Here is a 72,089-nt window from a genome sequence, read left to right on the forward strand (position 1 = left end):
AAAAGTCTCACGCTTAAAACTTGTAGCTGGTGTGGTCCTTTAGTGTTAAGATCTATACTATTCTTCTGGAGGGCTCTATCTTTTAACATGGGCTGGGGGGTGGTCCTGACGTAACAGAGACGCGAGAAAGTCTCACGCTAAAACTTGCGACTGGGGTGGCCCTTTTAACGTTATCGTAAGATCTATACTGTTCTTCTGGAGGGCTCTAGCTTTTAACATTGGCTGGGGGGTGGTCCCAACGTAACAGAGACGCGAAAAAGTCTCACGCTAAAACTTGCGGGTGGTGTGGTCCTAGCGGTTAGCTGGCGACGTGGGCGTCCGTCCCTTATCGTAGGGCCTTCTAACTTAACACGGTTCTGCCCTCGGCTTCTGTTCCCGTTTCTCCCCTCGGAACTGCGTCTGTCTCACGGTGGGAAGGTATGACATCCAGTTAGGCATTCTTGTGTTAGTCTGTGGTATTCCATTTGCTGACTCGTTACTCGTATTACTTTGGTTAATTTAATGTCACGATTTATTCAGAGCTAAGTGACATACTACTGGATTTGCTTATCATGTCAGGGTTTTCATGGAAGGTGTTGGATTTGCCTGACACCTTACACCAGTTACAGTGGAAGTACACTCACGTTCAGAAAAAAAAAGCAGAACACCTTGAACGACTAGGGATGGGCCGTTCATATTCACAGGACATGTACATTTGTTTGGCAGAAATGAATGTCTCGGTTTCAGTGATCAGGTTATGTAAGAAGGGCGGGTGATCGGCCCACCGCTTCCGACTGCCTTGGTGGGGCTGCCACCTTATCACCCAGGCACTGACCATTTGCCAGATGTTCAACATTTCAATAGCAATGTGAAGGCTGCTCCGTTGTATGGTTGCGAAACTTGGAAGGTGACTAACCACATCAAAAACCACCTCCAAGTTTTTATCAACCGCTGTCTCCGGCGTATTTTAAATGTGAGATGGCCAGATACAATAACAAATGAAGATGTCGAGGGAGAGAAATCAGCAACCAATTAATATACGAAACCACCACTGCCACGACTACCACCAGCCACCACATCTCTTCCGGAGGCAGACGACTTGTTCACCCACTAGGTCCTCGACTGAGGATTGTGTGGTCCAAGATGTATAAAGACGAACCTGAAGATGGCGTGTAGGAAACTCGTCGAAACGTCGCGGAAACACGGCGCCACGACTCAGGAGATTACCCAAGGAGATCTCATCACTAAATTAAAAAAAGGGAAAAAAATGGAACTGGATTGGGCATACATTGAGGAAACCATATGGAGCTGTTGAACGGGTGGCATTGGATTGGACCCCTTAAGGAGTTAGAAAACGTGGCCGTCCCAAACAGACGTGGAAAAGGACCATAGAGAGAGAAGCTGGAGAGGATGGGGAAACCTAGAGCGAAGTGAAGAGACTTGCTAGAAAACGTACCAGGTGAAGGAATTTCGTCACGGTTCTGTTCCAGAGGGAATGACAGAAACTAAGATGAATATGACTGGAGGAGATGTACAGGATGCCTCGCAGACGTATTCGCTGACTGTACCATTAAATCATTCAGTTCAAATTACTGTGAACACTCAATTATACAGAGGGCATTCCCTCGTGAACCACTATTCAATTACTCAGAACCGTGTCTGCCTCCGGTAGCTGAGTCGTCACCGCGACAGAATGGCAATCCTGAGGGCCCGGGTTCGATTCCCGGCTGGGTCGTACATTTTCTCCTCTCAGGGACTGGCTTTTGTGTCGTCCTAATCATCATTATTTCATCCCCATCGACGCGAAGGTCGCCGAAGTGGCGTCAACTCGAAAGACCTGCACCAGGCGAACGGTCTACCCGACGGGAGGTCCTGGTCACACGGCCTTAAAAAAAAATAAAAAATAAAATAAAAAAAAACTCAGAACAGCAATCCGAACAATAGTTCATGACCTTAGCCTTAACACACAAAGAGAAAAACGCAGCGGGGGACTTGACAGTACACTAATTTTCAGAGAAAACAGAACACCTTGAATGACTAGAGATAGGACGTTCATATTCACAGGACATGTTCTCCAGAAATCATTAGCATTTCAGTCACCTCGGTTCAGCGTGTGTCCTGTTGCCTAGTACGCAAGTTTGAAAGAGGGCGCAATATTGCCATGAGAGAATGTGATGCATCCAACGGGAAAATTTCTGCTCTGTAGGAATCAGCATGTGTTTCGAAAAAGACGATCGTGTGAAACCCAGCTCGCGCTATTCGTCCACGAGACTCAGAGGGCCACAGAGACGGGTTCCCAGGTAGATGCCGTGTTTCTTGACTTCCGCAAGGCGTTGGATACAGTTCCCCACAGTCGTTTAATGAACAAAGTAAGAGCATATGGACTATCAGACCGAATGTGTGATTGGATTGAAGAGTTCCTAGATGACAGAACGCAGCATGTCTTTCTCAATGGAGAGAAGTCTTCCGAAGCAAGAGTGATTTCAGGTGTGCCGCAGGGGAGTGTCGTAGGACCGTTATTATTCACATTATACATAAATGACCTCGTGGATGACATCGGAAGTTCACTGAGGCTTTTTGCGGATGATGCTGTGGTATATCGAGAGGTTGTAACAATGGAAAATTGTACTGAAATGCAGGAGGATCTGCAGCGAATTGCCGCATGGTGCAGGGAATGGCAATTGAATCTCAATGTAGACAAGTGTAATGTGCTGCGAATACATAGAAAGATAGATCCCATATCATTTAGCTACAAAATAGCAGGTCAGCAACTGGAAGCAGTTAATTCCATAAATTATCTGGGAGTACGCATTAGGAGTGATTTAAAATGGAATGATAATATAAAGTTGATCGTCGGTAAAGTAGATGCCAAACTGAGATTCACTGGAAGAATCCTAAGGAAATGAAATCTGAAAACAAAGGAAGTATGTTACAGTACACTTGTTCTCCCACTGCTCGAATATTGCTCACCGGTGTGGGATCCGTACCAGATAGGGTTGATTTTGAGATAGAGAAGATCCAACGGAGAGCAGCGCGCTCCGATACAGGATCATTTAGTAATCACGAAAGCGTTACGGAGATGATAGATAAACTCCAGTGGAAGACTCTGCAGGAGAGACGCTCAGTAGCTCGGTACGGGCTTTTGTTGAAGTTTCAAGAACATACCTTCACCGAGGAGTCAAGCAGTATATTGCTCCCTCCTAGCGAAGACACCATGAGGATGAAATCGGAGAGATTAGAGCCCACACAGAGGCATACCGACAATCTTTCTTTCCACGGACAATACGAGACTGGAATAGAAGGGAGAACCGATAGAGGTACTCAAAGTACCCTCCGCCATACACCGTCAGATGGCTTGCGGAGTGTGGGTGTAGATGTAGACGTAAACCAAGTGTTTCGGCAGCGGAACGGGTGTGTGCAGAATGGTTCACGGAAGGGGCCGTAGAACACGGTGAGATGGGTCAGGTCGGACCACGCAGTCCACCCCCAGGGAAGATCGACACCTCAACCGGGTGGCACTGCTGGACAGATTCGCGTCCTCGGCTCTGGCGCAACAGTGGAACACATCGCGCACTCTCAGGGATGATAGCCCGTCGCCTTTTATTGCGACTTGGGTTACGTACGCGTCGTCCGCTTCTCCGCCCATCTTTGAGGAACGGGCAGGAACGTCACTGGTGACGTTCCTGCCGATAATGAGGTTTGCAATGTAACAGCCAAGACTGTCAGTAGTTTCATCCACAGAAATCGATATACAAGATTCTCGGCATTGTAAGCTGAATCCACATAATTCTTACGTAAAGTTGACTCTGCAGGAACAGACTGATGGCAGTACTTCTCAAGAAAATCTCGGAAAATAGGGTTTTCTAGTTTCCGAAAGGGGATGTTTGCTGCCACAGGTGCATGCCACAAATCACTGCAGAACTTGTTTTTTTTTTCGGAGGATTCACCAGGTTTATTGGTTAAAAGAGTTTGCTTCAATTATGACTTTCGTTCAACATCAGCTTTATGTGCGATTCCATCTGCATGCTGAGTTAAGTGAGACTTCTTAACACTCGAAACCTAATACGAGAGAAAAGGGAAATGCAGTTTAGAATCGCATATAAAGAGTATTTCGTATTACTAAAGGATAGCGATAAAAAAAGAATCCTAAGTGACAGGAAAATAAGAAGTCTAAGAAAAACATCAACTAACCTCCTTGTTGCATGCTTAGCAGAAAATAATTTTCCCATTTGTTGTATAATGCGGAAAATCTTGCAGCCACTGCCTCATATGAGTAGACTTTGAACTAGCTGTTTTCGGCATGGTGTACTATTTTCACACAGAAACTAGAATTTATTTTGCACTTAGAACTTCAGGAACACTGAACACGTCGGTCGCTACACAATGTACTGATCTGTTTTCGCTGGAAAAAAGTGAACGATGAGATTTTTATTTTTTTTTAATTTTTTTTTTTCTGCCGTGTATGGGAGTGGGAGGGGAAGTAGCGTCCTCGTTGCTGGACATATGGCACCTGACAGACGGCCGCCCCTTCTGAACAAGCGAATGGAATCTACCGGTGCTTCAGATGAAAACATCTCACTACTGGCAAATTATTTTTCGAACCGGAAAATTCACGTATAATACCTTTCACGAAACAGAGTAGTTTGATAGGACTGCCTGTAGACAGCAGCGAGAAAATGCGCGAAGGGCAGTAATTTAGCTATAGAGGGCGTCTACAATTAACATTGTGATTTTTTAATCCGTGCTCAGCTTAAGGCCTATGAAACCGTTTCTTTGCGAAAATACACAGCTGGCCAGAATCCTATGAACGAAATATTTTCAAATATAACATTTAGTACTCCCACGTTCGGTTGTAATGTGTAACTCAAATCTTTGACCGGTTCCCATTCGCTCACCGAAGTTAAGCACTGTTGCGCTCCACGCGTACTTGGATGGATGACCATTCAACAGTGCCGAGTGCTGTTGGTAGTAAGGCAAGCAAAGGAATTGTAAACAGTCTCCAACGACCTTCGCCTTCGACGAGACGTGAAGCCCTAAGTTTACTTCCTTTTTCTAATCTTTGAAACACAAGAACTCTATGTCAGATCAACGAAATAGGTACTTTTTAGAATTTTGATGCCGAAATAGGCAAAATTAGGCGTCAACGTCGAAATTCGCAACTTAAGGTCCTATAGAACTAACGGTATTCAGTTTGGGTAGTCATGAAACGCGTAAGTACCAACTTATATGCAAATTGGAGCTTAGGAAAAAAATAGGTTTCAACCTAAAGATCCGTGATCTATTTTTTACATATGAATAATAAAACACGTATAAAGAGTATTTGGTATGAACAGGGATAGCGATATAAAAAAATTAAAAAAGACCGAAGTGTTAGGCAAATACGAAGCATGAGCGCATATCAAGTAGCCACCTTGCTGCACGCTGGGCAGAAAATATTTTTTTCCATCTGTCGTATAGTGTGGAAAAACTTGGAGCCACTGTCTTATACGATGAAATAGGCACTTTTTAGGCTATTAAAGCCGAAATAGGCAAAAATAGGCACTAACGTCGAAATAGGCTTTTTTAGGTCCTATAGAGTTAACGCTATTAAGTGTAAATAGTCATGAAACGCATAAGTACAAATTTTTATGCAAATAGGCACTCAGGAACAAAATAGCTTTTTACCTAAAATCCGCGGTCTAGTCATGAACTATTGTTTGGATTACGTTTCTGAGTAACAGGTATAGTGGTTCACGAGGGAAGGTGGTTTGTATAATTGATTGTTCATAATAATGAAGAGTAGCGGCCTCCATGCTTGAGTGCTGGCCGGAACGGTAGCTCAGCGTGTTCGATCAGAGAGCTGGTTGGTGTCTGTAATAATAATAATAATAATAATAATAAGAGTGAAGGGGTCAAAAACGAACTTCAACGGATGACATGTGACGTCCGCTAAGGTCAAATACAACGATCCATAAAGAAAAAAAAAAGAGGTGGTCAACGCGAGTCCTTGCCATGCAGAGGACCCGGGTTCGATTCCCTACACTGCCAAGGATTTTTCCTTCGTGAAAGAAATGGAAAGGGAGTGTCGGCATTTTTCTGACAACTGAGGAGCTACTCGAATGAGCAGTAGCGGCTGCAAGGTCACGAGAACTGACAACAGCCGGGAGAGCGGTGTGCCAACCACGCGTCTCTTCACACAGCATTCAAAGGACGCCATTGGAAGGGGGGGGGGGGGGGGAGGGGTTACACCGTGGTCGGTCGGTATAGATAGGCACACCAGCGTCTATGGATGGAGTTCACGTTATGATAAGTTTCTAATAGCCGGCCGTTGTGGCCGAGCTGTTCTAGGCGTTTCAATCTAGAACCGCGCTGCAGCTACTGTCGCAGGTTCGAATCCTGCCTCGGGCATGGATGTGTGTGATGTCCTTAGGTTAGTTAGGTTTAAGTAGTTCTAAGTTCTAGGGGACTGATGACCTCAGATGTTAAGTCCCTAAGTCCCATAGTGCTCAGAGCCATTTGAACCATTTTTTGATAGTATTTCCATTGCTATCGCGCATCATCACCACCATCATCCTCACTGACGTCAAGATCAGAAACGGCTCCATTCAAAAGAGGATGTAAAATATCATCCGAACGGGGCTTTGATAAATAATAATAAATATATAAAAAAATAACTTCCTTCCCCATCCTTCCCTAACGCGATGGGACCGATGACTTCGCTGTTAGGTCCTCTCCCCCACATCAACCAAGAAACCAACAAATAGGACAAACAACCTTGCTCTATTAGCCCCACGTTCCCCATCTCCCATCGCTACCTGTCATAATCTTATGCTTTTTCTATCACTGCGCTTCTCTCTCCCTCCCCGTCTTCAACTTCTCCCTACTTTCACTTTGTATTTTTCCCTCACTTCGTTTCCTTTTCACATTCTATCTCCCAAGTCCCCTTGCACTACCCTATAATTCTTCCGTCCACTTCCCTCGCTCTCTTATTTTTTCTCTCATTCTTTCTCTGTCGCTCCAACACACACACACACACACACTCTACGTGCCCCGCCCCCCCCCCCCTCTCGCTCTTCTCTCTCTCTCTCTCTCTCTCTCTCTCTCACACACACACACACACACACACACACACACACACACACACACACACGACACGCAGTACTCGAGACGAGCACACACTTAGGCCCTTCATTAGGCATTCCCTTTGGTCTTTGGTAACAGACTCCGTCAAGAGCGGCTCTGGCCCACGGGACTTGCAGAAGCAGTGATTCGCGTTGCCGCCGCTTTGATCTGCCCTTCTCTCGCGATTCGCTGCAGCCACTCTGTTTCTTTCGCGTTCTGGTAGCGCGGGAACTGTTGCTGCAGACTCTGACAGAACCGAACACCTGCCGTCGTGTCGCCTCTCAACTGCACCACAATTTGCGTCTAGACCGCAACTTCAGTATCACGTGTGCTTGTCGGGTTATTATACGTTCCTGTGTTACACTCTGTTCATTATAAGAATAAAACTTATGTATACATTACACCGTGTATTCTTGCACGTTTACTTGAGTCGCACTGGATATTCGTGTCCCCTGTCCGTCACAGTCTAGCAACATCAAACACTGTATTACCTGCTCATTGAGCGATGATGGGGGACAAGAGCTTTAGCGGCGCATTTAACTTGGACAGCAAAGGCCAGCCGGTCACCTGCAGCGATTTGGGCAGTTGCAGTTCACACGTAAATAGAGACGAGCAGAGAAACAGTAAAAATGTTCAAATGTGTGTGAAATCTTATGGGACTATGATCATAAATTAAGGATAATGCTGATACATAGTGAAACAACGCTCTGGTAGGCAGTTTGCGGGTTTAAACGACCTCGGGGTATGACCGTGCGGTGCATTTGATCTGCGGTCTTCGCACGGTGGAGCTGGCAGCAGTCCACATACGCAGAGGTGTGTTGGTGCATGTCAGAGTACGGTGCAGCGAGTAAGTGTGCAGACGTTTTCAGACGTGCTAATGGTGACTGTGTGTTCAAAATGTCTCAAAGAACACACATTTATGACGTTATGAGGGGTAGAATACTAGGGCGACTGGAGGCTGGTCAAATACAGCAGGTCGTGGCACGGGTCCTCCGTGTGCCACGTAGTGTGATCTCGAGATTACGGCAACGATTCCAGCAGACAGGAAACGTGTCCAGGCGCTACAGTACGGGGCGTCCACAGTGTACAGCACCACAAGAAGACCGATATCTCACCATCAGTGCCCGCAGACGGCCACGGAGTACTGCAGGTAGCCTCGCTCGGGACCTTACCGCAGCCACTGGAAAAGTTGTCTCCAGACACACAGTCTACAGACGACTGAACAGACTGGAGACCTGCAAGGTGCATTCCACTGAACCCTGGTCACAGGAGAGCCCGTAAAGCCTGGTGTCAAGAAAACAGTACATGGTCATTGGAACAGTGGTCCCAGGTCATGTTCACGGACGAGTCCAGGTATAGTCTGGACAGTGATTCTCGCTGGGTTTTCATCTGGTGTGAACCAGGAACCAGATACCGACCCCTTAATGTCCTGTATGGAGGTCGTGGTTTGATGGTGTGGGGTGGGATTATGATTGGTGCACGTACACCCCTGCATGTCTTTGACAGAGGAACTGTAACAGGTCAGGTGTATCGGGACGTCATTTTGCACCAGTATGTCCGCCTTTTCAGGGGTGCAGTGGGTCCCACCTTCCTCCTGATGGATAATAACGCACGGTCCCACCGAGCTGCCATCGTGGAGGAGTACCTCGAATGGAGTGGCCTGCCTGTTCTCCAGACCTAAACCCCATCGAGCACGTCTGGGATGCTCTCGGTCGACGTATCGCTGAACGTCTTCACACCCCTACGACACTTCAGGAGCTCCGACAGGCACTGGTGCAAGAATGGGAGGCTATACCCCAGCAGCTGCTCGAACACCTGATCCAGAGTATGCCAACCCGTTGTGCGGTCTGTGTACGTGTGCACGGTGATCATATCCCATACTGACATGGGGGTACATGCGCAGGAAACAGTGGCGTTTTGTAGCACGTGTTTCGGGACGGTTTTCTCAACTTACCACCAATACCGTGGACCTACAGATGTGTGTCGTGTGTGTTCCCTATGTGGCTATGCCATTAGCGCCAGTTTTGTGTAGTGCCACGTTGTGTGGCACCACATTCTGCAGTTACCTTAATTTATGAACATGAATTTGTATAAGTTTTCGTAAAACAATGCTTCCCTTTATGCATTTTTTTATCTCTGTTGCCTTCAAAATTGAGGAGACTGGTCAGGTAAACATAGTCAAATGACTCTGAGCACTATGGGACTTAACATCTGTGGTCATCAGCCCCTAGAACTTAGAACTACTTAAACCTAACTAACCTAAGGACATCACACACACCCATGCCCGAGGCAGGACTTGAACCTGCGACCCTGGCGGTCGCGCGGTTACGGACTGAAGCGCCTAGAACCCCTCGGCCACACCGGCCGGCAAACATTGTCAAAAGCATTCTCTAAATCTACAAATTTCTATAAACGTTTGTCTTCAAGCTCTCTTGTTAAGTAAAATGTAGGGTAGGTATTGCCTCTGTCTTCCTACATTTGACAGGGAGGAAACTGATTATCAAGTAGCATTCAAGTGTGCATTTTCTTTGTGCATTCCGAAACTGTACGAGAAAAAAAGTGCAGTATTACTTATTGAACTCCACTCGTACATACACACTTTTTTTGTGATATTTATGGATTTGTTGCCCACGGAAGCTGTTAGATAGGCAACCTTCGACTGAAGACAGTTCACCATTTTAGCCATTTTGTTGCACAGATTTACTGCATCTTCTTTGGTCAAGGAAGTTCCCTCGTATGCCAAAATGGAGGTAAGATTTGAGAGGCGTCGGGGGTTGGATGGCGGAATGCAATGGGACGGTGGTGTGCGAGAGGGGGCAGGATAGGGGGAGGGGTGTTGGAGGTTGAGGGACTGAGAGTTATTATGAAGAGGCGATGGAGCAGGTAGGTGGAACCGGTAGTCCATCATTTGGGCCGCTTATCGTGCAAAGTTGCTGCAGCAAATTTGGCGCTAAAAACTTCGCACTTTGCTCCCCGGCCGGCTCGCAAAGTTGTTACAGGTGTGAGTGCGGAATTAAGGGCCTCGAAGGGCGCGCGTCACGAAGTTTGGAGTAATCTGGCCGTCGTCTCAACAGGTGCGGCGGCTGCCGTGATGAATGGCCCTTGCTCGATATTGCCGCTGTCTGGTACGTTGCGTAATGATGTACAGAGTTGGCCGAGGATCGTATTTTACACTTTTTACTTTGTGCCTCTCGTCGTATTTTAATAAACGGACGCAAGCAAGAAGCGATCTTAGAGAGAAACTCCGCGTGGTAAACTGACCTTAAAATTCTACATCTACATCCACACTCCGCAAGCCACCTGACGGGTGTGTGGCGGAGGGTACCTTGAGTACCTCTATCGGTTCTCCCTTGTATTCCAGTCTCGTATTGTTCGTGGAAAGACAGATTGTCGGAATGCCTCTGTGTGGGCTCTAATCTCTCTGATTTTATCCTCATGGTCTCTTCGCGAGATATACGTTGGAGAGAGTAATATACTGCTTGACTCCTCGGTTAAAGCACGTTCTTGAAACTTCAACAAAAGCCCATACCGAGCTACTGAGCGTCTGTCTTGCAGAGTGTTCCACTTAAGTCTATTTATCATCTCCGTAACGCTTTTACTAAATGATCTCCGTTGGATCTTCTCTATCTCTCCTATCAACCCTATCTGGTACGGATCCCACACTGCTGAGCAGTATCCAAGCATTGGGCGAACAAGTGTACTGTAACCTACTTCCTTTTTTTCGGATTGCATTTCCTTAGGATTCTTCCAATGAATCTCAGTCTGGCATCTGCAATACCGAAGATTAATTTTATATGGTCATTCCGCTTTAAATCACTCTTAATGCCTACTACCCAGATAATTTATGGAATTGCTTCCAGTTACTGACCTGCTATATTGTAGCTAAATGATATGGGATCTTTCTTTCGATGTATTCGCAGCACTTTACACTTGTCTACATTGAGATTCAATTGCCATTCCTTGCACCATGCGTCAAATCGTTGCCGATCCTCCTGCATTTCAGTACAATTTTCCACTGTTACAACCTCTCGATATACCACAGCATCATCCGCAAAAAGCCTCAGTGAACTTCCGATGTCATCCACAAGGTCATTTATATATCTTGTGAACAGCAACGGTCCTACGACACTCCCCTGCGGCACACCTGAAATCACTCTTACTTCGGACGACTTCCCTCCATTGAGAACGACACGCTGCGTTCTGTTATCTAGGAACTCATCAATCCAATTACACAATTGGTCTCATAGTCCATATGCTATTACTTTATACATTAAACGACTATTGGGAACTGTATCGAACGCCTTGCGGAAGTCAAGAAACACGGCATGTACCTGGGAACCCGTGTCTATGGCCCTCTGAGTCTCGTGGACGAATAGCGCGAGCTGGGTTTCACACGATCGTCTTTTTCGAAACCCATGCTGATTCCTACAGAGTAGATTTCTAATATCCAGAAAAGTCATTATACTCGAACACAATACGTCTTACAAAATTCTGCAACTGATCGACGTTAGAGATATAGGTGTATAGTTCTGCACATCTGTTCGACGTCCCCTCTTGAAAACAGGGATGACCTGTGCCCTTTTCCAATCCTTTGGAACGCTACGCTCTTCTAGAGACCTGCGCTACATCGCTGCAAGAAGGGGTCCAAGTTCCTTCGCGTACTCTGTGTAGAGTCGAACTGGTATCCCATCAGGTCCAGCGGCCTTTCCTCTTTTGAACGATTTTAATTGTTTCTCTATTCCTCTGTCATCTATTTCGATATCTACCATTTTGTCATCTGTGCGACAATCTAGAGAAGGAACTACAGTGCAGTCTTCCTAATTTCTCCGACGTTGTTAACACCTGAGCTGTCCGACCACATCTCTCTTGTTGTGATCTATCAAGCTCTTTCGGACTCCTGCTAACACCTCCTTCTCCTCCTGCACTACATTTTTTCTTTTTTATTTGGAAATTTTTGGTAAGTTCCTATGGTACCAAACTGGTGAAGTAATTGATCCCTAGGCTTACATACCACTAAATCTAAGTTGTCCGCCCCGATAGCTGAGTGATCAGCGTGACGGCTTGCCGTCCTACGGGCCCGGTTTCGATTGCCGGCTAGGTAGGAGATTTTCTCCTCTCAGGGACTGGCTGTTGTGTTGTCTTCATCATCATTTCATCCCCATCCGGTGCTTGGGTCGGCCAATGTGGCGTCGAATGTAATAAGAGCTGCGCCAAGGAGGCCGGACCTGCCCCGCACGGGACCTCCCGACCAATGACGCCAAACTCTCATTTCCATTTCCATCTGACTTAAACTAGACGTAGGTCCAATGTGTCTAGCATGTAGACAGGCTGGTTGCAGGTCCCCAACTGGCCTCCTAACCAACACACTGTCGCGTCCCGGCACAGCCTCACTATAGCAGAATCGGGTAAGTGCGAACTGCGTAGCCCAATCGGGACGTTAACGACAATGGGTTAGTTACAAATTGCTGTCAATCTTTATATCGGAGATGAGAGGGGGAGAGTCTCCTTGGTTGGAAGCAAATAAGTTTCATGAAAATAGGTTAGAGAATTGAAATAGACGGAAAAGATGGTTAGTTTCCATCAAGTTTATTCTCACATATACTTACGTGGTTTGTTGGACCATAATTCCATAAACCCCTTACTAAGATACTGTCTATTTATTCTGATTTGCTACTTCAAAGCTACACTACTGGCCATTAAAATTGCTACACCACGAAGATGACGTGCTACAGACGCGAAATTTAACCGACATGCAGAAGATGCTGTGTTATGCAAATGATTAGCTTTTCAGAGCATTCACCCAAGGTTGACGCCGGTGGCGACACCTACAACGTGATGACATGAGGAAAGTTCCCAACAGATTTGTCATACACAAACAACTGTTGACCGGCGTTGCCTGGTGAAACGTTGTTGTGATGCCTCGTGTAAGCAGGAGAAATGCGTACCATCACGTTTCCGACTTTGATAAAGGTCGGATTGTAGCCTATCGCGATTCCGGTTTATCGTATCGCGACATTGCTGCTCGTGTTGGTCGAGATCCAATGAATGTTAGCAGAATATGGAATCGGTGGGTTCAGGAGGGTAATACGGAACACCGTGCTGGATCCCAACGGCCTCGTATCACTAGCAGTCGAGATGACAGGCATCTTATACGCATGGCTGTAACGGATCGTGCAGCCACGTCTCGATCACTGAGTCAACAGATGGGGACGTTTGCAAGACAACAACCATCTGCACGAACAGTTCGACGACGTTTGCAGCAGCACGGACTATCAGCTCGGAGACCGTGGCTGCGGTTACCCTTGACGCTGCATCACAGACAGGAGCGCCTGCGATGGTGTACTCGACGACGAACCTGGGTGCACGAATGGCAAAACGTCGTTTTTTCGGATCAATCCAGGTTCTGTTTACAGCATCGTGATGGTCGCATCCGTGTTTGGCGACATCGCGGTGAACGCACATTGCAAGCGTGTATTCGTCATCGGCATACTGGCGTATCACCTTGCGTGATGGTATGGGGTGCCATCGGTTACACTTCTCGGTCACCTCTTGTTCTCACTGACGGCACTTTGAACAGTGGGCGTTACATTTCAGATGTGTTACGCCCCGTGGCTTTACCCTTCATCCGATCCCTGCGTAACCCTACATTTCAGCAGGATAATGCACGACCGCATGTTGCAGGTCCTGTACGGGCCTTTCTGGATACAGAAAATGTTCGACTGCTGCCCTGGCCAGCACATTCTCCAGATCTCTCACCAATTGAAAACGTCTGGTCAATGGTGGGCGAGCAACTGGCTCGTCACAATACGCCAGTCACTACTCTTGATGAACTGTGGTATCGTGTTGAAGCTGCATGAGCAGCTGTACCTGTACACGCCATCCAAGCTGTGTTTGATTCAATGCCCAGACGTATCAAGGTCGTTATTACGGCCGGAGGTAGTTATTCTGGGTACAGATTTCTCGGGATCTGTGCACCCAAATTGCGTGAAAATGTAATTACATGTCAGTTCTAGCATTATACATTTGTCCAATGAATACCTGTTTATCATCTGCATTTCTTCTTGGTGTAGCAATTTTAATGGCCAGTAGTGTAATTGCCAGTACATATAAGAAACAAGTACAAAGCAATCACTTGTTCTTGGTTAGCACTGAAATTTCTCTAAGTAATTGAGACAAAGCAACAGCCTCTGTTCAACACTATTCCAATGAAACTCTAAAAATCGTACTCGACGTGCAGTTCCCGAGTGTCCACCACAGTCTATCACCGTCTTCTCGTAGTTGAAGTCTCTGTCGGCTGTATCGGCTGCTACGGGCCTACTCGGCCCCGCCGGCGTCTCGCTGCGGAATCTCCGAACTGCCGGCACTGGCTCTCAGTCTGAATCTGAATCTCTGCCTCTAGCTGTTCCGCTGCCCGGCCTTTTATTTCGTTTCTCATGTACTTGGATGCACACGAGTTAATTTGTTCCACACGGCCCTTTCATTTCTAAGTGATCGGATTGCACAAGAATGCCTACAGTTCCACACGACACTCTCATTTCTAATTGGTCGGCTTGCGCAAGAATGCCTTCGGTTCCACACGACACTTTCGTTTCTAGCTGCACACAACTTAGTTTGGTTCCACACGGGTCTTTCCGCACGTGACTGACACTTTCTCTTGCCGTATTATCGCCCTGGTGTTTGCGTCTTCCATTGCGCAAGTCTGATTCGTGCTGCTTCCTCTGGCAGGAAGTCAAACACTAAGTTATTTGAGAGAGCTTCTGTAATGTTTGTAAGGTAGGAGACGAGGTACTGGCAGAAGTAAAGCTGTGAGGACGGGGCGTGAGTCATGCTATTGTAGCTCAGTTGGTAGAGCACTTGCCCGCGAAAGGCAAAGGTCCCGAGTTCGAGTCTCGGTCCGGCACACAGTTTTAATCTGCCAGGAAGCTGCACTCCGTTGCAGAGGGAAAATCTCATTCTGACTAAATTATTAGATTAACAAGCCATACTTGGCAGCCTCCATCGCTTATCTTGTCCGTACGTCCTGGTGGACTATTTCGTAATGTCAGCTGGCTGTTTGCCTATGGAGCTTCGACTATTATTATTGTCACAAAAGCAAGAATAAAAATTAAAATTGCCTACAGTTACAACAACACGGCCATCACTGGCACCGAGGCAGAGGACCACCTTTCATCAGAAAACACAACAGACCTCCATCCTACCCTCCAATGAGCTCTCGCTTGGTACAACTGAAGTCTCAAATGGTGGTGGTTTAGGGTCAGTGGCTCTGAGCTGTCCTTGAAGTAACCGATTTGCAACAGTTAGTTGTGGCAGTGTGGTGCCAACTGCTCCTCCAATTGCAACTGCAATAAAAAAAATGGTTCAAATGCCTCTGAGCACTATGGGACTTAACATCTGAGGTCATCAGTCCCCTAGAACTTAGAACTACTTAAGCCTACCTAACCTAAGGACATCACACACATCCATGCCCGAGGCAGGATTCGAACCTGCGACCGTAGCGGTCACACGGTTCCAGACTGAAGCGCCCAGAACCGCACGGCCGCACCAGCTGGCTGCAACTGCAGATGCATTATGGCGTGCCAGAGCCAATATGCCGAACACAATGGTCTTCCCACTCGGTAGTGCTGTTCGGAGCCCGGTCTTCTTGCGACTGTACACTCTCGTGAGCACCGCTGCCAACAGTCACGTACAGTGGCTATATTTCTGCCATCTCTCTGCAGTACTGCAGAATGAACATCCAGCTTTTCGTAGCCCTCCTACACGGCCCCATTCAAACTCAGTGAGGTGGTGGTAATGGCTTCATTGCAGTCTTACAGACACTATTGAAATGGAAATGAGCGTTTCGCGTCATTGGCCGGGAGGCCCCTTATGGGCCAAGTCTGGCCGCCTTGGTGCAGGTCTTATTCCATTCGACGCCACATTGGGCGAGCTGCGCGCCGGGTGGGGATGAAATGATGGTGAAGACATCACCCAGTCCCTGAGTAGAGAAAATCCCCGATCCAGCCGGGAATTGAACCCGGCCCCGTAGGACGGCAGTCCGGCACGGTGACCATTCAGCTATCGGGACGGATGGGGATGAAATGATGGTGAAGACAGCACAATCATCCAGTCCCTGAGCAGAGAAAATCTCCGACCCAGCCGGGAATCAAACCCGGACTCCTTAGGACGGCAGTCTGGCACGGTGACCATTCAGCTATCGGGACGGATGGGGATGAAATGATGGTGAAGACAGCACAATCATCCAGTCCCTGAGCGGAGAAAATCCCCGACCCAGCCGGGAATCGAACCCCGGCCCCATAGGACGGCAGTCTGCCACGGTGACCATTCAGCTATCGGGACGGATGGGGATGAAATGATGGTAAAGACAGCATAATCACGCAGTCCCTGAGCAGAGAAAATCCTCGACCCAGCCGGGAATCGAACCCAGGCCCCATAGGACGGCAGTCCGGCACGGTGACCATTCAGCTATCGGGACGGATGGGGATGAGATGATGGTGAAGACAGCACAATCACCCAGTCCCTGAGCGGAGAAAATCCTCGACCCAGCCGGGAATCGAACCCGGGCCCCTTAGGACGGCAGTCCGACACGGTGACCATTCAGCTATCGGGGCGGACAGACATATACATAAGAAAGGCTAAATATAAAGGGCTTTCGAAAAGAAGCGAGCCGGAGGCATAAGTACAGAAACCAGAAGCTGTGTGTTAGAATTATTGACCCCGTCTGTTGAGACACTTGTCCGGCTGTGCCACAAGCCGGTGAATGGCTGTCTCATAAAATACCCAGGGCTGCAACATCAACCAGTTCTGCACGTACAGTTGGACGTTGTCGTCTGAGGTGAATCGTTTGCCCCTCAGAGCCCTTTTAAGGGGACGAAAAATGGCGTAATGACAGGGAGAGAGGTCCGGACTGTATGGAGGGTGGCCGAGAACCTCCCACTTGAATTTCTGCCCTGACTGTGTTGGCCTTATGAGGTTCCACATTGTCGTGGAGCAGATTGACCCCACGGGCGAGATTGCCTGGTCGTTTCGATTTGATCACTTGGCGAACGGTGCTCAAGGTTTGCGAGTAACGCTGGGCATTATTGGTTGAAAACAGTCGTGGTTGCAATTTTAGTTTTTTAACTACGTGTTTCACCTTATTTAGACATCTTCAGGTTGGCATTCACTGCTGTCCCGTGCTGCAGGAAGTGACTCAGAAGGGGACCATCTTGGTCAAAGAAGAACGTCAGGATAGGGGCAAACGATTCACTCGGACGACGACGCCCAGCTGTACGTGCGGAACTGGTTAACATCACAGTCCCGGGAACTTTATGAGACAGCCGTTCACAGTCACAGTGGTACAACTGTCTCAACAGCCAGGGTCAGTACTTCTTATATACAGTTACTGGTTTCTGTAATTATGCCTCCGGCTCGTTTCTTCTCGAACGCCCCTTATATCTCAAGAAAAGTCTTCTCCAGGTTGATGATGAAGACAATACAACACCCAGTCCCTGAGCGGAGAAAATCCCCGACCCAGCCGGGAATCGAACCCGGGCACCTTAGGACGGCAGTCCGTCGCGCTGACAAATCAGCTATCGGGGCGGACACAGACACTGTTGACTAACAGGAGCTAACGACGTTCAATTGCAAAGGTACGGACGCTCATAGCCGCTGCAGCGTGTATTTGAAGGAAACCTTATCTTAGAAGAAAGATTAAGGAAAGACAAACCTACGTTTCTAGCATTTGCGGACTGATAGAAAGCTTTTGACAATGTTGACTGGAATACTGTCTTTCAAATTCTGAACGTGGCAGGGGTAAAATACAGGGAGCGAAAGTCTATTTACAATTTGTACAAAAACCAGATGGCAGTTATAAGAGTCCAGGGACACGAAAGGGAAGCAGTGGTTGGGAAGGGAGTGAGACAGGGTTGTAGCCTCTCCCCGATGCTATTCAATCTGTATATTGAGCTAGCAATAAAGGAGACAAAAGAAAAATCGGAGTAGGTATTAAAATTCATGGAGAAGAAATAAAAACTTTGAGGTTTGCCGATGACATTGTAATTCTGTCACAGACAGCAAAGGACCTGGAAGAGCAGTTGAACGGAATGGACAGTGTCTTGAAAGGAGAGTATAAGATGAACATCAACAAAAGCAAAACGAGGATAATGGAATGTAGTCGAATTAAGTCGGGTGATGTTGAGGGTATTAGATTAGGAAATGACACACTTAAAGTAGTAAAGGAGTTTTGCTATTTAGGGAGTAAAATAACTGATGATGGTCGAAGTAGAGAAGATATAAAATGTAGACTGGCAATGGCAAGGAAATCGTTTCTGAAGAAGAGAAATTTGTTAACATCGAGTATAGATTTAAATGTCAGGAAGTCTTTTCTGAAAGTATTTGTATGGAGTGTAGCCATGTATGGAAATGAAACGTGGATGATAAATAGTTTGGACAAGAAGAGAATAGAAGCTTTTGAAATGTGGTGGTACAGAAGAATGCTGAAGGTTAGATGGGTAGATCACATAACTAATGAGGAGGTATCGAATAGGATTGGGGAAAAGAGAAGTCTGTAGCACAACTTGACTAGAAGAAGGGATCGGTTGGTAGGACATGTTCTCAGGCATCAAGAGATCACACATTTAGCATTGGAGGGTAAAAATCGTAGAGGGAGACCAAGAGATGAATGCACTAAGCAGATTCAGAAGGATGTAGGTTGCAGTAGGTACTGGGAGATGAAGATTGCAGTAGGTACTGGGAGATGAAGAAGCTTGCACAGGATAGAGTAGCATGGAGACCTGCATCAAACCAGTCTCAGGACTGAAGACCACAACAACAACAACAACAACTGATCTGCATCCTCATTGTAGCGCTACCAACGCGACTCTTAAGCGACTGGCGCGAAATTGGTACAGTCATAAACTTTCAAACGTAGAAACACACGTACCAACTTTCGTCTATGTCGCAAAAGTTGGTTTTGCGATTTTTTGCCGTTAGCAACAAAAAGAACCTTCTGCCACCCACTTTACGTTGCTCACCACACTGTAGATACTGATGTAGAACAAGGCCGTAGAAGTAATTTAATGTGCGACCTTTCATAACTCAAACAAGACACCGCGAGTAGTCCAGCAATATTTTGTGTTCTGGAAGGGATGTTGTTGTCGCGAAAGACTTCGCTTTCCCCCGTATACGGCCCTTTTGTTCGCAGCTTTTGGCAGTAGGACCTGCTTACAGAGTTTGGCGAAGAGCGGGATGCAAGAGTGATGAAGCTTTCCCGAAGGCTGACGGAAAAGCGCGCCCGCGGGCTGCTTGTTTCCCCACAAGCCATTTCCCCTGGCCTTGTGTCGGGGGAGGCTCAAGCCAGCAACCACTCTCGGGCAATGCATATTTGAAGTCCGCCGCCGTCTCGTGAGACGCGAGAAACCTCCGAGACCTACAGGGTTATTACAAATGATTGAAGCGATTTAACAGCTCTACAATAACTTTATTATTTGAGATATTTTCACAATGCTTTGCACACATATACAAAAACTAAAAAAGTTTTTTTAGGCATTCACGAATGTTCGATATGTGCCCCTTCAGTGATTCGGCAGACATCAAGCCGATAATCAAGTTCCTCCCACACTCGGCGCAGCATGTCCCCATCAATGAGTTCGAAAGCATCGTTGATTCGAGCTCGCAGTTCTGGCACGTTTCTTGGTAGAGGAGGTTTAAACACTGAATCTTTCACATAACCCCACAAAAAGAAACCGCATGGTGGAGCCCATGACATGAATTGCTGATCATGATCTCCACCACGGCCTATCCATCGGTTTTCCAATCTCCTGTTTAAGAAATGCTTCTGCTTTAGCCTTTTCCGTAAGATTTTCCAAACCGTCGGCTGTGGTACGTTTAGCTCCCTGCTTGCTTTATTCGTCGACTTCCGCGGGCTACGCGTGAAACTTGCCCGCACGCGTTCAACCGTTTCTTCGCTCGCTGCAGGCCGACCCGTCGATTTCCCCTTACAGAGGCATCCAGTAGCTTTAAAACTGCGCATACCATCGCCGAATGGAGTTAGCAGTCGGTGGATCCTTGTTGAACTTCGTCCTGAAGTGTCGTTGCACTGTTATGACTGACTGATGAGAGTGCATTTCAAGCACGACATACGCTTTCTCGGCTCCTGTCGCCATTTTGTCTCACTGCGCTCTCGAGCGCTCTGGCGGCAGAAACCTGAAGTGCGGCTTCAGCCGAACAAAACTTTATGAGTTTTAACTATATATGACGGTAGTATCTGTTCCCGAAAGAACAGTTACCGTGGATGACCATGCAGCTTTGCTAGAAATGAAATGATAATTAAATAGACACCCTAGCTGCAAGCAGGCGTTGATATTCATTGGGGACGTTGAAAATGTGTGCCCCGACCGGGACTCGAACCCGGGATCTCCTACTTACATGGCAGACGCTCTATCCATCTGAGCCACCGCGGGCACAGAGGATAGTGCGTCTGCAGGGACTTATCCCTTGCACGCTCCCCGTGAGATCCACATTCCCAACATGTCCACAACACTACATTCGTAGTGCACCTAATAGATGTTTGCGCATCATACTTATTACTCGTGGCAGATTAATCTACCAAGTCCCGTACGGGTTCGGGCATAGCGTGTGCGTTCGCACAAGAAGGTCAAATGCCGGGAACCCGTACGGGACTTGGTAGATTAATCTGCCACGAGTAATGAGTATGATGGGCAAACATCTATTAGGCGCACTACGAATGTAGTGGTGTGGACATGTTGGGAATGTGGATCTCACGGGGAGCGTGCAAGGGATAAGTCCCTGCAGACGCACTATCCTCTGTGCCCGCGGTGGCTCAGATGGATAGAGCGTCTGCCATGTAAGCAGGAGATCCCGGGTTCGAGTCCCGGTCGGGGCACACATTTTCAACATGTCCCCAATGAAGTGTATCAACGCCTGCTTGCAGCTAGGGTGTCTATTTAATTATTTCATTTATGAGTTTTTCTGCGTATCTGTAGTTTGTCGTGACCATATGTCAATCAATAGAGCTACAGTGAATTTATGAAATCGCTTCAATCATTTGTAATAGCCCAGTACTTTACCTCGGAGACTGAACGACTGGGCGCGCTAGTTGGACACAATTACCCGGTAACTGCCTCGTAAGTACTTATACCCCGGAAGAATTACCTGTCCGGTATAGCCTCCCAGAACGACCCACACGGCAGCTGAACAAGCCACCTGTGCTAATACACTGCCTGGCAAAAGAAAAGTGCAGCCCCCACTAGAGATGATCGGATGTCAGTCTAACTTCGTATACACGTACGCAACATCGGCAAGTACGCTGTGTGTTCAAAAGTATCCGGACACCTGGCTGAAAATGAGTTACAAGTTCGTGGCGCCCTCCATCGGTAATGCTGGAATCCAGTATGGTGTTGGCTCACCCTTAGCCTTGATGACATCTTTCACTCTCGCTGGCATACGTTCAGTCAGGTGCTGGAAGGTTTCTTGGGGAATGGCAGCCCATTGTTCACGGAGTGCTGCACTGAGGAGAGGTATCGAGGCGTGGCACGAAGTCGGCGTTCCAAAACATCCCAAAGGTGTTCTGTAGGATTCAGGTCGGGACTCTGTGCAGGCCAGGGATGTTACTGTCGTGTAACCACTCCGCCACAGGCCGTGCATAGTGAATAGGTGCTCGATCGTGTTGAAAGATGCAGGCGCAATCCCCGAATTTCTCTTTTAATAGTGGAAATCAAGAAGGTCCTTAAAACATCAATGTAGGCCTGTGTTGTGATAGTGTCACGCAAAATAATACGACCACACCATAACACCACCGCCTCAGAATTTTACTGCCGGCACTACACACGCTGGCAGATGACGTTCACCGGGCATTCGCCATACTCACACCCTGCCATCGGACCGTCACATTGTGTACCGTGGTTCGTCACTCTACACAACGTTTTTCCACTGTTCTATCGTCCAACGTTTACGCTCCTTACCACGTTCACCCGACCTAACGCCGTACGACTTTTTTCCTTTGGGGCTTCATCAAGGATCGTGTGTACGTGCCTCCGCTACCAGCATTGAAGCAGCTGTTGCTACCATCACTGAAGGCACACTTATCAACATTGGGGAAGAACTCGGCTATAGACTTTGTAACCTCCCCCTCACTTATCGTCCTTAATGACAGTGAAAAATTAAACTGCGTGTACCTAATGGAAATTTGGGAAAAGCAATCGTCACCGAAGTTAATCTGTCGATAAAGAGGGAGGAAAGGGTTACATCTAAATGAAAGGAAAACTGCAAATGAAACTGGTGGAAATTAATTTTGAAAAGGGGTAAAGTTAATAAAGAAAGTAAATGTGCGGCCGTTACGTTATCAATTAACTAGCGGTAATTAGATATTTAAGATTTGGGGGAAATTACAGTCGCCAGTCCTAAGGACAATTACTATAGTAACTGAAAAAAGAAAGGTTATTACACATATAATTAGCACTAGAAGCGTGGCAACTGAAGGTTGACACGTGCAGTGTGAAAACTGAAAGTTTGTCAGAAGTAATAAATTTCGCTGCACTCTGACTTAATTTAGCAAACGAATTAATAAAACCGGAAAATCGAAAGTTAATTTAGTGACTGAAGTTAATAGTGAGCTTTCTTTCTGAAGCACATCGAAATTCGGTAAAATACGGTTAGTCTTGGACTACCTCAACAATCATTTCAAAAGCTACACGAATCTACGCAATTTAGAAATGAGAGATTTAACTTTGAACTTGAATTAAATGATTCTGAACAATTAACAATAGAAAAATTTTGTACGTACCAAGCTGAGCTGCAGTCACAGGTAAGTTAAAATACGGTAACAAAACTCGCACTCTTAATTTGTGCTTGTGTAATCTAAATATTGTAGCCAGCTATGAATACCTTAACTGAACTTTGAAATTAAAGCAGTGAAATCGAATGATGCTGGCGTTTGAATTTCAACGACACTCGGGTTCATTCCGGAAAAGGAGGGGACCCTGCTTAATAATGCAATTGGGACAATGAGCAACAAACGTTCATGCTAAGTTGCTGTAATTTTGTGATGCAACAATTTTAAAAGCTGAGGTCTGCCATACAGTTCTAAAACTTTACGTGCTTCCAGTCTTCCTTGTTGGCTGATTGAAGGTTTGCAGTCGTCGATCGAGGAGGTGGCGACAGTCGCTCATTGTCGGCCGCCGCTGTTGCAGAAGCTGGATGTTGGCGCGCCATCTTCTCGACACGGTCACCAGGCGAAACGGGCTCTTGATGTGCGCCAGCTAATGCTTCCCGTCCGCGACACCATGTCAGAAACTATCATAGCAAGTCGAGCGCAATTACATGCTGCCAAACCCCGAAAGCGCGGCAACCCGCGGGAGCGTCACACAACACACCTGCTGCACTGCACTACCCCAGCCAGACTCCTCTCTGCCCGCGCTCCACGCGACAGAGTTAACACTTTCGTTCTCCACACGACCTATCGATGTATTCGTTCGACAGCATAGTTTTCCCTAGGCTAGACCCAGCGTATAAGTACAAATAATATTCACAAAACAAACCAATTATACATCGACATAAATGCATAAATATATATATACAAATAGTAAAACGATTACAATATATAAAGACACAGAGACGTCATATCCTCAGGTAACAAAATAAGGAAAAAGAATTTGCAGTGCAATAGATGGAAATAGGAGGATATGCATTTCCGGCGTTACAACTTGATGTGTGCCGTGTGACAAATGGTGCTCACATTGAACATTTATAAGGTTCTTGGTAAAACTATTTGAGTTGCTCTTTCGCCGGCCGTGGTAGCCGAGCGGTTCTAGGCGCTTCAGTCTGGAACCGCCCGACTGCTATGGTCGCAGGTTCGAATCCTGCCTCGGGCATGGATGTGTGTGATATCCTTCGGTTAGTTAGGTTTAAGTAGTTCTAAGTTCTAGGGGACTGATGACCTCAGATGTTTAGTGCCATAGTGCTCAGAGTCATGTCAACCATTTGAGTTGCTCTTTCATTTGGCATATCATTTATAACTGTAAGTTCAGTATAATAAATATTACGAGGGCTATCCACAAAGTACATTACGTTTTGGAATTAAAAATAAATAAAGTATTGGAAATTTCTTTTATTATATACAGATGAAAGCCACACTTAAATACTACTTTTCTACACAGTTGCCATTTAAATTAAGCACTTATCGTAGCGATGGCCGAGCTTGGAAATTCCTTCGTCGTAAAATTCGGCCATCCTGCGCCTTCAACCACGTGGTTACCTCTTCTCGAAGCTGTGCGTCGTCAGCAAAACGCTGCACAGCCAACCACTTCTTCGTTGCTGGGAATAAGTGGAAGTCGCTCGGTGCCAGGTCGGGACTGTACGGCGGATGAGGAAACAACTCCCACCTAAAAGATTCGAGAACTTCACGAGTGGCATTTGCCGTGTGGGACCGGGCGTTGTCGTGAATCAGCAAGATCTTTGAGCCCAACTTTCCCCTGCGCTAGTTTTGTATTGCTCTTCTGAGGTTGTGCAGAGTTTGGCAATACCTTTGAGAGTTTATTGTAGTGCCCCTTTCCAGGAAATCCACAAAAATCACACCTTTTCTGTCTGAAAAGAGGTAACCACGTGGTTGAAGGCGCAAGCGGCCGAATTTTACGACGAAGGAATTTCCAAGCTCGCCCATCGCTACGATAAGTGCCTTAATTTAAATGCCAACTATGTATAAAAGTAGTATTGAAGTGTGGCTTTCATCTGTATATAATAAAAAAAATTTCCAATACTTTATTTATTTTTAATTCCAAAACGTAATGTACTTTGTGGATAGCCCTCGTATAAAGCGTTAAAACCCCGATATTCATTTGTAAACTACCTGTATAATCTATATCAGAGTCTCAGAAAATTGTTGTAGTAGTAATGATCTTTTGAAAATAATTTAGTTTCGTCACTGAATCGATTCGTTTGGTTTTTACCCCTGAGAAAATTTCATTTAACCACTTATGGGGTAATTACCTCAGGCTGGGAACCACTGCCGTGGTACCCTCAACTTCCAGAATAACTGACCTTTCCTCCACGTGGGACGACGGCGTATAACGATACACACTCTTGCAGGAGCCAGTGAAGTTGCGGATCTGGATCTGCGCTGCAGAGCACATCCTAGCGCAATACAAGAAACGTCTTCTCCGCTCTTGGTGGGCGGTATTCTCCCGCGGCAGCAGGGCTTTCGCCAAGAATAGCCCGGGATAGTCGGATGTGGGCCGGGGGTGACATTCGCCCTTGCTCGATGCGTTCTCCCTTCCTTCCTACCCCCCCCCCCCTTGATCTCTCTCTCTCGCACTCACACACACATTGCCCGCGGCTTCGGCTTCGCCTAGCTGAGTTCCTCGGCTATTGATCTGCCCTTCTACTCCCACGCACGCACACACACTGCATCCCCTCACTCCCTCCCTCCCTCCCTCCCTCCCTCCCTCCCTCCGTGGCCCCTGCTTGACCACTCGTACGTCTGCCGCAGCCCTGATAAGCGCTCTGACGTCACTTGCGCTGTGTCCCACAGGGTCCCATCCCGGGACCATTATTACTGCTTATCACCGCAAGTACTTCCCCTCACCCACAACTGCGGATTTGGGAGTGGCCTCTTCACGCCACAGCCGCCTATGATAGACCACCAGCCCCCAAGGGCGCACTTCGGTGCGAAGCGCTTCGCCCTGTGATGCCGATGCGAAAGCTCTGGGGTGGCTGACCTTTCTAATGAACAGGTTGTCCAGAGACCGCTACGAATTTGGTCTCATACTTAAATCATGCAATGAAGCAACCACAGTCTGTTGACATACTTCGTCTCCCTCTACGATTTTTAACCTCCACGCTACCCTTCAATGCTAAATTTGTGATCCCGTGGTGCCTCAGAACATGTCCTACCAACCGGTCCCTTCTTTGTGTCAAGTTGTGCCACAAACTCCTCTTCTCCCCAATTCTATTACAAAGTTAAATATGTCAATTTCAGGTACATTTATCTCGTGAGTGGTCCATGACAATGTTATACACTTTTAATGGCTGCTGGAGGAAGAGTCTCTCTCCATTGACCTATTTTTCTACATACGTCGCTTGCATAATTTATTTTTCAGATAATTTATTGCAAGTTGTAAAATGTTTTCCACGTGTTTAATCTTAATTAATTCATAATTTCTACAATATTAAACTGAACTTTTTCTAAAAATGCATCATGTTCAGCCCATTTTCTGTAAGTTTCACTGTTATATGGTGGTAAGTTCCTGAAAAAATGTACAAAATCATTAAAAAAAATCTGAGGAATCCGGCTTTAAAGATTAACATAGTTTGTTGCTAACCTTAGACCATCGCTGCACCTTATCATGGGCGTCATCTGCATTTTCTTCATCCTCCCTGGCTTAGCATTTCTTGAGTACATTCTTGCCTTTCTAGCTATCATTGTTGTTGTTGTGGTCTTCAGTCCTGAGACTGGTTTGATGCAGCTCTCCATGCTACTCTATCCTGTGCAGGCTTCTTCATCTCCCAGTACCTACTGCAGCCTACATCCTTCTGAATCTGCTTAGTGTATTCATCTTTTGGTCTCCCTCTACGATTTTTAACTTCCACGCTGCCCTCCAGTGCTAAATTTGTGACCCCTGATGCCTCCGAACATGTCCTACCAACCGGTCCCTTCTTTGTGTCAAGTTGTGCCACAAACTCCTCTTCTCCCCAATTCTATTACAAAGTTAAATATGTCAATTTCAGGTACATTTATCTCGTGAGTGGTCCATGACAATGTTATACACTTTTAATGGCTGCTGGAGGAAGAGTTTCTCTCCATTGACCTATTTTTCTACATACGTCGCTTGCATAATTTATTTTTCAGATAATTTATTGCAAGTTGTAAAATGTTTTCCACGTGTTTAATCTTAATTAATTCATAATTTCTACAATATTAAACTGAACTTTTTCTAAAAATGCATCATGTTCAGCCCATTTTCTGTAAGTTTCACTGTTATATGGTGGTAAGTTCCTGAAAAAATGTACAAAATCATTAAAAAAAATCTGAGGAATCCGGCTTTAAAGATGAACATAGTTTGTTGCTAACCTTAGACCATCGCTGCACCTTATCATGGGCGTCATCTGCATTTTCTTCATCCTCCCTGGCTTAGCATTTCTTGAGTACATTCTTGCCTTTCTAGCTATCATTGTTGTTGTTGTGGTCTTCAGTCCTGAGACTGGTTTGATGCAGCTCTCCATGCTACTCTATCCTGTGCAGGCTTCTTCATCTCCCAGTACCTACTGCAGCCTACATCCTTCTGAATCTGCTTAGTGTATTCATCTTTTGGTCTCCCTCTACGATTTTTAACTTCCACGCTGCCCTCCAGTGCTAAATTTGTGACCCCTGATGCCTCCGAACATGTTCTACCAACCGGTCCCTTCTTCTAGTCAAGTTGTACCACATATTTCTCTTCTCCCCAATCCTATTCAATACCTCCTCATTAGTTATGTGACCTACCCATCTAATCTTCAGCATTCTTCTGTAGCACCTAATTTCGAAAGCTTCTATTCTCTTCTTGTCCAAACTAGTTATCGTCCATGTTTCACTTCCACACGATTTCCTTGCCATTGCCAGTCTACTTTTTATATCCTCTCTACTTCGACCATCATCACTTATTTTGCTCCCCAAATAGCAAAACTCCTTTACTAGTGTACGTGTCTCATTTCCTAATCTAATTCCGTCAGCATCACCCGACTTAATTCGATTACATTCCATTATCTTCGTTTTGCTTTTGTTGATGTTCATCTTGTATCCTCCTTTCAAGACACTATCCATTCCGTTCAACTGCTCTTCCAAGTCCTATCCTGTCTCTGATAGAATGACAATGTCATCGGCAAACCTCAAAGTTTTTATTACTTCTCCATGGATTTTAATACCTACACCAAATTTTTCTTTTGTTTCCTTCACTGCTTGCTCAATATACAGATTGAATAACATCGGGGAGAGGCTACAACCCTGTCTCACTCCCTTCCCAACCACTGCTTCCCTTTCATGTCCCTCGACTCTTATAACTGCCATCTGGTTTCTGTACAAGTTGTAAATAGCCTTTCGCTCCCTGTATTTTACCCCTGCCACCTTCAGAATTTGAAAGAGACTATTCCAGTTAACATTGTCAAAAGCTTTCTCTACGTTTTTCATATTGTGCTGCCACCTACTGCCAGGTACTCCACATCAGCGACCTCTGTAGTCGTTAGACATCGTGAGGGAGCAGAATGGGGCGCTCCGCAGAACTCACGGACTTCGAACGTGGTCAGGTGATTTGTTGTCACTTATGTCATACGTCTGTACTCAGGATTTCCACACTCCTAAACATCCCTAGGTCCACTGTTTCCGATGTGATAGTGAAGTGTAATCGTGAAGGGAGACGTAAAGCACAAAAGCGTACAGGCCGACCTCGTCTGTTGACTGACAGAAGAGGGTCGTAATGTGTAATAGGCGGACATCTATCCAGACCATCACACAGGAATTCCAAGCTGCATCACGATCCACTGCAAGTACTATGACAGTTAGGCGGGAGGTGAGAAAACTTGGATTTCATGGTCGAGCGGCTGCTCATAAGCCAGAAGCCTTTAGACACTGTACCACACAAGTGGCTTGTAGTGAAATTGCGTGCTTATGTAGTATCATCTCAGTTATGCGACTGAATTCATGATTTCCTGCCAGAGAGGTCACAGTTCGCAGTAATTGACAGAAAGTCGTCGAGTAAAACAGAAGTGATTTCTGGCGTTCCCCAAGGTAGTGTTATAGGCCCTTTTCTGTTCCTTATCTGTATATTAACGATTTGGGAGACAATCTGAGCAGCCGTCTTGTTTGCAGATGATGCCGTCATCTACCGTCTAGTAGAGTCATCAAAATATAGAAACAAATTGCAAAATGATTAAGAAAAGACATGTGTATGGTGCGAAAAGTAATGAAAATCGCAAGGTTATTCACCTGAGTGCTAAAAGGAATCCGTTCAATTTCGGTCACACGATAAATCAGGGAAATCTAAAGGCTAAAGGCCGTAAATTCAATTAAATACCTAGGAATCGCACTTACGAACAACGTAAATTGGAAAGAAAACACAGAAAACGTTTTGGGGTAGGCAAACAAAAGCTTGCGTTTTCTTGGCAGGGCACTTAGAAAATGTAACAGAGCTACTAAGGAGAGTGCCTACACTACGCTTGTCCGTCCTTTTTTGGAGTACTGCTACGCGGTCTGGGATCCTTACCAGATAGGATTGGCAGAGTACATCGAGAAGTTCAAAGAAGAGCAGCACTTTTGTATTATCACGAACCAGGGGAGAGAGTGTGTCTGACATGATACAAGATTTGGGGTTGACATCATTGAAGGAAGGGCGTTTCTCGTTGCGGCGGGATCTTTTCGCGAAATTCCTATCACCAATGCGAAAATATTTCGTTGACGCCGACCTACACAGAAAGAAACGATAATCGTAACAAAATAAGGGAAAGCAGTGCTCGGGCGGAAAGATGAAGGTCTAAGTTTTCCCCGCGCGCTGTTCGAGATGGAAGAATACAGAATTATTGTCAAGGTAGTTTGAAGACCCTCTGCCAGGCACTTAAATGTGATTTTTAGAGTATCTATGCAGGTGTAGATATATGTCGAAACATCTTCCTTCATTATATACTTTAAGGGTAGATTGTACGTTCGTAGGGGGCAAAATTTAAAAAAAAACTTTTTTGTTCATAAACATTCCTTGCAGAGAATTTTACTAGAGAAATATGCTTTTAAAGACATTTTAGCTATTAAAAGCTTTAAATATTCATTTACTTTAAGGGCAGCCCATGTTGCCACGCCTCCCTTTTGCCTTATGTCAACATCTTGAACTTCAGAAACCTAATTTTCTGATTTGTAAAAATATTTCGTGCTCACAGTTGGCTGCCCTGTTCGGGCGCTACATTCACTGGTTCCTTGTCCTTCCAGAACTCAAATGAACCATTGAACAGTGTCATATGGTCTAGAATTCCTAAAACAGTATTTGAAGGTAAAGATGCACTGAATTTGCGTGTTTGTGATGCTGTTCTTCCATTTAATGATGGCAGTGTGGGGAGAGTTAGGCCGCTTCGAAAGTTAGGCGTAGTCTCTTGGGAAAATATGGTGATGGTATGTTCCGAATTGGATGCTTTCCATCTGAAGAAAGCAGGTTATGAAGTGACTATGATAGCTAGAGACCAGATGGCAGTTACAAAGAGTCGAGGGGTGTGAAAGGGAAGCAGCGGTTGGGAAGGGAGTGAGATAGGGTTTCAGCCTATCCCCGATGTTATTCAATCTGTATATTGAGCAAGCAGTAAAGGAAACAAAATAAAAATTCGGAGTAGGAATTAAAATCCATGGAGAAGAAATAAAAACGTTGAGGTTCGCCGATGACATTGTAATTCTGTCAGAGACAGCAAAGGACTTCGAAGAGCAGTTGAACAGAATGGACAGTGTCTTGAAAGGAGGATACAAGATGAACATCAACAAAAGCAAAACGAGGATAATGGAATGTAGTTGAATTAAGTCGGGTGATGCTGAGGGAATTAGATTCGGAAATGAGACACTTAAAGTAGTAAAGGAGTTTTGCTATTTGGGGAGCAAAATAAGTGATGATTGTCGAAGTAGAGAGGATATAAAATGTAGACTGGCAATGGCAAGGAAAGCGTTTCTGAAGAAGAGAAATTTGTTAACATCGAGTATAGATTTAAGTGTCAGTAAGTCTTTTCTCATAGCATTTGTATGGAGTGTAGCCATGTATGGAAGTGAAACATGGACGATAAATAGTTTAGACAAGAAGAGAATAGAAGCTTTTGAAATGTGGTGCTACAGAATAATGCTGAAGATTAGATGGGTAAATCACATAACTAATGAGGAGGTATTGAATAGGATTGGGGAGAAGAGAAGTTTGTGGCACAACTTGACAAAAAGAAGGGATCGGTTGGTAGGACATGTTCCGAGGCATCAAGGGATCACCAATTTCGTATTGGAGGGCAGCGCGGAGGGTAAAAATCGTAGAGGGAGACCAAAAGATGAATACACTAAGCAGATTCAGAAGGATGTAGGTTGTAGTAGGTACTGGGAGATGAAGAAGGTTGCACAGGATAGAGAAGCATGGAGAGCTGCATCAAACCAGTCTCAGGACTGAAGACCACAACTTTTGATCACGTAGTGTATTTAGACGGTCGCCTCTGGGACTCACTCTTCCAGTTTGGCATCTGTCACTCCACTCGCAGATCGGGCTCAGGTCATGTCACAGGTTACGTCAGTACATAGGGACCAGATTAGTGACTATAGCAAGATTACCGATGTTGTCTGGAAAAGGAAAATTAGTGATGTGATGTGGACTCAGCACCAGAAGCAGCGTTCTCCTGAAGATGGCGAACAGTTGGACCGCCGAAACATTGAATCGAGTTGATTTTAGAATGCGGTAGCGAACCGTAAGAGACTTTCAAAACTGATTACGCCGGGAAAGGCTGCGAAGTCACATGTAGAGAAGCAGTTTGGAATGTGTAGCTAACCGTTTGGAAATGAAAGACTCTTTTTTAATTGTGGTTTTCGTTTGACGACCGATCGAAAGTTGGGGAAAAAAAGGTAGCTCTCGTAACAGTACGACCACGCTGGCGAAACCAGTGTAGTCCCTCAAACTAAGGTCGGCCGGGGGTGGCCGAGCGGTTCTAGGCGCTACAGTCTGGAACCGCGCGGCCGCTACGGTCGCAGGTTAGAATCCTGCCTCGGGCACGGATGTGTGTGTGATGGCCCTAGGTTAGTTTAAGTAGTTCTAAGTCTAGGGGACTGATGACCTCAGAAGTTAAGTCCCATGGTGCTCAGAGCCATATTGAATCTCAAACTAAGCCCCATACCCCCCTCCCCCCCCCCCCCTCCCGCTCCAACTCCTGTTCACTCAATTCCTGATTTTCCATATTTACGGTGGTTTGCAACGTAAATTACATGGCCCTTCCTTTACTGATGCCCACACGTACTCTGACCCGCAGTGGTCTTTTTGATTTCCACCTGGTGCGTGTCCCGAATGAGCGAAAGAGGAGACAAATAAAAGAGGCGGAGAGCCAGGGAAAGTATTCTATTCTGGCGGCGGGGACGGCCGTGTGGTCGAATAATGGCGGAAGCAGACATAAATATGTATCGCGATCTGCGCTGGGCATCGAAAGCGTCGGAGCGGCCAGTAGTATTTCTTCGTCGTCAGGGGAAATATCGTTACTGTTCGTCGGGCGGGCGGTCTCGTTACGCTGGCGTACAAAAGAGCGCGCACGCACACGTACGCAGTTGCACCGCACCCCTCTGCTCTCCCCCGTCCTTCCACACGTTCTTTCCTTTCTCTGACATTTCCGAGTTTTAACTCGGTTAGTTAATTGGGTGTCTGTTTTGCGAGCCGTATCGCAGTGGAGGAAAAATTACTGCCAAGTACGATTGGATATCACCGGGGTTTTTTTACGCGCAGTCGGACGTCACGATGGAAAAAAACTGGGATTGTGGAGAAGAGGGGGGGGGGGGGGGGGGGAATAGCAGCGGTTGATCTCGTTACAGGCGGGGGCTTCAAAGGCGTCGATTCCTAATTTATCATTTTTGCCTTTGAGAATTTTACGCAGGTGATACGGCACCTGAATTTATTTCGGTTCGTCGATACGTGCGCACGCACGCACACACACACACACACACACACACACACACACACACACACTTCAACACCGAGCGAGGCGGTGTGGAGGTTAGCACACTGGACTTGCATTCGGGAGGACAACAGTTCAAATCCTCGTCCGGCCATCCTGATTTAGGTTTTCTGTAATTTTCCTAAACCGCTTCAGGCAAATGCCGGGATGTTTCCTTTAAATGGCCACAGCCGACTTCCTTTCCCGCCCTTCCCTAATCCGATGGGGCCGATGACCCTGCTGTTTGGTTCCCTCCCCCAAATCAACCAGCCTACACACACACACACACACACACACACACACACACACGTATGGACGTGCTCGCATATCCTACGTTACGTAGTACCGTTCTTCAGTAAATGCCTCCTACTGTGGTTGTGAAGGGTTTTACAGGTTTGCACCGAACAGAGAAAGACACTCGGAAGGAGAAGAAAAAAAAAAAAAAACACCACGAAGAAGTTTTCCTCATGGGACGGAAATCGGTAGATGTGGAGGACATGTACAGACAAACAAATGACTACAATTTCAGAAAAGGTGAATGATCTACTCAAGACAAAGAACTTCACAAATTGAGCAATTCAACAACGTTTTGGCCCTTATACAGGCAGTTATTCGGCTCGGCATTGACTAATAGAGTTTTTGGTGCCAAATTGTGCCCAATTGGCGCGTTAGATCATTTTATTTATTTATTTTTCAGAAATATAGCTTATTATCTAAAAAGCTAAAATAGGCCATACAAATCACGATTTCTTGGATAGCTATAAAAATGGCTCTCAGCACTATGCGACTTAACATCTATGGTCATCAGTTCCCTAGAACTTAGAACTACTTAAACCTAACTAACCTAAGAACGTCACACAACACCCAGTCATCACGAGGCAGAGAAATTCCCTGACCCCGCCGGGAATCGAACCCGGGAACCCGTGCGTGTGAAGCGAGAACGCTACAGCACGACCACGAGCTGCGGACAGCTATAAGTTATGTATTAATTACTTATTTCTAACACTTAATTTTAAAAAAGAAGAGCTCGTCAAAACCACGAGCTGGTTGGAGCCCACAGTGCTCCAAACGTTCTCAATTCGGGTGAGATCCAGCGACATTGCTGCCCTAAGAAGGGTTTAGCAGCATCAAAGTCCCACAGGAGATTCTCTCGCCGTGTAAGCCCAGGATTTCTTGCCGAGAAGGACAACGAAACGGGGGCGTAGAATATCGTCGCCGTATCGCTGTGCTGTAAGGATGCTGCTGGTAACATCAAAGGGGTCTTGCTTTGAAAAGAAATGGCAACCCGGATCATGACTCCTGTTTGTCGGGTGACAGTCAGGTTGGTAACCCACAGCTGTCCGGAGCGTCTCCAGACATGTATTCGACCTGGGAACTCATTGACTGGAGTGGAACTGTCTTCAGTGATGAGTCCAGCTTCGAGCTGATCCCCGATGACCAACGAAAAAGTGTCTGCAGAGGTTCCGGACAGCATTGGGATACCAACCTGGCTGTTGCCCACCATATGGGCCAACAACCAGGAGTATTGCTTCCAGAATTAGATTTTCAATCTGCAGCGGAGTGTGCGATTAAACTTTCTGTCAGATTAAAACTGTGTGCCCGACCGAGACTCGAACTCTGGACCTTTGCCCTTCGCCGGCAAGTGCTCTACCAACTGAGCAACCCAAGCACGACTCACGACCCGTCCTCACAGCTTTACTTCTGCCAGTACCTCGTCTCCTACCTTCCAAACTTTACAGAAGCTCTCCTGCGAACCTAGCGGAACTAGCACTCCTGAAAGAAAGGATATGGCAGAGACGTGGCTTAGCCACAGCCGGGCGGATGTTTCCAGAATGAGATTTTCACTCTGCAGCGGAGTGTGCGCTGATATGAAACTTCCTGGCAGATTAAAACTGTGTGCCCGACCGAGACTCGAACTCGGGACCTTTGCCTTTCGCGGGCAAGTGCTCTACCAACTGAGCCACCCAAGCACGGCTCACGCCCCGTCCTCACAGCTTCACTTCTGCCAGTACCTCGTCTCCTACCTTCCAAACTTCACAGAAGGTTCGCAGGAGAGCTTCTGTCATGCTTGGAAAGTAGCGGAGTACATACTGACAGAAGTAAAGCTGTGAGAACGGGGCGTGAGCCGTGCTTGGGTAGCTCAGATGGTAGAGCACTTGCCCGCGAAAGGCAAAGGTCCCGAGTTCGAGTCTCGGTCGGGCACACAGTTTTAATCTGCCAGGAAGTTTCATATCAGCGCACACTCCGCTGCAGAGTGAAAATCTCATTCTGGAAACATCCGCCAGGCTGTGGATAAGCCATGTCTCCGCAATATCCTTTCTTTCAGGAGTGCTAGTTCTGCGAGGTTCGCAGGAGAGCTTCTGTAAAGTTTGGAAGGTAGGAGACGAGGTACTGGCAGAAGTGAAGCTGCGAGGAGGGGTGTTTTGTTTATTATTTTTAGTTTAGTCATAATAAATCAAATTGTCATTTTGGACAGAACTTTCATTCTGTTAATCGATAGAGCAACCCTTTCATTTCTCACTACGTTAATGAAACTTTCCTTTATTTAATTAATTTCTATCAAATTAAATTATTGCAGGTGCCAAACTCTTTTCTACTCCACTTGCAGGGTCTATTACAGTCAGTTCGCGTTTCTTCTTAATCCATGTGCAACAGCAAAAGTCGGAGTTAGGATAGGGGGCGGGGGGGAGCTTAGAGCACCATTTATATATGAAGATTTTAGAAGAATTTATTGTTAAATACACTGCTATCCCCGGCACCTCGCAAAGGCAACAGAACATCGTCTTGCAGCTTGCTGGACTGCGACAGATGGCGAAAAGTCTTGGAGAAAACCCTGTTGTTTTGGAGGTATGGAAACTGTTCTTTGCACCAGACATTCTAGACGAAATCATTCGATGGACAAATCTGAAAATATCTTAGAGCACAGTATGCCAACGATCGCTTATCCTGTCTACAAGATGTTGATGTCATTGAATTGAAGGCTCTAATTGGTCCATTAGTGTATTCAGCCATTTTCAAGTGGGGGAATGAGTCTGTTTACAGCTCGTTTGCAACTGATGGAACAGGCAGAGATGTTTTCAGATGGACTGTTAGCAAAGAAAGATTTCTGTTTTTATTGTCTGCATTACGATTTGACAATCCAGATCATCGGGTGGAAAGAAAGAAAACAGGCAAATCAGCAGCAATTTCACAAATCTTTTTCCGTTTCACTGAAAACAGTCAACTTTGCTACTCTCTAGGTGCAACAGTCTGTGTCGATGAAATGCTTGTTCCTTTTCGTGGAAGGTGTGGGTTTAGAATTTACATGCCGAACAAACCGGCAAAGTATGGCTTGAAAGTTCAGTGTTTGACTGACGCTCGTACAAGGAGAGCTTCTGCAAAGTTGGGAAGGTAGGAGACGAGGTACTGGCAGAAGTGAAGCTGTGAGGACGGGGCGTGAGCCGTGCTTGGGTAGCTCAGATGGTAGAGCACTTGCCCGCGAAAGGCAAAGGTCCCGAGTTCGAGTCTCGGTCCGGCACTCAGATCTAATCTGCCAGGAAGTTTCAGCAGCATTGCTCTGTGATGCCATTTCTTTTCACAGCAGGACCTCCTTGGTTGGCATCCGCGATGCACTTACAGCACAACGGGGGCTCGCTCACATTCTACGCACCTTTTTGTTGCCGTTCATGGCTAACCGCCCTGGTTATTTCAGCAAGATAATGCCCGCCCGGAGACGGTGAGAGTTTCTGCTGCTTATCTCCGTGCTTGCCGAAACAGTCATTGGTCACCGAGGGCAGGGTCCTCCAACCAGCTCGAGGTTTTGACGATCTAAAGCACCAATTGGACGGCATTTGGCACTGTGTCCCTCAGGAGGACGTACAGCGACTGTATCAATCAGTGCCAAGGCGAATAACTGTTTGTGCAAGGGCCAGAGGTGGACCAACATGTTACTCAATTGCTGACTTCGTAAAGGTCTTTGTAGCCAATAAATCTTTTTCCGAAATTCTAATCATTTCTTTCTTCGTGCATGTTCACCACATACATCGTTTTCGTCCGCAGCTCGTGGTCGTGCGGTAGCGTTCTCGCATCCCGCGCCCGGGTTCGATTCCCGGTGGGGTCGGGGATTTCCTCTGCCTCGTGATGACTGGGTGTTGTGTGATGTCCTTACGTTAGTTAGGTTTAAGTAGTTGTAAGTTCTAGGGGACTGATGACCATAGCTGTTAAGTCCCATAGTGCTCAGAGCCATTTGAACCATACATCGTTTTCTGTCCCATTAGGATAATTTCTTCGTGACGCGTCCTCTTTGTTATTTGGTCTTAGAGTGCTTGATAAAGTAGCTCACCTGTGTAACTATTATTTCCCGGGAAAAAAAAGAAAGACTCCCTCTGGTTTAGACCAGTACAGTACCCATTGCATTGCGGGAAAAGAAAACAGAAGTTGTAAGGGATTCTTTTCGTGTTGCATACTTCATAACACACTCCCTTAACTTTGGACTTTGCCGAGATGGGGTGCCTTCTGCGCACAAACGGTACAAATAGCCGTACTGTAGGTGCAGCTCCATCGGAGGGGTATCTTTGGAGATGCCAGACTGTGGTGTTTTTTATAATGCTTGACATTGCCAGGAATGGAGAAAACGATCTTCAGGTAATCCGTTAAAATTTTTAAAAAAGTTTTACAAAAGTTGTTTTAATGCCTATATAGAATTTACATAAGGAAACGTGACGACAAGTTAGTTTCGGTTGTAATTAACGTACATCTTCAGGTCATGGTCATTAAATGCAGGTTGAACACAAAGTGGGTATACCAATATTACCATCATGCAGTGCTATAGATTTGTGTAGAATGCGACAGGAGTAAGATATTTGTTTGTCATATTAACAGACTCTTCCGTCGGTTCTTGGTAGAACAACATTATAATAATAAATGAAAAGCAGCAGTTTGCTTCTGTTCTACAATATTACTTTTATTGCTAACCAGTTTTCGACTTACAAGGCCATCTTCAGACATTTACTGATTATTATCACCAAAGAAGTTAAATGTTAGCAGACAACATTGAAAGAGAAGTAACACATCTAGAGTGAAGTAGAAACATATAGTAAGTAGAACTTGTTCTACAATATTACTTATTGCTAACCGGTTTTCGGCTTACAACGCCATCTTCGTTATGTATTCAGAATTTACATTGCCAACTGTATCTTCTTCTTCTTCTTCTTCTTCTTTTTTAATTGGTTGTGTATCACTCTCCATGTTTCATATGTTTCATACCTTTTGATGCAGCCTTGTCTAGTACTAATTTTATCTTATTTTATTAGTTTTGTTTATTCATAGAAACTTATGTAGGCATGCTATTCCTATTTTGTGCTAAAGGTTTTCCTGTCAACTCCATTGTTATTTATGTACTGTTCAGTTTTTACTATTTCATTGCAAACGATGTTACTTACTGTATGTTTCTACTTCACTCTAGATGTGTTACTTCTCTTCCAATGTTGTCTGCTAACATTTAACTTCTTTGGTGATAATACTCAGTAAATGTCTGAAGATGGCCTTGTATGCCGAAAACCGGTTAGCAATAAAAGTAATAATGTAGAACAAAAGCAAACTGGTGCTTTTCATTTATTATTATACTTCCAGAATAAGATTTTCACCCTGCAGCGGAGTGTGCGCCGATATGAAACTTCCTGGCAGATTAAAACTGTGTGCCCGACCGAGACTCGAACTCGGGACCTTTGCCTTTCGCGGGCAAGTGCTCTACCAACTGCAGGAGAGCTTCTGTAAAGTTTGGAAGGTAGGAGACGAGGTACTGGCAGAAGTAAAGCTGTGAGTACCGGGCGTGAGTCGTGCTTCGGTAGCTCAGTTGGTCCCGATTTCGAGTCTCGGTCGGGCACACAGTTTTAATCTGCCAGGAAGTTTCATTATTATATTTGTTTGTAACTGCAAAACAAATCTGAGTGTGACTCTACACCAAAATCGTTGAAAAACTAGTGGACCAGTATACATCACACCGATCATTAACTTACAATTGTAGAAAAAGCAAGTTTAGCGAAAAAACTTCAGTGCAGCAGCAGAAGAACTGAGAATGGTTGTACACCCTGGTCGGTGAAATCGAAGTGCTGACTCGTATTGTTTGACTTTGAATGGGGTAGTCAAGTCAGCCCAGCTGGAGACACAAGCATTTCACTTCGTTTTCGACGAGTTACGTGATGTGACGACAGCTATTTTACATTTCATGACTGACTACGATTTTATCAAGCAGGAAACCATTAATGAACGAAAATAAGGAAAGCTCTTTAATTTCGGCTTTCATCTCCAAAATGTGATAACAGGTGTAACACAAAAGTGGCAAAGGTTTGATAAGAGGGGCGTTTAGTAAGTAATGCACCACATTTTCTTCTCGGCCAATTTCGGTTGAAAAAATGCGGAATCGTGGAATATTCCTATTTCGGCCCCTATAGTTTCATGATGTTGCGGTAGGTGTCCACCACTATATGTAACTATCAAAATGGCGTCTGTAACGGTGTTGCGTTCCAAGCAGAGAGCTGTAACTATCTTTTGGTGGAATACCAGAACATCGCAGATATTCGTAGGCGCCTCCAGAATGGCTATTGAGACGTGCCAGTAAACAAAAGCACGGTGAGTCGTTGGGCAAGGCGTCTTGTTATCATCGCAAGCCTGTCCGCAAACCTCCCTGACCGAGCTAGGTGGCGCAGTGGTTAGCACACTGGACTCGTTATTCGGGAGGACGACGGTTCAATGCCGTGTCTGGCCATCCTGATTTAGGTTTTCCGTGATTTCCCTAAATCGCTCCGCTTCAGTCTGGAACCGCGTGACCGCTAAGGTCGCAGGTTCGAATCCTGCCTCGGGCATGGATGTGTGTGATGTCCTTAGGCCAGTTAGGTTTAAGTAGTTCTAAGTTCTAGGGGACTGATGACCTCAGATGTTAAGTCCCATAGTGCTCAGAGCCATTTGAACCCTAAATCGCTCCAGACAAATGCCGGGATGGTTCCTTTGAAAGGGCGCGGCCGACTTCCTTTTCTTCCATAATCCGACGAGACTCATGACCTCGCAGTTGGTCTCTTCCCCCCAGAACAACCCAACCCAAACCTCCCTGATGCGGGTCGGCCGCGCACAACTGCGGCTCCTGCAGTACTGGAACGTGTGGACACTCTCATTCGAGGTGACTGACAGCACACAATCAAACAAGTCACTGCTGAAGTCACTGTATCTGATGTTAGTGCTGACACACTCGTCCACCAGTTGGGGTATTCAGAGGTGTGTGGGTTCCTCGAAACCTGACATAAGTCCGTAAAGAGTAAACGAAGGACCATCTGTGCGGAATTGCTTCTACGAGGTGCATTCAAGTTCTAAGGCCTCCGATTTTTTTTCTAATTAACTACTCACCCGAAATCGATGAAACTGGCGTTACTTCTCGACGTAATCGCCTTGCAGACGTACACATTTTTCACAACGCTGACGCCATGATTCCATGGCAGCGGCGAATGCTTCTTTAGGAGTCTGTTTTGACCACTGGAAAATCGCTGAGGCAATAGCAGCACGGCTGTTGAATGTGCGGCCACGGAGAGTGTCTTTCATTGTTGGAAAAAGCCAAAAGTCACTAGGAGCCAAGTCAGGTGAGCAGGGAGTATAAGGAATCACTTCAAAGTTGCGTAACGTTAGCTCGATGTGCGGGTGCGTTGTCTCGGTGAAACAGCACATGCGCAGCCCTTCCCGGACGTTTTTGTTGCAGTGCAGGAAGGAATTTGTTCTTCAAAACATTTTCGTAGCATGCACCTGTTACCGTAGTGCCCTTTGGAACGCAATGGGTAAGGATTACGCCCTCGCTGTCCCAGAACATGGACACCATCATTTTTTCAGCACTGGTGGTTACCCGAAATTTTTTTGGTGGCGGTGAATCTGTGTGCTTCCATTGAGCTGACTGGCGCTTTGTTTCTGGATTGAAAAATGGCATCCACGTCTCATCCATTGTCACAACCGACGAAAAGAAAGTCCCATTCGTGCTGTCGTTGCGCGTCAACATTGCTCGGCAACATGCTACACGGGCAGCCGTGTGGTCGTCCGTCAGCATTCGTGGCACCCACCTGGATGACCCTTTTCGCATTTTCAGGTCGTCATGCAGGATTGTGTGCACAGAACCCACAGAAATGCCAACTCTGGAGGCGATCTGTTCAACAGTCATTCGGCGATCCCCCAAAACAATTCTCTCCACTTTCTCGATCGTGTCGTCAGACCGGCTTGTGCGAGCCCGAGGTTGTTTCGGTTTGTTGCCACACGATGTTCTGCCTTCATTAAGCTGTCGCACCCACCGCTCGACCACGTCTGACCACCACGAGACAAGATCGCCACATGGTGCACCGAGAACATTGTAGCCTCGCCACATATGCGCCTGGCACACGAGAACAAGTAATAGACATTATGTCATCCTGCACTATTATTCGTTAGAGACTAGCAGCAAGCGGGATGGGGAATTATCCTCCGATGCGTAGGGTGCCATCACCGTAACTGAAACCGTTGCGTTTGGAATGGTGCAGTGACGGCGAAGTATGGATTACTGATCAATGGTGCCGCATTGTGTTCAGCGATAAATTGGGATTCCGCACTGCCCTGGATCACCATTGTCGGCGAGTACGTTGGCCACCCGGGGTGAGATCCCATTCTACCAGTGATATGAAGACACGCGGCGGTCTTGCTCCTTGTGCCATGGTATGAGGTGTCATAGTATGCCGGCCGCGGTGGCCGATCGGTTCTAGACGCTACAGTCCGGAACCGCGCGACCCCTACGGTCGCAGGTTCGAATCCTGCCTCGGGCATGGATGTGTGTGGTGTCCTCAGGTTAGTTAGGTTTAAGTAGTTCTAAGTTCTAGGTGACTGAGGACCTTAGAAGTTAAGTCCCATAGTGCTCAGAGCCATTTTTTGTCATGGTATGACTTCGTGTTGTAGCTGGCAGTGACTGAGGGAACTCTCACAGCACGTCGGTATGTCATGTAGATATTCTGTCTTCATGTGTCGCCTCTCGTGCGTCGTTACTGTGACGTAATTTTTCAAGAGGACAATGCGCCAACGCACATATTGTGTCCTCAAGAGTTGCCTTTCATGCGACATTATTGTGATATAATTTTTCAAGAGGACAATGCGCCTCCACACATATTCTGTCCTCATGTATTGCCTCTCATGTGACGTTATTCTGATGTCAGTTTTCAAGAGGACAATGTGCCTCCACACATTTTGTGTCCTCGCTTGTTGTCTCTCGTGCGCAGTTATTCTGAGGTCTTTTTTTCAAGAGGACATTCCGCTTCCACCTATTTTGTGTCCTCACTTGTCTCTTGTGCGAGGTTATTTTGAGGCCATTTTTCAAGAGGACAATGCACCACCACACATTTTCTGTCCTTGCTTGTTGTCTCTCATGCAGAGTTATTGCGAGATGATTTTTCAAGAGAATAATGTGCCTCCACACATATTCTGTCCTCATGTATTGTGTCTCATGTGACATTATTGTGATGTCATTTTTCAAGAGAACAATGTGCCGCCACACATTTTCTGTCGTCGTGTATTGTCTCTCGTACGAAGTTAATGTGATATCGTTTTTCAAGAGGACAATGCGCCTCCACACATTTTCTGTCCCTAAGTGTTGTCTCTCATGCGAAGTTGTCATGTTTCAAGAGAACAATGCGCCTCCACACCCATGTTCTCATGTGCTGTCTCTCGTGTGACGTTATTGTGATCTCATTTTTCAATAGGACAATGCACTTACACACATGGCAGGTGTCTGAACGATCTGTGTGAATGTAGGTGTGCTCCTATCGTCAGCAACATTCCCAGATCTGTTGCCGATAGAACATGAGTGGGAACAGCTCAAGTATCAGTTGTGTTGCAGCGCCAGTATCTGGGATATCAAAGATCAGTTAAAACAGTTGTGGGCCAGCTTGACTGAGAGGATACAATGGCTTTATATGACACCCTTCGCAACAGAATCAGCGCATGGATCCAGGCCAGAGGAGGCGCTCACTGCCCACGTTCCGCGTAAATTTCACCGGATTCTGTAATCACAGAAATAATATAACATGCCCTCCGAACCCGTGAAGTTCCATTTCGTTTCCTCCTAGCCTTCTGCCTGCTTGACTGTTTTTCTCATGTAACTTACAGTCAGTTGTGGGCACTCGACGCGAAGTATTTAAGCGGAGCAGACAGGGATGGGGGATCACCCTAGAGAAGAAATGGGCTGGAAATGGGGAAATCCACCGAGATAAGCGACTTTGACAATGGGCAGATTACTATCACGCAGAACCTGTGAACGAGCATCTCGAAAACGGGGAAGCTGGTCGAATGTTCACGTGCTACTGTCGTGAGCATCTGCGGAAAGAGGTATGAGGGCACTTGGATTATCACTGGACGCTAAATGGTTGGACGTGCAAGACTTAGCAGAACGTCGGGTTTGGAGGCTTGGCTGCTCCGTGAAGTAGAACACACGGTGATCTGTGGCATCGTTGCCGAAAGAGCACAGTGCTGGTGCACACACAAGTGTTTTGGAGCACAGTGTTGATCGCATATTGCTGAACGTCGAGCTCTCGTAGCAGACCACCCCTACGTACTCACATGTCTATCCAACGATATCGTCAATTACGCCCGAAAAGGGCACGGGACCATCGGGTTCGACCGTCGAACGATGGAAACGTGTCGGTCCTCCTGGTGGATCACATTTTTGCTACACTAGGTCGCTGGTCGTCTCCAAAAACGCCGTCATCGAGGTGAACGGCGGCTCGGAACGTGCAGCGCGCCACGGACGCAGGCTTGTGGTAGCAGTATTACGAAGTGCATTCAAGTGTTCTAAGGCCTCCGATTTTTTTTCTCCGGACTGGAAAGAGATAGAAGCATGTGCATTGTCTTAAATTGAGGCCACGTTCATTGTCAATACGTCCCAGAGATGGCAGCACCGTACGGCAGATGGAATTTTACCGCCAGTGGCGAAAATGAGAACTGTTTTAAATACTTAAAATGGCGACGTTTTCCTTACTTGAACAGCGTGCAATCATTCGTTTTCTGAATTTGCGTGGTGCGAAACCAACTGAAATTCATCGACAGTTGAAGGAGACATGTGGTGGAGTTATGGATGTGTCGAAAGTGCGTTCGTGGGTGCGACAGTTTAATGAAGGCAGAACATCGTGTGAGAACAAACCGAAACAACCTCGGGCTCGCACAAGCCGGTCTGACGACACGATCGAGAAAGTGGAGAGAATTGTTTTGAGGGATTGCCGAATGACTGTTGAACAGATCACCTCCAGAGTTGGCATTTCTGTGGGTTCTGTGCACACAATCCTGCATGACGACCTGAAAATGCGAAAAGTGTCATCCAGGTGGGTGCCACGAATGCTGACGGACGACCAAATGGCTGCCCGTGTGGCACGTTGCCGAGCAATGTTAACGCGCAACGACAGCATGAATGGGACTTTCTTTTCGTCGGTTGTGACAATGGATGAGACGTGGATGCCATTTTTCAATGCAGAAACAAAGCGCCAGTCAGCTCAATGGAAGCACACAGATTCACCGCCACCAAAAAAATTTCGGGTAACCGCCAGTGCTGAAAAAATGATGGTGTCCATGTTGTGGGACAGCGAGGGCGTAATCCTTACCCATTGCGTTCCAAAGGGCACTACGGTAACAGGTGCATGCTACGAAAATGTTTTGAAGAACAAATTCCTTCCTGCACTGCAACAAAAACGTCCGGGAAGGGCTGCGCGTGTGCTGTTTCACCGAGACAACGCACCCGCACATCGAGCTAACGTTACGCAACAGTTTCTTCGTGATAACAACTTTGAAGTGATTCCTCATGCTCCCTACTCACCTGACCTGGCTCCTAGTGAGTTTTGGCTTTTTCCAACAACGAAAGACACTCTCCGTGGCCGCACATTCACCAGCTGTGCTGCTATTGCCTCAGCGATTTTCCAGTGGTCAAAACAGACTCCTAAAGAAGCCTTTGCCGCTGCCATGGAATCGTAGCGTCAGCGTTGTGAAAAATGTGTACGTCTGCAGGGCGATTACGTCGAGAAGTAACGCCAGTTTCATCGATTTCGGGTGAGTAGTTAATTAGAAAAAAAAAATCGGAGGCCTTAGAACTTGAATGCACCTCGTAATATGCTATGTGGAGACATTGGTTGTCTTGCGCTTGCCTGGGACTTGTGGTAGTAATTGGAGACACCCTGACAGCTGCGAACCATTTGCATCTCTTCATGCTTGATGTCTTCCCTGACGGCGGTTTCATCTTACACCTGTATAATTGTCCGTGTCTCGGAGCCAGAACCGTGCTACAGAGGTTTGAGGAGCATTATAGTGCCTCGGCGACCGAATTCGCCTGATTTAGATCCTAAGAAACACATCTGCATCGCTATCGAGCGCCATCATTGCACACGCAAAGGAGCGACCCGTTGTTTACGCGAATTTTATGACCTGTGCGTAGACATCTAATACCACATACCTCCACAAACTGCATGATACTTGCTTTCCGCACCCTCGGCAGGCATCTTCAATTTTATAAATGGGACCTGTACTATAGAAGACGCCGGCGGCCATTTGCAGCAACAAGCATCAATACTCAAACTAAGGTTTTATTCGGTGGTTTTGATCAAGTTAGAATTAGAATATTATTATAATGAAGTTTTTAATACCACCTTACAGAGTTTATTAAATGAAATATGCCCATGAGTGGGACATAGACAGGTGATTAACTGAAATACGCGTACCAAATATTCTGTGAAATGATAAGGGAATATGGTGTGGCTGGGAGAAGTCACTGTAACATATTTATATAATAACACAATCACATTTATTCAATAAACATTCTCTCTCTCTCTCTATTCGTTTAGTCGGTTCCGACTCTTCGTGACCCCATGAACCAAATCACGCCACTTTTTCCTGTCTTGCACTTTCTCCCGTAGACCTTCCAGGTTGGAACACATTGCTTCTGTGATGCCATCGATTCATCTCATCCTCTGACGTCCTCTTCTTCTAGTTCCCTCAATCTTCCCCAGCATTAATGTTTTTTCCAGCGAGGCATGCCTTCGCATTGTGTGTCCAAAGTAGGTCAGCTTTTGTTTTAAGATTAGACCTTCCAGGGAGAAATCTGGTTTAATTTGCTCCAATATTGATCTGTTGGTTCTCTTTGCCGTCCATGGAACTCTAAGAAGTTTCCTCCAACACCACAATTCGAAGGAGTCAATTCTTCGCCGTTCAGCCTTTCTAATGGTCCAGGTCTCACAGCCATACATCACAACTGGAAAGACCATAGCCCTCACAATACGGATCTTTGTTGCTAGTGTTATATCTCTGGACCTTATAACCTAAACATTACCATCTCAAATATTCCCTCTCACTTATCACGGAATGCTGGCGTGATACAAATAGTATCATATCTAAGTAAACTTAGTTAAACATCCGGCTAACATGTCCCGTGAATTGACAATGACTACCGCCTGCACATTTCTATCATCATTTAGCCACACACACACACACACACACACACACACACACACACACACACACACACACACTAACATTATTCATTTTATCTAACAGATAAAAGAAGAAAGTTCCCATACACCAAGTGGGGCAACATTGGGAGAGAGCACATGGTTCCAACCGTAACTTTAATTCGGGCAAGTCCCGTCTTCACGTTTAACTGACTCCGCGAGTTTTACTGGATATTATGAAGGAACAATTAAATCACACGTGTGAATTTACGTAGAAGATCCAGCTCGACCACGAAATGTGATTACGTCGAGCTGAAGCTTCTCACCAAGAAATGCACGGGGTCTGCGGATCACGTGTTACCAATCTCTCCACAATCAGGAGTCAATAAACACATTTAAATAAAATACACTTTGCATATATACTTCACAATCACACTGAAATGCAAATTGAGCAATTCTGAGTATTACTCGGCAATGAGCGCCTGTTCACTCCCAAGTGCAGTGAACACAATTCCCATGAAATTACTTGGCAAAAGAAATCATCTCCCCATCTCTCCTAACCGAGATGATACTAGGAAATACCATGGTGGCTTTCCTCAGCAGGGAAGCTGCTCCCACGTTCAACATGGAATTCTAAATCTTCGCTAACTATCGGAGCGATAGAGCATAGCGTGCTCACTCACCCAGGTCTTCCCAGCAACAACCCCGATACGGTACCCCTCGTCCGGGTCCACACATCCTGGCCGCAAGGACTCAAGAGATACCGCACACGGTTATTTGCCAACCTAATGAGCGCTAATGACGTGCGTGGAGCTTATGCCTCTCGGGTCCAGTGCAGTCGCGCTCTACTAGATTCGAGGTTGGCTACACTTCCACTATGCCTATAGCCGACATCTCACGCATACCTCATCATACGTTCGCATTCACACCCTGCAGACAATTACCATATCTAATACTAAACTGATCGTCTATATTTAAATGACCCTATCTTACTAATTATCATCAGGCTCTTCCCTGAGTGTCGGAAGGGCACTCGGGTGTCTTTAGCCATGCAGCGGCTTACATGGAGCCGTTCCAAACCAACAACAAACCGTCGGGTCCCTGATACGCAGGATCGGTGACGTATTTCGTTCTGCATCTACGTGATTACTCTGCTATTCACAATAAAGTGCCCGGCAAGAGGGTTCAATGAGCCACCTTCATGCTGTCTCTCTACCGTTCCAATCTCGAACGGCGCGCGGGAAAAACGAGCACTTAAATTTTTCCGTGCGAGCCCTGATTTCTCTTATTTTATCGTGATGATCATTTCTCGCTAACGACGTGGGTGCGAACAGAATTTTTTCGCAATCGGAGGAGAAAACGGGTGATTGAAATTTCATGAGAAGATCCCGTCGCAACTAAAAACGCCTTTGTTTTAATGATTGCCACTCCAATTCACGTATCATGTCTATGACACTATCTCCCCTATTTCGCGATAGTACAAAACGATCTGCCCTTCTTTGTACTTTTTCGATATCATCCGTCAGTCCCACCTGATGCGGATCCCACACCGCATAGCAATACTCCAGAATAGGACGGACAAGCGTGGTGTAAGCAGTCTCTTTAGTAGACCTGTTGCACCTTTTAAGAGTTGTGCCAATGAATCGCAGTCTTTGGTTTGCTCTGCCCACAACATTATCTATCTGATCGTTCCAATTTAGGTTATTTGTAATTCCAATCCCTAAGTATTTAGTTGAATTTACAGCCTTCAGATTTGTGTGACTTATCGCGTAACCGAAATTTAGCGGATTTCTTTTAGTACTCATGTGAATAACTTCACACTTTTCCTTATCCGTGGTCAACTGCCAGTTTTCGCACCATACAGATATCTTATCTAAATCATTTTGCAATTCGTTTTGGTCATCTGATGACTTCACACGACAGTAAATAGAGAGCTACTCAGATTGTCTCCCATGTCGTTAATATAGAGCAGGAACAATATTATATTACGTCTGTTTTACTCGATGACTTTCCGTCTTTTACGTCAAAATGTAACCTTTCTGACAGGAAATCACGAATCCAGTCGCACAACTGAGGCGATACTCCATAGGCACACAGTTTGGTTAGAAGACGCATGTGAGGAACGGTGTCGAAAGCCTTCTGAAAATCTGAAAATACGGAATCAATTTGACATCCCCTGTCGATACCACTCATTACTTCGTGAGTATAAAGAGCTAGTTGGTGTTTCGCCAGAACGATATTTCCTGAATCCGTGCTGACTACGTGTCAATAAATAGTTTTCTTCGAGGTACTTCATAATGTTCGAACACAGTATATGTTCCCAAACCCGCTGTGGCCGAGCGGTTCTGGGCGCTTCAGTCCGGAAGCACGCTGCTGCTACGGTCGCAGGTTCGAATCCTGCCTCGGGCATGGATGTGTGTGATGTCCTTAGGTTGGTTAGGTTTAAGTACTTCTAAGTCCAGGGGACTGATGACCTCAGCTGTTAAGTCCTATAGTGCTTAGAGCCATTTGAACCATTTGTTATGGGCCTGTAATTGAGCGTATGACTCCTACATCCCTTTTTGGGTAGTGGTGTTACTAGAGCAATTTTCCAGTCTTTAATTACTGATCTGTCTGTGAACGAGCGGCTGGACAAAGAAACTATGGAGTAGGTTGTCGTAATATTTCGGCTCATCAATGTATATGAGAAGGACAAAAGTGGAGCCAATATTGATCCCTGTGGCACACCTGTTGATGTTATTCCACATTCTGAAGGTGCTGTTTCATTGATAAAGAATGCTATTTCATCAAGGATGCCCCTTGTTCGACTTCCGACAACAGTGTGCAAGTTAAGTGTGCCTTTTCTTGGCAAAATTATCGCTAGTATGAGTCCCTTTCTTGTGCACCGGAGCTTATACAAGGGCCCGCTTCATTTTCCACACGATCTCACAGCCTTCCGAAGTTTTCGCTTTTTTTCCCAACCGTGCCTCGTCGGCAGAAGTTCGCACAGCGGGAGAAGGGAAGACAATTTTTTTTTTCTTTATTAGTTGCCGTGGGGTCCCCTTACGGCCGCGCGTCGCTCCTAATTGCATCGACTGCTGCCTTTCAAAGAGGAAGACGCGACCGGAAAATCTGTCGGCGAAGACACTGCCGCTCTGCCGAAAGATAGCGCAATGGTGTCGCTCTACTTCTGGTAATTGGAGCGGCGTGTTCAAAAGGCCAGAGGCGGCGGACTGGCAGAGGTTAATGGAATTGCGCTGCAGTACGTTTTTTCTATCAAATTAGTTCTCACTGTCAGAGCGTTAATAGCATCTGCCTTTTGAGTGAAAGATCGCCCGATAGATGTGTTCTGTGTCAAAGTACACTGCTGGCCATTAGAACTGGAATACCGGCAAGAATAGTGAAGTTCGAAATGTTGCCTACGGTGCAGCGATGATCTAAGAAGGGAAAAATAAGCTGAAGATGGGAATTGAAGTTAGTGTCATTGAGGGCATTGGACTATCTACATCTACATCTACATGGATACTCTGCAAATCACATTTAAGTGCCTGGCAGAGGGTTCATCGAACCACCATCACAGTTCTCTATTATTCCAATCTCGTATAGCGCGCGGAAAGAATGAACACCTATATCTTTCCGTACGAGCTCTAATTTCCCTTATTTTATCGTGGTGATCGTTCCTCCGTATGTAAGTCGGTGTCAACAAAATATTTTCGCATTCGGAGGAGAAAGCTGGTGATAGGAATTTCGTGAGAAGATTCCGTCGCAACGAAAACGCCTTTCTTTTAATGATTTCCAGCCCAAATCCTGTATCATTTCTGTGACACTCTCTCCCATATTTCGCGATAATACAAAACGTTCTGCCTTTCTTTGAACTTTTTCGATGTACTCCGTCAGTCCTATCTGGTAAGGATCCCACGCTGCGCAGCAGTATTCTAAAAGAGGATGGACAAGCGTAGTGTAGGCAGTCTCCTTAGTAGATCTGTTACATTTTCTAAGTGTCCTGCCAATAAAACGCAGTCTTTGGTTAGCCTTACCCACAACATTTTCAATCTGTTCCTTCCAATTTAAGTTGTTCGTGATTCCTCGGTATTTAGCTGAATTTATGGCCTTTAGATTTGACTGATTTATCGTGTATCTAACAAGACATATTCCTCTAGCATTACGTTTCCTCAACAGTGATTGTCGATACCACTATTATTTATCGAATTTTCGACAGGTCACTATTATCTCAGCTGTTTCATTTAATTTTATATGATGATGATGTTACAATCGATAAGTACTAGCACCGAATGTACAGTTAAAATTATTTTATTTTTAAAACATTTGAAATTACTGATTAGTGTCACACTTTAAATTTCTGGTATCAATTACGCAATCTAGTACTGTTTACTTTGTGTATTTCTCGATTCATTTATGAAATAATAATCGAAACTAATAGAAATTGATTTTTCAAGAAAAATTGAAAACCCTTTGCAATATTGTTGTTTCCGCTGAGTGAGACAGAGGGGATCTAAAATTGGAAAATTTCAGCTTGAAGAATCGGACCTCTAGACAAGAAGGTGTCAACTCTACGTGAAAAGATAAGCGAACTCGAAAGTTTTTTGTTATCTTCGGTCCTTTCAAATCTTCATAAAATACTAGTATGGACAACAGCTGCAAGTAGGAAGGAGGGGATAGATTACAACTAGGCTACAGTGCTGTGCTGTGATGGTGGTGTAATGACTAGCGTACCTGCGTCTAGGTGAGGAGGGCTTGGTTCAAGTCCCGACCATAGCACAAATTTTAATTCATTCCTTTAACTTCCACCACTGTCGTAGATAAAGATGAGACTTAAATATCTCGAGGAACAGATATTGGAGTAGCACCCCAGTGTTGCATGTTGTTGTTGTTGTGGTCTTCAGTCCAGAGACTGGTTTGATGCAGGTCTCCATGTTACTCTATCCTGTGCAAGCTTCTTCATCTCCCAGTACCTACTGCAACCTACATCCTTCTGAATCTGCTTAGTGTATTCATCCCTTGGTCTCTCTCTACGATTTTTACCCTCCACGCTGCCCTCCAATACTAAATTTGTGATCCCTTGATGCCTCAGAACATGTCCTACCAACCGATCCCTTCTTCTAGTCAAGTTGTGCCACAAACTCCTCTTCTCCCCAATTCTGTTCAATACGTCCTCATTAGTTATGTGACCTACCCATCTAATCTTCAGCATTCTTCTGTAGCACCTCATTTCAAAAGCTTCAATTCTCTTTTTGTCCAAACTACTTATCGTCCACGTTTCACTTCCATACATGGCTACGCTCCATACAAATGCTTACAGAAACGACTTCCTGACACTTAAATCGATACTTGATGTTAACAAATTTCTCTTCTTTAGAAACGCTTTCCTTGCCATTGCCAGTCTACATTTTATATCCTCTCTACTTCGACCATCATCAGTTATTTTGCTCCCCAAATAGCAAAACTCCTTTACTACTTTAAGTGTCTCATTTCCTAATCCAATTCCCTCAGCATCACCCGATTTAATTTGACGACATTCCAGTATCCTCGTTTTGCTTTTGTTGATGTTCATCTTATATCCTCCTTTCAAGACACTATCCATTCCGTTCAGCTGCTCTTCCAAGTCCTTTGCTGTCTCTGACATAATTACAATGTCATCGGCGAACCTCAAAGTTTTTATTTCTTCTCCATGGATTTTAATACCTACTTCGAATTTTTCTTTTGTTTCCTTTACTGCTTGCTCAATACACAGGTTGAATAACATCGTGGAGAGGTTACAACCCTGTCTCACTCCCTTCCCAACCACTGCTTCCCTTTCATGCCCCTCGACTCTTACAACTGCCATCTGGTTTCTGTACAAATTGTAAATAGCCTTTCGCTCCCTGTATTTTACCCCTGCCATCTTCAGAATGCCAGAATGTTGAAAATAAGATTTACTGATAAGATAAGGAATGAGGATGTTTTATGTTGAATCGGCGAAGATAGAAACGTGTGGAAAATACTGACAAGAAGAAGGGACAGGATGAAACTTCCTGGCAGGTTAAAACTATGTGCCGGACCGAGACTCGAACTCGGGACCTTTGCCTTTCGCAGGCAAGTGCCCTACCATCTGAACTGCCCAAGCATGACTCCCGACCCGTTCTCACAACTGTAATTCCGCCAGTATCTCGTCTCCTACCTTCCAAGCTTCACAGAGAAGCTCTCCTGCACTTGCTTGCGAAAGGCAAAGGTCCCGACTTCGAGTCTCGGTCGGGCACACAGTTTTAATTTGCCAGGTAGTTTCGTGTCAGCGCACACTCCGCTGCAGAGTGAAAATCTCATTCAAGGATGATCTACCCTGAGGACAAAAGTTGCAGGTGCTACTCTGAGGGGGGAGAGAAATTTGCGATGGGCCGGATCTAAGCAGCCGTGACACAGATGATTGAAAAAGAAAGAAAAGTCGAATAACCTTCAAGGAACTTCCTTTCTGGGTGAAAATGTGCTCCGAACATGGCTCGGTGCATTCTTCAACTATAAAGCACGTGATTTCTAAAGTCGCGGAATCTAGAAGTTACCCCAGCGTTGGCAGACTGTTGTAAATAATGAAGGAAAATATATTACTAATGACTAAAGTCTCTGTTCTGCGTATCTGTTGTGTTAAATAAAATTACAGAAAACGGTGCGAACTTAAATGCACCAAACCAATAGAAGCTGGTAAGAGAAACGAGTGGGGAAATATATAAACAGCTGCGAGTCCAAAAGGTTTGCTAACCACTGCGCCAGCTCGCTCGGTCTATATTGTATGAGAAGAGGTGAACTGTGAAGGAGAATCAGGTTCCTGTGTTTCTCGTTTGTGGTTCTGTATGTTCCTTGCATAACGGTTTAAAATTGCTTTCCAATTGCCCGATGAAATTGGAAATTTGTGGTAAGAGCATATGGGACCAAACTGCTGAGGTCATCGGTCCCTAAGATTACACACTACTTAATCTAACGTAAACTAACTTACGCTAAGGACAACACCCATGCCCGAGGGAGGACTCGAACCTCGGAAGGATGGAGCCGCGCGGCCTTGACGAATGAAGCAACTGTTATTGTTAGAGTAGTAAGTTTCATAAATGCCTCCGTTTTGGTACAAGTCTTACGTTTATATTAAATATTAACAAATTTCTCTTCCTCAGAAACACTTTTCTTGCCATTGCAAGTCTGCGTTCTATATCCTCTCTACTTCGGCTATCATCGGTTATTGTGCTGCCCAAATAGCAAAACTCTTCTACTAGTTTTAGTGCCTCATTTCCTAATCTAATTCTCTCAGCATCGTATGATTTAATTCGACAACTTTCCATAATCCTTGTTTTGCTTTTGTTGATGTTCACCTTACATGCTCCTTTCAACACAATGTCCATTCCATTCAACTGTTGTTCCAAGTGCTCTGCTGTCTCTGACAGAATTACAGTGTCATCGACATACCTCGATGTTTTTATTACTTTTCTCTGAACTTTATTTCATAGTTGTTCATAACAACTCATACGGATTTTTATGTAAATAATTTTTTTTGTTATAGATAAAAAATGTAACAAAGTCAGTCATATACGAAATTCTGTTTCATATAAAAATACATATTTTTGTAGTATTTTATGTAAATATATATTCTAAATAATGTTAAAAATTGTCAATTTTCTTTGTTATAATTTTTACATTTAACAAAAAATCTCTTCTTCAGAAATACTGTTCTTTAGATATGCTTTTCTTGCCATTGCCAGTCTGCATTTTGCATCCTCTCCACTTCGGCCATCGTCAGGCATTTTGCTGCCCAAACAGCAAAACTCAATACCGAGCGAGGTGGCGCAGTGGTTAGCACACTGGACTCGCATTCGGGAGGACGACGGTTCAATCCCGTCTCCGGCCATCCTGATTTAGGTTTTCCGTGATTTCCCTAAATCGTTTCAGGCAAATGCCGGGATGGTTCCTTTGAAAGGGCACGGTCGATTTCCTCCCCCATCCTTCCATAACCCGAGCTTGCGCTCCGTCTCTAATGACCTCGTTGTCGACGGGACGTTAAACACTAACAACCACCACCACCACCACCAGCAAAACTCATTTTTACGTGCTTCGTTTCCTAATTTACATTACTGGCCATTAAAATTGCTACACCAACAAGAAAAGCAGAAGATAAACTGGTATTCATTGGACAAATATATTATACTAGAACTGACTGTGATTACATTTTCACGCAATTTGCAAGCATAGATCCTGAACAACCATCTCTGGCCGTAATAACGGCCTTGATACGCCTAGGCATTGAGTCAAACAGAGCTAGGATGGCGTGTACAGGTACAGCTGCCCATGCAGCTTCAACACGATACCACAGTTCATCAAGAGTAGTGACTGGCGTATTGTGATGAGCCAGTTGCTGGGCCACCAATGACCAGACGTTTTCAACTGGTGAGAGATCTGGAGAATGTGCTGGCCAGGGCAGCAGTCGAACATTTTCTGTATCCAAAAAGGCCCGTACAGGACCTGCAACATGCGGTCGTGCATTATCCTGCTGAAATGTAGCGTTTCGGAGGGATCGAATGAAGGGTAGAGCCACGGGTCGTAACAAAATTCAAATGTAACGTCCACTGTTCAAAGTGCCGTCAATGCGAACAAAAGGTGACCGAGACGTGTAACCAACCTATACCATCACGCCGGGTGATACGCCAGTATGGCGATGACGAATACACGCTTCCAATGTGCGTTCACCGCGATGTCGCCAAACACGGATGCGCCCATCGTGATGCTGTAAAGAGAATCTGGATTCATCCGGAAAAATGACGTTTTGTCATTCGTGCACCCAGGTTCGTCGTCGAGTACACCATCGCAGGCGTTCCTGTCTTTGATGTAGCGTCAAGGTTAACCGCACCCATGGTCTCCGAGCTGATAGTCCGTGCTGCTGCAAACGTCGTCGAACTGTTTGTGCAGATGGTTGTTGTCTTGCAAACGTCCCCATCTGTCGACTCAGGGATCGAGACGTGGCTGCACGATCCGTTACAGCCGTGCGGATAAGATGCCTGTCATCTCGACTGCTAGTGATACGAGGCCGTTGGGATCCAGCACGGCGTTCCGTATTACCCTCATGAACCCACCGATTCCATATTCTGCTAAGAGTGATTGGATCTCGATCAATGCGAGCAGCATTGTCGCGATACGATAAACCACAATCGCGATAGGCTACAATCCGACCTTTATCAAAGTCGGAAACGTGATGGTACACATTTCTCCTCCTTACACGAGGCATCACAACAACGTTACACCAGGCAACGCCGGTCAACAGGTGTTTGTGTATGAGAAATCGGTTGGAAACTTTCCTCATGTGAGCACGTTGTAGGGGTCGCCACCGGCGCCAACCTTGTGTGAATGCTCTGAAAAGCTAATCATTTGCATATCACAGCATCTTCTCCCTGTCGGTTAGATTTCGCGTCTGTAGCACGTGATCTTCGTGGTGCAACAATTTTAATGGCCAGTAGTGTACTATCATCATCTGCACTCGATATTTCTAAAGTGCTGAAGTGGTCAGCGGGATCCCGTAGCGGTTGCTTCACTTAATAAACCAACTGACCGAATTTAAAAATATTGAGTGCTGTCATATCTACTCATATCGTTATACGACGCACAGCTTAGTAGATATGACGTCATAAACAACTGAGATGCGTGCAAAACTACAATGTCTTCGACAATAAAGGTTTTACATGTTAACGTCGAATATTTAACACGTCATGCTTGCATTGGCATCTTCCGCAGCAGCTGTTATAAATTGATTACTATTGGTTCCGTCGACTTAAGCTTACGCAATTAATTAAAGAGAATTTTACACCAGACGCGTACCATTTTTATTTACAAAGCATCTTCTGTGGTCACTCTTCGAATTGGGCACATGAGTTTGTACACTTTTGGTTATTTTAGATTGAGTGGAGACGAGTGCATGGCATTGTTGGCCGGTATGCCGCATCCTGGGAAGTTCAGCCGCCAAGTGCAAATCTTATTTCAGTCGACGCCATATTGGCGATTTGTGTGCCGGTGATGAGAATGAAATCGTGATCAGGACAACACAACACCCAGTCCACGAGAGGAGAAAATCTCTAACCCGGCCGGGAATCGAACCGGGGCCCGCTTGCATGGCCTAAGCAGGCGGACTGTTTTAGATTACAAAGAGTATTATGTACACACGTCTGTATCCAGTTCGCAGCATGACGACAGCAGGTGTAAATAAAAGTGAAACGCGGCTGGCGTATAATTCTCTTCAATTAACTGCAGTAATTACAATGAAATGAACACCCTTAGCTGCTTACAGGCGTTGATATACCTCGATGGCGACAGCTGAAAATGTGTGCCCCGACCGAGACTCGAACCCGGGATCTCCTGCTTACATGGTAGACGCTCTATCCTTTTTTTCCCTTCTTTTCTTAAATTTTTTTGGTTTCTTTTTACGACTTTTTATTTTTATTTTATTTTTTTAGGATTTTTTTACTTTTTTCTTTTATTTTGGGATGGTAGTGGACCGGCGGGGGCTCGGGGGGCAAAGTGGGCAGGGGTCTGAGCCACCGAGGACGCAGAGGATAGCACGACGCCGGCCGAAGTGGCCGTGCGGTTCTAGGCGCTGCAGTCTGGAACCGCGAGACCGCTACGGTCGCAGGTTCGAATCCTGCCTCGGGCATGGATGTGTGTGATGTCCTTAGGTTAATTAGGCTTAAGTAGTTCTAAGTTCTAATGACCTGAGAAGTTAAGTCCCATAATGCTCAGAGCCATTTGAACCATTTTTTTGATAGCACGACTGCAGGGACTTATCTCTGCCACGCCTCCTGCGAAACCCACATTCTCAACGTATTGTCCCGCACTACATTCGTAGTGCCCCCGCCCATTGTACTCATTCGGACATGACCGAAAGAACAGATACCATCTTAGTAAATATACAGGGTGTTACAAAAACGTACGACGAAACTTTCAGGAAACATTCCTCACACACAAATAAAGAAAAGATGTTATGTGGACATGCGTCCGGAAACGCTTAATTTCCATGTTAGAGCTTATTTTAGTTCGTCAGTATGTACTGTACTTCCTCGATTCACCGCCAGTTGGCCCAATTGAAGGAAGGTAATGTTGACTTCGGTGCTTGTGTTGACATGCGACTCATTGCTCTACGTTTTCTGTGAACTTTCGGGCAGGCATTGTGGTGATGTCTTGATTGGTCCGCATGTTCTTCCACCTACGCTCAATGGAGCACGTTATCATGATTTCATACGGGATACTCTGCCTGTGCTGCTAGAACATGTGCCTTTACAAGTACGACACACATGTGGTTCATGCACGATGGAGCTCCTCCACATTTCAGTCGAAGCGTTCGTACGCTTCTCAACAACAGATTCCGTCACCGATGGATTGGTAGAGGCGGACCAATTCCGTGGCCTCCACGCTCTCCTGACCTCAACCCCCTTGAGTTTCATTTATGGGGACATTTGAAAGCTCTCGTCTACGCAACCCCGTTACCAAATGTAGAGACCCTTCGTGCTCGTATTGTGGACGGCTGTGATACAATACGCCATTCTCCAGGGCAGCATCAGCGCATCAGGCATTCCATTCGACGGAGGGTGGATGCACGTATCCTCGCTAACGGAGGACATTTTGAACATTTCCTGTAACAAAGTGTCCGAAGTCCCGCTGGTACGTTCTGTTGCTGTGTGTTTCCATTCCATGATTAATATGATTTGAAGAGAAGTAATAAAATGAGCTCTAACATGGAAATTAAGCGTTTCCGGACACATGTGCACATAACATATTTTCTGTCTCTGTGTGAGAGGAATGTTTCCTGAAAGTTTGGCCGTACCTTTTTGTAACACCCTGTATATTTAACGCTCACAGGCCAGTTGACCATCTTCTTCTTCTGTGCGAATGGACCAGCAGTGCCCGAACTCTTACGGGAATCGGCAACGCGCCGCGAGTAATGAGTACAATGGGCGGGGGCACTACGAATGTAGTGCGGGACAATACGTTGAGAATGTGGGTTTCGCGGGAGGCGTGCCAGAGATAAATCCCTGCAGTCGAACTATCCTCTGTGTCGGTGGCTCAGATGGATAGAGCGTCTGCCATGAAAGCAGGAGATGCCGGGTTCGAGTCCCGGTCGGGGCACACATTTTCAGCTGTCCCCGTTGACGTATGTCAATGCCTGTAAGCAGCTAAGGGTGTTCATTTCTTTGTAATTTCATTCTAACGAGCTGCATGGTCACTGATGACATGTCCGAAAGAACAGATACCATCTTAGTAAATAACTGCAGCAAGCTTAAGAGACAGTGTGATGTTAGTAATTTTCGCCTCACTAACATTAATATACTCTCAATAGTAAACGCCTGGTGGCCTAAAGTTATCGAACAATCGTAAAGTAAAGGAAACGAACCATCGCATAGCAGCGACAGAATCTATTATTCTTTATCTTTGCCGTTCTTGCGCGGTGCCTGTAAATCTCTATGTACATGTATCGTTTAATCACGTAAAAAAGAATTCTGTTGTTTCAAGACAAAGGAGGCATTAGGCGCCTCACCTTTTACTGTCTGTATTCCACGAAAGGCGGACGTGGACTTGCTGCGTTCCGCATCTGTATCTTATATTTTATGTGAAAATATTCAGTAAATGTGCTAATTGTTATTTTTCCAATCAGAAAACATGTTGTTTCTTGTAACTGTTTACGAACCAGATAGCAAGAGGACATTTTGACTGTTATGGTATAAAGTATTTCACCACAATCGTAGCATTAGAAAACGTATGTTGAAGATAAGTGTGCTTATTTTAGTAAATTAACCTTGATGATTTCCATCTCCTCATTTACTTGAATGATAATTATTTTGTGTTAGTTCATCACCCAGAAATTACGACCACCCTGATGGGGCCGAAAGCAGCATGAGGCAGAAGGAGCATTATCGTTTTCCTATTACTTCTGAATCAGCTCTTTTTTTTTTAATTGTGTAGAGTTGCATTTCTTTTAAAGTCTATAAATCCTCTGGTCCCTTAGTGCTGTTCCGGGTATGACTACATGGCGACTATAAAAACGCACAGAACTGATATTTCCTCCGAACAATCTCAAGTAAATCAATCTGCTGCCCTTGTTCAAATTAATCCAACCAGGTATTCAATGCTCAACGTATGTTATTATAATAGTGTAATCAATCCCTGGTTCTGTTGCCAAGTCGCTACAGTCTGGAGCCGAGCGACGGCTACGGTCGCAGGTTCGAATCCTGCCTCGGGCATGGATGTGTGTCATGTCCTTAGGTTAGGTAGGTTTAATTAGTTCTAGGCGACTGATGACCTCACAAGTTAAGTCGCATAGTGCTCAGAGCTATTTTGTTGCCAAGTGGCCCACCAAAATATTAACTTTTTCGACATTTCTCAAAAAAAAAAAAATTTTTAATAACACAATTCTTTCTCTTTTCGCCCCCCCCCCCCCCCCGCAAGAGCAACGCTGCAAGAGGAACCTCTAATAATTGAACTTTACACATTAACTCATTTGTAAAACAATTTAACATTTGTAGCTGTTTCGTACGTGGCGTTCGGTTGTTTAAGGACTTGGGGGTGGATGGTGTGTAGTTTGAGGTACTGGAGTAAATAGAGGAGTATTAGAGGGCTGGTTACTCGCACTAAGGTGAGCAACAGGTGAACTTGCGAATTATTGCAACAGAAGGTGATTCCTTTTTCCGCCTTGCTGCCTGTCTTGCTATCGGGACGTCGGGGTAGCGTCCGTCGACGACTCGGCCCTTCGCGTTGAAAGGTTGGCAGCATTGACGGGCGCCCCGTGACCCAGGCATGACCCCCTGACCCGAGTGCGCTCTCGCCGACCGCGAGACAATGCGGACGCTACGCGCCACGCCCACATACCGCGCCGTTTGATGCCGGCGGGTTTCCCTCGATGACGATCATTGCCAAGGTGTGTTTCCCCGTATACCTATAGTGCGATTAAAATTACTTGGCAGTTGAGCGTGTCACTTGCTGCTACAGTGTTGCCACATCGGTTGCCGAACCGCTCGGCCACAGGCGACACACGATCACGCCGTGGTATGGTAACTTGGCACACGTTGTTGACGTGTAACGCGAACGGCGCGAGGTGTGACGGAAATGCGGGACTCCCTGTCGGCAGCTGTTTTTCAAAAAAATGGCTGAGCACTACGGGACTTAACATCTATGGTCATCAGTCTCCTAGAACTTACAACTACTTAAACCTAACTAATCTAAGGACATCACACAACACCCAGTCATCACGAGGCAGAGAAAATCCCTGACCCCGCCGGGAATCGAAACCCGGAACCCGGGCGCGGGAAACGAGAACGCTACCGCACGACCACGAGCTGCGGACAGCTGTAAGTTATGTATTAATTAACTTATTTCTAACACTGTGGCAGACGATGCGTTTTGTAGTCCTGAATCTAAACTCATGTCCTAAGCTAGCCGTAACCTCGTGATGTATCCGAGAAAACGGCGATTAACAATCTGCGGCAGAACTAAAGTCGCGATTGCTTTGTTCACAGCGTTTCAGACTAACCTTTGCGAGACAGAAAAAATCTCAGTTTTTTAGCACTAAAAGCAAAGTGTAATTTCTCGCTGTCACTGGTTACCTCAAATTATCCTCACACTACCTACAGAAGCTGCCGCGTTACCCGGTAACTATACGCAACGCCGGCTGTTTAGCATAGCGGTTCTAGGCGCTTCAGTCCGCGCTGCTCTGCTGCGGTCGCAGGTTCAAATCCTGCCTCGGGCATGGATGTGTGTGATGTCCTTAGGTTAGTTAGGTTTAAGTAGTTCTAAATCTAGGAGACTGATGACCTCAGATCATAAGTCCCATACTGCTCAGAACCAACCAATTGCTGAAAACGTCGATATCGTGTTGATGTATGGCTATTGTGATCAAAATGCCCAACGGGCGTGTGCTATGTATGCTGCTCGGTGTCCTGGACGACATCATCCAAGTGTCCGGACCTTTCGCCGGATGGTTGCGTTATCCAAGGAAACAGGAAGTGTTCAGCCACATGTGAAACGTCAACCACGACCTGCAACAAATGATGATGCCCAAGTAGGTGTTTTAGCTGCTGTCGCGGCTAATCCGCACATCAGTAGCAGACAAATTGCGCGAGAATCGGGAATCTCGAAAACGTCGATGTTGAGAATGCTACATCAACATCGATTGCGCTCGTACCATATTTCTATGCACCAGTAATTGCATGGCGACGACTTTGATCGTCGTGTACAGTTCTGCTCTGGGCACAGGAGAAATTACGGGACGATGACAGTTTTTTGCACGCGTTCTATTTAGCGACGAAGCGTCATTCACCAGCAGCGGTAACGTAAACCGGCATAATATGCACTATCGGGCAACGGAAAATCCACGATGGCTGCGACAAGTGGAACATCAGCGACATTGGCGGGTTAATGTAAAATGCGGCGTTATGGGAGGAAAGATAATTCGCCCGCATTTTATCGATGGCAATCTAAATGGTGCAATGTATGCTGATTTCCTACGTAATGTTCTACCAATGTTACTACAAGATGTTTCACTGCATGACAGAATGCGATGTACTTCCAACATGATGGATGTCCGGCACATAGCCGGTTGAAACGGTATTGAATAGCATATTTCCTGACAGGTGGATTGGTCGTCGAAGCACCATACTGTGGCCCGCACGTACACCGATCTGACGTCCCCAGATTTCTTTCTGTGGGGAAAGTTGAAGGATATTTGCTATCGTTATCCACCGACAACGCCTGACAACATGCGTCAGCGAATTGTCAGTGCATGTGTGAACATTAGGGAAGGCGAACTACTTGCTGTTGAGACAAATGTCGTTACAAGTACTGCCAAATTTATCGAGGTTGACGAACATCATTTTGAGCATTTATTGCATTAATGTGGTATTTACAGGTAATCACGCTGTAACAGCATGCGTTCTCAGAAATGATAAGTTCACGAAGGTACATGTATCACACTGGAACAACCGAAATACAATGTTCAAACGTACCTATGTTCTGTATTTTAATTTTAAAAACTACCTGTTACCAACTGTTCGTCTAAAATTGTGAGCCATATGTTTGTGACTATTACAGCGCCATCTATCACAAACTGAAAAAAGTGGTCCAACTAAAACATTGATATTTCTTACGTACTACAGGAATAACGTAATGAAAAATTCTAGCTTCCTATTTTAAAAAACACAGTTGATATCCGTTTGACCTATGGCAGCGCCATCTAGCGGGCCAACCATAGCGCCATCCGGTTTCCCCCTTCAAGCTAGACAAGTTTCGTTCTTTGTAGTTTTTTTCGTTTGACGCTTATTTCGTGAGATATTTGGCCCGGTCACTTTCAATGGACCACCCGGTATACACAAATGTAGCTATTGCAGACTGAATCGATTTGCTACCGATTTTGGTCAGCCTTCAGAAAACTTATCGCCGATGCAAGCACGACCTCGGCAAATTCCTGGAAACTATCGGTAAACAGTCATATCTGAAGGTCATTCAACGCAGCGATTTCAGTCACTCTCAGCCGCTTACGAAAATGGCCAAAAACGATATCCAAAGGACACCTTCCAGGGATGTTGTAGTTTTTTTTTTTCACAGCGCTATATTTTTAATCTCTGAGCGTTAACATACTCCAGTATATTTCAGTCCGCATTTCGTCTAAATAAACTACTTTCCGCTTTTGAAATGTTAATGTACGGGGCGGTTGTAATAAAACTTCCGCTTCTTCAGCCGGTGTAGACGGAAAAATATTTACCCAACTTCTGAGATACGATGTTCAGATTGTGCCCTGCAGGATTTGCCATGTTAGCAGTTTTAGTGTCCGGACTTGTCGCTAGGCGCCACCACTGGTAAGGCGACGTAGGGTTGAAACACCAGCATCTGCGTGCGTCACAGCAGACAGTGAAACGGGCAAGAAAGTGAACAGGGCTGTAAATGTGTTTTATCAAAGCAACAGCAAAAGTGCGCTGCCTTTCGCATTACGGGAATACGAGAGGTCCTCTTTCCGCACCGGGCTTCAATATCACGACTCGGAAGTTAGTACGGGGTGTTCAAAAAGTCTCTCCACAGTACCGTATGATTGTTAGCCGCGTGTGCCGTATTTCCGCAGTGAGTATACCGAAATGCAGCTCAGTCAAATACCAGTTATTAATTTATTGAATATTCATTTGTACTTACAGTAAAAACTCGATTAACCGTCACTCTTTAAACCGTCAGTTTCTGTTATCCGTCACTGCTGTAACAGCATAATAATACAGGTACTGTAATAACAGAATGCTCTAAGGTGCAGTGACGTGTTCGCTTTGTTTATTTACTCTATTTTAGTGGGAAGTGAATGTACCCGACCGCCGTAGGCGTGAAGATGGCAACATAGCATGTCTCTTCCTTCCAGCACACACAACTTCACTTATACAGCCCATGGATCAGGGAATCGTCGAAAACATGAAACGTCGTCATAGAAAAATATTTATCGAAAGTTTGCTCTCATCTGATGAATCAACATCTGTAAAACAGTTTTGGAGGTCTTACAGTATTAAAGATGCCGTTTTTAATGTTGCCAGTGAATGGAGTGATTTGTCAGTGTCAAATCTCAAGAACGGCTGGAATAAACTTTGGCCTCAACCTACAGGTGAGGAATCGGAGGAACCTGAGAGTGTGACAGTTGACGAGATGGTCAATTTGTGCAATAATTTACAGATCAGCACAAATTTGACGTCAGAAGAAGTATCAGAGTGGTTTGAGTGTGACAAAGTGGACGGGGGTTTTCAAATTTTGAGTGATGACGAAATTGCCAGCATAAGTGCCACCAAAGAAGAAGAAGAAGAAGAAGGGGCTGATGAAGATGAGTGTTCAAACCATGAAGAGGCCGAAACAATGCTGTCCAAGTGTATCGAATGGTTTGAAAGTCAAGAAGAGGCTAATGCAACGCAGCACTACTGCTCCGAAAAATACGAAACATTGCCGCGGTGAAAGCTCGAACATCAAAAAGGTAGAAGAAATTGACTGACTATTTCCAAGCTAGACAGACTATTTGACCCGTAAGTTTATAGTACAGTACAGTACTGTACATTACGTATTTTGCAACTTTTGTAGCTACTTTACGGATGTTTTTATCATGTAATAAATAGTTTTATGTGCTATTACATTCGTGTTTAATTTGTTTTCGCTCCGAAATATTACTGTATTACTGTGAGAGTGATATGTGTCTATACATAAAATAATTGACTGAGGTTATGTTTTGGAGGAATACAGTGTTTCTGTTATCCATCTATTCGCTCAACCGTCACGACCACGGTCCCGAAAGATGACGGTTAATCGAGTTTCCACTGTACAAATTTTCACATTAAATGTTGAAAGTGTGTCCCCCCCCCCCCCGTTGTTGAATACACAATTCCATTCGTCTAATCGTACGGCACGCGCGGCTGACAATCATACGGCACTGCGCAGAGACTTTTTGAACACCCAGTATTAACAGACGTTGTGGTCATTGTTGTTAGGAGAGGCTGAAGACCAGTTGCGCCACAAATTGTTGAAGAAATTACGTTTGTGACGGCTGAGAATGCTGGACGCAATGTACTGACTTCGAGCAGTGCGCGACCTGTATCACCAATGTTGAACATTCCATGGTCTGCTGTTCGAAAAGTGCTGCGAACAATTGTTAACTGGTGTCTCTAGTGCGATTCCAGGCAGTGGAAACAGATGGGCGTCCCTTCGAGCAACGTTTGTGACCTGGAACGTAAACGTAGTAAGCAATCACCGAATGTTACTGTGGTGTGCGTACTGTAAGACCTTCGGTACACACACCATCACATTATTTGACTTGTCGCTCTAACGAAGTAGGCGAGTGTCAGCAATATGTCTCGTGGTCTTATCGTGGCGTGTTTATCTTCTGCCGTTAAGTCAGACGATAGAAAAGCGACTTGCACGCTTAGAGTAGCAGATTGACGGTGACCAACTTTAAACAGAACTTGATTAATTTTCAAACACATTTATTAAAATAATAACAGGCATAAAAATAACTTAACTTGGTTCTGGATGCTGTTTACAATTGACAATCTGAAGTTCCTTTGGTCTTGGTATGTTAATCTTATTCTCACATATCTCTGATACTTGACAAAGTGTCTATACATTTCTCTTCATGGCGATGTACAGGAATATGATAATCTTATTAGGTGCAGACTGAAACTTGACTATAGAGTAATACAGATTGATGCAGACTGACAGATCAGAGGTCTGTACACTCGTTATAATACCTCGAGCGTTCAGGTATCACTGCGCGAGTGTGATCCGCGAGGAGAAAAGGTTCTATGTCAGCAGCAAATCTCATTGGCTGCGTTACATATTAATACGCGGATCGGCGGAAGCAGAATTTGGTCCGTCTCTAAGGCAGCGCCACCTCGTAGTGCGGAAACGGACGAGCGCTGTGCCTGTGCTGTTGTGCTTAGCGGGGCGCGCCCTAGTAGGAAAGTTGTGTACGTGCTGACTACGCGGAACTATGTACACAACAGTTACTCTCTGACGTGGAAATTAAAATGTGTTTCTTTCAATGGTTTATTGTCCGCAGCTCGTGGTCTTGCGGTAGCGTTCTCGCTTCTCGCGCACGGGGTCCCGGGTTCGATTCCCGGCGGGGCCAGGGATTTTCTCTGCCTCGTGATGACTGGGTGTTGTGTGTCTTTCATCATCATTTCATCCCCATCGACACGCAAGTCGCCGAAGTAGCGTCAACTCGAAAGACTTGCACCAGGCGAACGGTCTACCCGACGGGAGGCCCTAGCCACACGGCATTTCCATTTATTAATGGTTTATTTATTAAATTCTCTTCCACACATCGTTGCAAATGTTTCCATAAAGTTTCACTATCGTACGTTCTTCGTGGAGGGCCTCTGAAGCAACGAAAGTTTACTTATAGCCCCGCGGCATATTAAATATACACTTAGCAGCCAAAACACTATGACCACTGCCCGCCGCGGCGTTATATGGCACTTGGTGTCCTTGCAGGCACGTGACGCGGTGTAAGTGGAGCAGGCACGCAAGGGGCATCACTCTAGCGAAAATATGGGCTGAAAATGGGGAAATACATTAAAATAAGCGACCCTGACATAGGGCAGATTATTGTTACACCGAGCCTGTGAACGAGTGTCTCGAGAATTCCGAAGCTGGTCGAATGTTCACGTGCTACTGTCGTGAGCATCTGCGGAAAGAGGCAGAACGGCTGTGAAACTACCACTAGGTGCCAAAGGGTTGGACGTCCGCGACTCTTCACAGAAAGTGGGGTTTGGCGGGTCGTCTCTAAAGTAGAATCTCTGCCGAAAGAGCACAATGCTCGTGCACGCCCAAGCCACTACCACTCCGTAGCGGAGAAGCGAGGCAACTGTCCCCCGATTGGAGCACAGCTAATCACCGCCATTTGCAGGGATGAATCCTAGTACTGGGGTTGTCATTTGAAGTATATGAGACGCAACAAGAGCAAATTGCAGTACAAATTAAACACATGTCTGTTTAAAAAAATACTGAGTATTCGAGTCTATTTTAAAAGTATACTTACCACGCCCGGGTTCGATTCCCGGCGGGGTCAGGGATTTTCCCTGCCTCGTGATGACTGGGTGTTGTGTGATGTCCTTAGGTTAGTTAGGTTTAAGTAGTTCTAAGTTCTAGGGGACTGATGACCATAGATGTTAAGTCCCATAGTGCTCAGAGCCATTTGAACCATTTAAAAGTATACTTAAATGAATGAAGTTTCCTAATTTCCCAAATACGTCTGCATAGAGACGCGAAATTTAAGAATGTAAGTCTCTTTCCTGACGAGGTGGAGCGGGTTTACATCTAGCTATTTGCATTAGATAATTACATTAAAGTTTTATAGTTTCACACAGTACGATTTAATTCACATAATTTTCCAGTCAGGTCCTGCTTGCTTTTTGCCAACTACTGTGTACATTTTGCACAGTTACTTTTGTTTAGCACAGTATTGTGTACACTCGAATATTGGTATGATTAATTGTAATAACCCATATCAGTTTAAATAACGTAGGAATTTTATTCGCGCTTTAGTTTTTAACACTGATAGCACCTCTGAAAGTGGTTGAGTTTGCAACATTTAATCAAATATTTGACCATTTACGAAGTACAATCACCACCTGACAACAAAAGTATCTAAACGCAATTATTCGACCTACCTCTGATTCATACTTAATATATATTTGATTAAAAATCAAAATACCTAACATGTGCCTAGTTCGTCATTCAGTTCAACTTATTACATTAACCCTGTTAGTATTTTTAGTAATTTATATGCAAATACAATATAAGTACTTGACATGCAACTTTTTCCCTATGGCCGGCCGAAGTGGCCGTGCGGCTCTAGGCGCTGCAGTCTGGAACCGCGTGACCGCTACGGTCGCAGGTTCGAATCCTGCCTCGGGTATGGATGTGTGTGATGCCCTTAGGTTAGTTAGGTTTAACTATTTCTTAGTTCTAGGGGACTAATGACCTCAGAAGTTGAGTCACATACTGCTCAGAGCCATTTGAACCATTTTTTTTCCCCCTATGTAGCTCGCAATTTTTGTAGCTCTGAGCACTATGCGACTTAACTTCTGAGGTCATCAGTCGCCTAGAACTTAGAACTACTTAAACCTAACTAACCTAAGGACATCACACACACCCATGCCCGAGGCAGGATTCGAACCTGCGACCGCAGCGGTCGCTCGGCTCCAGACTGTAGCGCCTAGAACCGCACGGCCACTCCGGCAGGCGCAATTTTTGTAGCAGAAAGTTTATTAGATACAGTATAAGGTGTAAATATAGACATCAGTTTAGGCTATAGAACAATCTGCTGTCACCTACATTTAGCATTTGCATTAATTGGCTTTGGAAACACTATACCTTTTTCAAATGAGTTGGAAATCCAAATACTGTCGGTATAGCATCGTCCTTCAGTTGACGTCTATTTACATAATTTTCCATGTAACAATTCTCTTGAAAATGAAGACAGCACAGCAAATGATTTGCTGTCGGTTGGAAGTTCTCTCTCCGAGTAGCAACAATCCATTTCCGATTTAGAAAATCATTTGTAAGGGGAAATCTAAACAATAACAAACGCCCATGTTTCTCCATGAAAATACTGTATGCAAGTAATATAAAGTAACAAACAACCAGAAATGACTGACCTGTAAAATGTACCATTGTTTCCGTCTTCGTCTTTGCTTCCATTCTTACCGTTACAATTAAAAGCAGCCCACGAACGAACCCTGTTTACGCACTGTTTCGCTGCAAATGGCTGCTTCTATCACGTTCAGCGTGGGGACGCGACACTAGCGCCAATGGCGGTCTAGTTTTTATTTAGTAAGTCTACGTGCACGCCCAAGTCTCTCTCAGTACGAGCGGCGTTTGAAAAGTCCGTGCAGAGTGCGAGAGATGGCACCACCGGCGCGTATCGAGGTCATGTTTAGTTAGTAGCATCTTTGGAAAGAACGCACACCAAATTTGGGCCATTTCTTTGTGTTTGGTATTCGTGTGCATCAAGGAAGTCGAGTGATTGTCAAAGAATAGACGGAAAAGAATTTCGTGTGGTAATTAAACATTACTTTAGGAAAACGCCTCAGGAGACTAAAGGTAAGCTTGATACACATTACGGTGACTCTGCACCTTCGATTAGAACAGTTTATAAGTGGTTTCAAAATTTTCGGAGGGACCATATGGGCACAAGTGATGCTCAACGTTCTGGACGCCCTGTGGAGGTTACGACTCCAGAAATCATTGATAAAATCCGTGACATGGTGATGGATGACAGAAGAGCTAAGGGGCGTGAGATTTCTAGTGCTGTGGGCATCTCGGATGAACGGGTACATAATACAGGGTGATTCAAAAAGAATACCACAACTTTAGGAATTTAAAACTCTGCAACGACAAAAGGCAGAGCTAAGCACTATCTGTCGGCGAATTAAGGGAGCTATAAAGTTTCATTTAGTTGTACATTTGTTCGCTTGAGGCGCTGTTGACTAGGCGTCAGCGTCAGTTGACGCTAAGATGGCGACCGCTCAACAGAAAGCTTTTTGTGTTATTGAGTACGGCAGAAGTGAATCGACGACAGTTGTTCAGCGTGCATTTCGAACGAAGTATGGTGTTAAACCTCCTGATAGATGGTGTATTAAACGTTGGTATAAACAGTTTACAGAGAATGGGTGTTTGTGCAAAGGGAAAAGTTCTGGACGGCCGAGAACGAGTGATGAAAATGTAGCACGCATCCAGCAAGCATTTGTTCGCAGCCCAGGAAAATCGACTCGCAGAGCTAGCAGAGAGCTGCAAATTCCACATTCAACTGTATGGAGAGTCCTACCTGAACGTCAACTACCCGAGGCGATGGATCGGCCGCCAGGCAGTCCGTGACAGAGCACTTCATCACTGGCCTCCAAGAAGCCCTGATCTTACCCCCTGCGATTTTTTCTTATGGGGGTATGTTAAGGATATGGTGTTTCGGCCACCTCTCCCAGCCACCATTGATAATTTGAAACGAGAAATAACAGCAGCTATCCAAACTGTTACGCCTGATATGCTACAGAGAGTGTGGAACGAGTTGGAGTCTCGGGTTGATATTGCTCGTGTGTCTGGAGGGGGCCATATTGAACATCTCTGAACTCGTTTTTGAGTGAAAAAAAAACCTTTTTAAATACTCTTTGTAATGATGTATAACAGAAGGTTATATTATGTTTCTTTCATTAAATACACATTTTTAAAGTTGTGGTATTCTTTTTGAATCACCCTGTCTTTTACATAAACATTTGGACATTAGAAAGTTATCCGCAAGATGGGTTCCGCGACTGCTCACGCTTGACCAAAAACGGAATCGTGTGAAGTGTTGCAAGGATGGTTTGCAGCTCTTCAGGAAGAACCCGCAGGACTTTAAAGAATCGTTTCGTCACTGTGGTCTATAGTTCTGCACATCTGTTCGACGTCCCTTCTTGACCTGTGCCCTTTTCCAATCTACCAATTTTCTTGTAAGATAACATTCAAGAGTGGATCAGGAAAAGGATGGAGGGGAAGGTAAGCACGCGACACCTGCACCACAGACCCTATGGTGCAAAGCCATAGAAACGGAGCTGTATGTGAAGCACAAAATTTTAGTTGAACGTCGGTAGAGATGTACTTTGTAAATTTCTATGCGCAGTGCTCATGTGACCTGGTATACGAGGAGAATAGTGCGACATGTAAAATAACTAGTGACCCGTCTGGGCAGTATGGGAGTGTGTGTGACCTCTTGACCCCTGGCACGCGCGCAGACATGCCCAACGCGTGCTTTACGGCGCTGCCTGACTGCGAAACCATCTCTTCTATACCTAAGTGTCCCTAAAACTTTCTCTCCCATATACAGGAGTGGATGTAATTAAACTTTCGCTACTTGAGGGGGCGCCCGTGCAGAACTAGTGGTCGTAGGGCGATGAAACTCTCTGGAAACATTTGTATGGACAAGCGGAGGACAAGTATCGAATAAACCAATTGAAAGAAACACATGTCAGTCTATACGCGGGAGGGTAGTATTTCTTAACTGCGTACCGTCTTTACGTTCCAGGTTACAAAAGTTCGGGAATGTACGCTAATGGCCATTAAAATTGCTACACCACGAAGATGACGTGCTACAGAAGCGAAATATAACCGACATGAAGAAGATGCTGTGATATGCAAATGATTAGCTTTTCAGAGCCGTCACACAAGGTTGGCGCCGGTGGCGACACCTACAACGTGCTGCCATGAGGAAAGTTTCCAACCGATTTCTCATACACAAACACCTGTTGACCGGCGTTGTCTGGTGAAACGTTGTAGTGATGCCTCGTGTAAGGAGGAGAAATGCGTACCATCACGTTTCCGACTTTTGTAAAGGTCGCATTTTAGCCTGTCGCGATTGCGGTTCATCGTATCGCGACAATGCTGCTCACGTTGGTCGATATCCAATGACTGTTAGCAGAATATGGAATCGGTGGGTTCAGGAGGGTAATACGGAACGCCGTGCTGGATGCCCAACGGCCTCGTATCACTAGCAGTCGAGATGACAGGCACCTTATCCGGATGGCTGTAACGGATCGTGTAGCCACGTCTCGATCCTTGAGTCGACAGATGGGGACGTTTACAAGACAACGACCATCTCCACGATCAGTTCGACGACGTTTGCAGCAGCACGGACTATCAGCTTGGAGACCGTGGCTGCGGTTACCCTTGACGGTGCATCACAGACTTGAGCGCCTGCGATGGTGTACTCGACCACGAACCTGGGTGCACGAATGGCAAAACGCCATTTCTTCGGAAGAATCCAGGTTCTGTTTACAGCATCACGATGGTCGCATCCGTGTTTGGCGACATCGCGGTGAACGCACTTTGGAAGCGTGTATTCGTCATGGCCATACTGGCATATCACCCGACGTGACGGTATGGGGTGCCATTGATTACATGTCTCGGTCAACTCTTGTTCGCATTGACGGCACTTTGGACAGTGGACGTTACATTTCAGATGTGTTACGACCCGTGGCTCTATCCTTCATTCGATCCCTGCGAAACCCTACATTTCAGCAGGATAATGCACGACCGCATGTTGCAGGTCCTGTACGGGCCTTTCTGGATACAGAAAATGTTCGACTGCTGCCCTGGCCAGCACATTCTCCAGATGTCTCATCAACTGAAAACGTCTGGTCAATGGTGGTCGAGCAACTGGCTCGTCACAATACGCCAGTCACTACTCTTGATGAACTGTGGTATCGTGTTGAAGCTGCATGGGCAGCTGTTCCTGTACACGCCATCCAAGCTGTGTTTGACTCAATGCCCAGACGTATCGAGGCCGTTTATTACGGCCAGAGGTGGTTGTTCTGGGTACTGATTTCTCAGGATCTATGCACCCAACGTGGGTCAGTTCTAATATAATATATT

At 45.6% G+C, this 72,089-nt stretch overlaps 2 non-coding genes across 2 annotated transcripts; one reads left to right on the plus strand and one right to left on the minus strand.

The window, feature by feature from the left end:
- Positions 1 to 20,445: 20,445 nt before the first annotated feature.
- Positions 20,446 to 20,520, minus strand: Trnat-ugu. Its single transcript has one exon. It is a non-coding gene; the product is annotated as a tRNA-Thr (tRNA).
- Positions 20,521 to 20,887: 367 nt separating this feature from the next.
- Positions 20,888 to 20,962, plus strand: Trnat-ugu. The gene has a single exon. It is a non-coding gene; the product is annotated as a tRNA-Thr (tRNA).
- The last annotated feature ends 51,127 nt before the right edge of the window (positions 20,963 to 72,089 follow it).

The sequence above is a fragment of the Schistocerca piceifrons genome, chromosome 11 (assembly GCF_021461385.2).
Source record: "Schistocerca piceifrons isolate TAMUIC-IGC-003096 chromosome 11, iqSchPice1.1, whole genome shotgun sequence".
NCBI classification, from domain to species: Eukaryota; Metazoa; Arthropoda; class Insecta; order Orthoptera; family Acrididae; genus Schistocerca; species Schistocerca piceifrons.